The sequence below is a fragment of the Lactuca serriola genome, chromosome 7 (assembly GCF_051521515.1).
Source record: "Lactuca serriola cultivar US96UC23 chromosome 7, Lser_US96UC23_V15, whole genome shotgun sequence".
Classification (NCBI taxonomy): Eukaryota; Viridiplantae; Streptophyta; class Magnoliopsida; order Asterales; family Asteraceae; genus Lactuca; species Lactuca serriola.
This window is the reverse complement of record NC_136414.1, coordinates 43095887-43167975: the sequence shown is the minus strand read 5'-3', so window position 1 is coordinate 43167975 and position 72089 is coordinate 43095887. Positions and strand designations below refer to the sequence as shown.

At 37.3% G+C, this 72089-nt stretch overlaps 4 protein-coding genes across 4 annotated transcripts; 1 reads left to right on the top strand and 3 right to left on the bottom strand.

Annotated features, from left to right (window-relative positions):
- Positions 1-21221: 21221 nt before the first annotated feature.
- On the bottom strand, positions 21222-22001 carry LOC145063922 (uncharacterized). The gene has a single exon (XM_079011478.1). It carries the CDS (start codon positions 21999-22001, stop codon positions 21222-21224), a length of 780 nt encoding a protein of 259 aa, XP_078867604.1.
- A 1587-nt stretch (positions 22002-23588) lies between these two features.
- LOC145061092 (ABC transporter C family member 2-like) lies at positions 23589-32114 on the bottom strand. The gene is made up of 26 exons (XM_079008471.1): positions 31864-32114; positions 31135-31537; positions 30193-30371; positions 30073-30112; positions 29836-29992; positions 29629-29743; positions 29467-29547; positions 29356-29380; positions 29199-29255; positions 29046-29111; positions 28885-28959; positions 28696-28803; positions 28440-28574; positions 28254-28360; positions 28072-28165; positions 27830-27997; positions 27571-27711; positions 27289-27489; positions 27106-27204; positions 26483-27009; positions 26235-26415; positions 25838-26161; positions 24996-25752; positions 24547-24914; positions 24033-24450; positions 23589-23922 (listed from the first exon to the last, which is right to left on the bottom strand). Exons 2-26 carry the CDS (start codon positions 31465-31467, stop codon positions 23822-23824), a joined length of 4857 nt encoding a protein of 1618 aa, XP_078864597.1. The 5' UTR covers positions 31468-31537; positions 31864-32114; the 3' UTR covers positions 23589-23821.
- Positions 32115-33209: 1095 nt separating this feature from the next.
- LOC145063921 (uncharacterized) lies at positions 33210-33659 on the top strand. The gene is made up of 2 exons (XM_079011477.1): positions 33210-33438; positions 33556-33659. Exons 1-2 carry the CDS (start codon positions 33210-33212, stop codon positions 33657-33659), a joined length of 333 nt encoding a protein of 110 aa, XP_078867603.1.
- A 13296-nt stretch (positions 33660-46955) lies between these two features.
- Positions 46956-52718, bottom strand: LOC145064824 (DNA damage-binding protein 1). The gene is made up of 17 exons (XM_079012190.1): positions 52429-52718; positions 51626-51674; positions 51473-51532; positions 51279-51370; positions 51150-51201; positions 50978-51040; positions 50769-50894; positions 50386-50595; positions 50156-50262; positions 49951-50059; positions 49656-49856; positions 49358-49573; positions 49181-49291; positions 48836-49111; positions 48467-48741; positions 47736-48372; positions 46956-47662 (listed from the first exon to the last, which is right to left on the bottom strand). The coding sequence occupies exons 1-17, from the start codon at positions 52530-52532 to the stop codon at positions 47081-47083; spliced, it is 3270 nt and encodes a 1089-aa protein (XP_078868316.1). The 5' UTR covers positions 52533-52718; the 3' UTR covers positions 46956-47080.
- Between the last annotated feature and the right edge of the window lie 19371 nt (positions 52719-72089).

Sequence of the window (72089 nt, the reverse complement as noted above, 5' to 3'; positions counted from 1 at the left end):
ATCGGTTAAGCAAGAGTTATGTTGTAACATCCCAAAAAAAAAGGACGTAACTTTTTTTTATAAATAAATCATTAATACAGATTGTTTCCATAAACCAGAGTAACCAATATTTAGCAAAACATAATTAAACCAGAGTAATTCACATAATGCGGAACATGTGGTGTGTGCTCTGCAATCATCCCCAACTCTTCCATTTGAAAACCGGAGTACCTTAAACATAAACTGAAAACCGTAAGCACAAAGCGTAGTGAGTTTCCCAAAACATCATACCACATACAACCACAAATTATCATGCACATACATATAGTTGCCTTGGGCTCCCCCCATTGTATTTATCTATTATGCCATGGGCTCTCCCCATGGTCTTTACCTGGAATGTCATAGGCTTCCCCCATGGTCTGACATCCAATTACCACGGGTTCCCCCTAGGGTCTTCCATGCAAGTATTACAGAGACAAGTAGCATTCCACATAACACGTAATGGGTCGACATTGGTACCTTTGACCCATGGATATAATGAGAAGACTCACCTAGCACTGCTGAATCATACAAAAACACCCTTGGTTGATGGCTGGCAAATCCCTGAACTATCAATAATAAAACAACACCCAATTAACAATCGGGTTCCAATCCATAACCACAACTCCCTACCTGGGGTAAAAAGACCATTTTACCCCTAACCTAGCCTTGGCCAAAACTAAGACCCAAACTTACAATCTTAAAGACCCAAAGGCCAATAAATCAACCAATGGCCTAATTTTACAAATTGGACCCAAAACCCTTACATGGGCCTTACCTTAAGGCCCAACCATTATTTCTAGTCTAATACACTGTGCATTCTGATCGCCCATCAACCGATAATTATCCAAAGCCCAATTATGGCCCACTTGTAACCTAATTTTTCAAATTGGGCCTAGACCTCTCCAATGGGCCTTACCCTAAAGCCCAATATTTTCCTTAGTCCAAAATCCTGCTTTCAGATGGCCCACAAAGACCCACACAACTAGGTCCAAGAAATGACCCAAACCGAGGCCCACAAATGCGAAGTGTGACATCCCCAATTTCACGGCCAGAAAATACCGATTTGTTTATGCTTTGTTTTTAAAATCAGAGTAATCTTTTAAAGAAAACAGTTGCGGAATTTGTTCCTAAAACAAAATATGATAAGAATTTAGCAAAACATTTCTTTAAAGAAATGTATTTTCATTAAATAACAAAATCTCGGGATGTCATGTTCCGATACAGACCAAAAGCATAAACAGTATAAAATAGACCTTACAACAGTTATTTATAACTACTTGTAACACCCCGAGATTCAGGTGCATTTCCTTCATCCTCGTTCTTTATTGTATTGTCATGTTTAGTCCTTGAGTGGAGGATGTATAGCAAGTAAGTACGTTGGGCGTACCAAGGGGGGTACGCTGCGCGTACTCACGCGCTTAATTTGGACGCGGAGTCGCCAAGGTACGTTGGGCGTACCTAGAGTTACGTCGGGCGTACCCGGCCCAGGTGCAAAAACCCTAATCCTCATTGTACACTATTTAAAGGGTGTTATGGCTCATTCCTTAGCCTCCATATCAGTGAGTGAAACCCTAAAAGAGAGCCCCATCGTTCTTAGAGTGTGAGAGTGTTGATTTGAGCTTGTTGGTGCTTTAGTGGCTTGGTGAAGAAGGAGAAAGGAGATCTTGGAGGCTAAAGCTTGAGGTGCCATTTTGGATATGAGATCTACAGAGGAAAGAGCTACTCTTGAAGGTATAAAGTTCAAAACTTTCCTATTCTTTTGGTTGATGTTGTATGAGTCCTTTTTAGGGCTAAAAACCCCAAAGGTGGAGACTTTATGAGTGTAAAGTGCTCCATGGTCCGAGATCTGTCCCTTTTCAGTGTTATTAGTGATGTAGAGCCATAAAGTTCCCATCTTGGATGTTACTATGGAGTCATGCATGTGTTTTAAGCCTTCTAGAGTGGAAGGTTGGATCATTTTGGGAGTTAGTGACTTGTTCAGCCATGCAAAGGCTTAAAGTCATCAACTTGATGGATTAAGGGGCTTAGAAGGGGTCAGATCAAAAATATGGACGTAGGTCTTAACTGATTAAGACCTCAAGAGCAAGATGGTTGATGCAGGGGAGTACGCCGAGCGTAATTCCTAGTACGCGCCGCGTACTGGGAGGCGCTCCCAGATTCTGTGGTGCAGCCGGGTACGCCCATCGTACACATCTGGTACGCGCAGCGTAACCCGAAGAGTTGACTTTTGGTTGACTTTTAGGGTATGGTCTATTCTGGGGCCTTTGAGCTATGGGAAGGGTAAAATGGTCTTTTACTCTTCTGAGAGTGTCACAAGAGAGCATAGTCTAGCCTTGAGAGTTATATTAAATAGAGTGTTATTTTCATATGATTAGGCGGAGGCTAGGCTAGCATTTACCGAGTCAGAGATTTACCAAGATACCCGATGTGAGTCTTCTCACTATACTTTACCTAGTGTGGTAATAGAGTTAAGAGACAGAGTATTATAGAGTTATATGCCAGTGTGATTGCATGTTATCATGTGTTGTGATTTATTGTGATATGTGATATGCATGATTCAGAGTTACAGAGTTGGGACTTTCGGGTCCCTAGAGTTAGGGCTAGAGGGCCCACAGAGAGTTGGGGCTAGAGGGCCCCACTGAGACACATTGACCAGAGGGTCAACAGAGTTACAGCCTCGAGTGGCTATTATGTGATTATTATGGTATTTTGGGGAACTCACTAAGCTTATGCTTACAGTGTTCAGTGTTATGTGTTTCAGGTACCAGTGATGACCGCGGGAAGGCGCCGACTTGATTCGTACACACATATGGGATTGGATGTATTTTGATATTGGGAGATATTTGTGAAACTAAAATATGATGTAATGACACTTTATGAATGAATGGTTTTAATTAAATGTGTTTTTCAAATGTGAAAAAATTGTTTTAAATTTTACGGTGTTACAAGTTGGTATCAGAGCCTAGGTTTGAGGGATTCAGGTGCACCTTCGGGCATATCTGAACTCAAACCGAGGATTTGAGAAAAATTTTACAAAACAAGTTTTCAAAAGAAGAACTTGCGAGACAAACAGAGCAGAGTCGTGTGTACGAACAGCCAGCGCACGAACGGTGATTTCCCAAAATACCATTATTATAAGTGTTATGAGATATGATGTGTTATGTTATATGATGAGCTATGATATGCATGCTAGAGTAGACTAGGTATTCTTATTAGGACTAGAGTGGCCTGATATGTGATGACTGAGTCTAGGAGTCTTGCTGCTATGAATATTTCAGAGTGATTAGGTAGCAGCGAGGAGATTGTGAGAGATCTGTTTGCGAGTATCATATGATTAGAGAGAGTAGATTTCTTGGGATTTGGGACTCTGAGAGGAGGACTTGGGGTGGATGTTGATGCGGTGTGGACGGTAGTATTGGGCCCGTACTACTGAAGACACCGGGTCAGTGCACAGTCCAAGTAAGAATCTTTGGAGTACCAAGGAACAAGTAGGATGGAGTACTCGAGTGTGAGTATACTCGAGCGAGTCCCTGATATTATTCTTATGTTGTATTTCAGAGAGAGAGATCATGGTTGGGACTCGCCAAGCATCAGGGACCAGTGATACGAGGGATGAGGAGATTCGTAGGATCATCCAGGAAGAGGTGGTTGCGGCCATCAGGGCAGAGATACCAGAGATGTCCGGGTCTATCAAGACCACGTTGATAGAGACATTTGATGAGAAGTACGCTGCTCTTTCTGAGGTTGTTGTTGTTGCTACAGCCACTGCAACTATAGCTGCGACGAGGCCACAGGGTGGTGATGCGTTGCTATTCCGAGAGTTCAGCAACACAAAACCACCGGAGTTTGATGGGACCCAGGACCCGATTGCGGCGATGAGATGGATTTCAGACATAAAGGGGTGTTTCTTCACTTGCTCATCTCCTGAGCATTTGAGAGTCCGGTTTGTGCTGAACCAGCTTCGCTTGGGAGCGAAGGACTGGTGGAAATTTGTGACGGCGCACTACACGCCAGCTGAGCTTGCAGCAGTGACCTGGGAGAGGTTCACTGCTATGTTCCGAGATGAGTATGTTCCCCAGGTGGAGAGCGAGCATTTGGCCCAGGAGTTTCTGACCCTCAAGCAGGGTACTGAGTCTGTTACGGTGATCACGAGGATGTTTCATGAGCGGGCGATGTTCTGCCCAGAGCACGTGTCCTCCGAGCAGGCACGTATGAGTCGATATTTGATCATTTTGAGGAGGGACATACGTGAGTTCATGGCGAACTCGATGTACTGGACATTTATTGAGCTTCAGGCAAATGCCCGGAAGAAGGAGATAGAGCTGGAGACTCAGGCTAGGGAGGAGGCTGAGTCTCAGGGGAGGGATCGGGGACCGGCGCTGTCCCGGCCGGTAGCCAAGGAGGCCAAGCCTGCTAATTCAAGATCAGGGAACCAGAGGGGCCGCACTTGTGGCAAGTGCGGCAAGAGCCACGACGGAGTGTGCAGAGCAGGGTCTTGCTACAAATGTGGCAAGGAGGGGCATATGGCCAAGGACTGCCCCAAGGGGTTTGCAGTATGTTTTCACTGCAACAAGACCGGACACCGGAAGGCAGAGTGTCCGCAGTTGCGGGGATCAGCACAGGGAGCACCTCAGGGATCTGCCCCTGCCGCCATCAGAGCTACCGAGAGTCGGCCAGTGAAGGCCGAAGTGCCGAGGGCACGAGGGAGAGCCTTTCAGTTGACCGCAGAGGAGGTCCGCGCAGCCCCCGATGTCGTGGCTGGTATGTATTCTTTCGTGTATTTATTTTGATGTTGAGATATTGTGCTTGTATTATGTTATGCGTAGGTACTTTTCTTGTGAATTTTGTACCTGCCTTGGTATTATTTGACTCGGGTGCAAGTCGGTCTTTTGTATCTTTGGCTTTTAGTCAGCATATCAATGTTAGTCATGAGGCGTTGAGTCGGCCTCTGAGAGTTTCCATAGCTGACGAGAGGGTGATTTATGCCACAGAGGTGATCCGAGGGTGTGTATTCGAGATTTTTGGTGTTGAGTTCCCGATTGATTTGATTCCTATTGCGATGGGTGATGTCTGTGTCATTGTGGGCATGGACTGGTTGAGTAGATTCGGTGCGGTTATCGACTGCGAGCGACAGCTGGTGACCATATGAGACCCTAGTGGGGGAGTTCTTACGGTGTACGGCGAGGGTACACGTTCTGGGTCAGCGTTTTGTTCGGCCGCTAGAGTGAGGCAGTGTCTACAGCAGGGCTGTAAGGGCTTTGTGGCGTATGTGATGGATACGCGGGTTGATTCAGAGAGACCGAGGTCAGTTGAGGAGGTTCTGATAGTGCGTGAGTTCCCGGATGTATTTCCAGAGGAGTTGTCGCGTGTGCCTCCCGTGAGGCAAGTGGAGTTCAGTATCGATTTGGTTCCGGGGGCCGCACCTATTGCCAAGGTGCCCTATCATCTTGCACCTCCATAGATGCAAGAGTTATCCTCGCAGCTTCAGGAGCTGTTGGGAAAGGGATTTATTCAGCCGAGCAGCTCGCCGTGGGGAGCGCCTATCCTTTTTGTCAAGAAGAAGGATGGTTCACACCGGATGTGCATTGATTACCAGGAGTTGAACAAGTTGACGGTCAAGAACTGTTACCCGTTGCCAAGGATCGATGATTTGTTCGATCAGTTGCAGGGAGCATCTTGGTTCTCCAAGATCGATTTGAGGTTGGGGTATCATCAGGTGAGGGTGCGAGATGAGGACATTCAGAAGACAGCATTCAGGACTCGTTATGGGCATTATGAGTTTGTGGTGATGCCTTTCGGACTCACCAATGCCCCAGCAGTGTTCATGGAGCTCATGAACAGAGTGTGCAGGCCGATGTTGGATCGGTCCGTGATCGTGTTCATCGACGATATTTTGGTGTATTCGAGATCCAGAGAGCAGCATGAGGAGCATTTGCGGGAGATCCTCGGAGTACTGAGATCGGAAAGGCTTTACGCCAAATTCTCCAAGTGTGATTTCTGGTTACAAGAGGTCCAGTTCCTAGGGCACCTCGTTAACCAAAAGGGGATATTGGTCGACCCGGCCAAGGTGGAGGCAGTGATGAGTTGGGAGGTGCCGAGGTCACCGTCCGAGATCAGGAGTTTCTTGGGGTTGGCAGGCTATTATCGGAGATTTATCAGGGATTTCTCCAAGATCATCGTGCCACTCACCAGGTTAACCCGGAAGGGTATTGCTTTTTCATGGGGACTAGAGCAGCAGACCTCCTTTGAGACGCTTCGCCATAGGTTATATGAAGCCTCAGTGTTAGCCCTCCCAGAGGGGATGGAGGACTTTGTGGTGTATTGTGATGCGTCGATTTTGGGGTTGGGAGTGGTGCTGATGCAGAGAGGGCATGTGATAGCATACGCATCGAGGCAGCTGAAGCCTCATGAGACGAGGTATCCCACCCACGATCTTGAGTTGGGGGCAGTGGTGTTCGCCCTCAAGATTTGGCGTCACTATCTGTACGGGGTTCGGTGTACGATATACACGGACCACAAGAGCCTGAAGTATTTGATGGATCAGCCCAACCTAAACATGCGACAGAGGAGGTGGTTGGACGTGGTCAAGGATTATGATTGTGAGATCATGTACCACCCGGGCAAGGATAATGTTGTAGCGGATGCACTGAGCCGCAGGGCGGAGAGAACCCCTTTGCGAGATGTATGTTTGAGATTGACCGTGAGAGCTCCGGTGTTGGACGTCATTCGTGGGGGACAGGCTGAGGCTGTGTAACCTGAGATGCAGAAGAAAGAGCGAGTTGTTGGGTTGGTATCGGAGTTCGTTACCGATGGCCGGGGGCTTATGACTTCTCAGGGGCGTATCTGGGTACCGTTTGTGGGAGGGACGCGTACCATTTTGATGGAGGAGGCTCATCGGTCGAAGTTCTCGATCCATCCTGGAGCCACTGAGATGTATTTAGACCTGAAGAGGGAGTATTGGTGGCCATGTATGAAGAGGGATGTCGCATGGTTTGTTGAGAGGTGCTTAACATGCCGTAGGGTTAAGGCCGAGCACTAGAGACCGCATGGTAAGTTGCAGCCGTTGGAGGTTCCCGAATGGAAGTGGGAATAGATTACCATGGATTTTATCACCAAATTGCCAAGGACTTCTAGGGGAGTCGATGCAATTTGGGTGATTGTGGACAGGTTGACAAAGAGCGCCCACTTCCTTGCTATCAGTGAGAGCTCATCCGCAGAGAAGTTGGCAGAGATGTACATGAGGGAAGTGGTATCACGGCATGGAGTGCCGATCTCGATTGTCTCAGACAGAGATGTGCGTTTCACTTCCAGATTCTGGAAGAAGTTTCACGAGGAATTGGGTACTAGGCTGCATTTTAGTACCGCATATCACCCCCAGACTGACGGACAGAATGAGCGGACGATTTAGACGCTTGAGGATATGCTCTGGGCTTGTGTGTTAGATTTCGGGGGGAGTTGGGACACGTATTTTCCCTTGGCAAAGTTTTCCTACAACAACATCCATCATTCGGGCATTGGTATGCCACCCTTTGAGCTGTTGTATGGGAGGAGGTGTCGGACTCCCATTTGCTGGGGTGAGGTCGGGCAGCGTGTTATGGGTAGTACAAAGATTGTGCTGCAGACGACTGAGCAGATACAACAGGTCAGGCAGAGGTTATTGACTGCTCAGAGTCTTCAGAAGAGTTATGCGGACAGGCGCCGGTCCGAGCTCGAGTTCCAGGTCGGCGACTTTGTACTCCTGAAGGTCTCTCCTTGGAAAGGAGTGATCCGATTCAGAAAGAGGGGCAAGTTGGGTCCCCGTTATATCGGTCCTTTTCGGATAATTGCAAGGGTGGGCAGGGTAGCCTACCGGTTGGAGCTACCTGCAAAGTTAGGTCAGATCCATGACACTTTCCACGTGTCACAATTGCGGAAGTGTATAGCCGATGAGTCGGCAGTGGTACCGTTGGAGGATATTCAGGTGGATGCGAGCCTGAATTATGCTGAGAGACTGGTGGCAATCAGAGATCGGAAGATCAAGGTTTTGAGGAACAAAGAGGTGCCTTTGGTTTTGGTTCAGTGGCAACATCGGAAGGGATCCGAGATGACTTGGGAGTCAGAGTCGGAGATGCGAGGGCAGCATCCAGAGTTGTTCGAGGAATGAGACTTCGAGGGCGAAGTCTAGTTCTAGTGGGAGAGAATTGTAACACCCCGAGATTCAGGTACATTTCCTTCATCCTTGTTCTTTATTGTATTGTCATGTTTAGTCCTTGAGTGGAGGATGTATAGCAAGTGAGTACGTTGGGCGTACCAAGGGGGTACGTTGTGCGTACTCACGCGCTTAATTTGGACGCGGAGTCGCCAAGGTACGCTGGGCGTACCTAGAGTTACGCCGGGCGTACCCGGCCCAGGTTCAAAAACCCTAATCCTCATTGTACACTATTTAAAGGGTGTTATGGCTCATTCCTTAGCCTCCATATCAGTGAGTGAAACCCTAAAAGAGAGCCCCATCGTTCTTAGAGTGTGAGAGTGTTGATTTGAGCTTGTTGGTGCTTTAGTGGCTTGGTGAAGAAGGAGGAAAGGAGATCTTGGAGGCTAAAGCTTGAGGTGCCATTTTGGATCTGAGATCTACAGAGGAAAGAGCTACTCTTGGAGGTGTAAAGTTCAAAACTTTCCTCTTCTTTTGGTTGATGTTGTATGAGTCCTTTTTAGGGCTAAAAACCCCAAAGGTGGAGACTTTATGAGTGTAAAGTGCTCCATGGTCCGAGATCTGTCCCTTTTCAGTGTTATTAGTGATGTAGAGCCATAAAGTTCCCATCTTGGATGTTACTATGGAGTCATGCATGTGTTTTAAGCCTTCTAGAGTGGAAGGTTGGATCATTTTGGGAGTTAGTGACTTGTTCAGCCATGCAAAGGCTTAAAGTCATCAACTTTATGGATTAAGGGGCTTAGAAGGGGTCAGATCTAAAATATGGACGTAGGTCTTAACTGATTAAGACCTCAAGAGCAAGAGGGTTGATGCAGGGGAATACGCCGAGCGCAATTCCTAGTACGCGCCGCGTACTGGGAGGCGCTCCCCGATTCTGTGGTGCATCCGGGTACGCCCAGCGTACACATCTGGTACGCACAGTGTAACCCGGAGAGTTGACTTTTGGTTGACTTTTAGGGTATGGTCTATTGTGGGGCCTTTGAGCTATGGGAGGGGTAAAATGGTCTTTTACCCTTCTGAGAGTGTCATAAGAGAGCATAGTTTAGCCTTGAGAGTTATATTAAATAGAGTGTTATTTTCATATGATTAGGCGGAGGCTAGGCCAGCATTTACCGAGTCAGAGATTTACCAAGATACCCGAGGTGAGTCTTCTCACTATACTTTACCTAGTGTGGTAATAGAGTTAAGAGACAGAGTATTATAGAGTTATATGCCAGTGTGATTGCATGTTATCATGTGTTGTGATTTATTATGATATGTGATATGCATGATTCAGAGTTACAGAGTTGGGACTTTCGGGTCCCTAGAGTTAGGGCCAGAGGGCCCACAGAGAGTTAGGGCTAGAGGTCCCCACTGAGACACATTGACCAAAGGGTCAACAGAGTTACAGCCTCGAGTGGCTATTATGTGATTATTATGGTATTTTGGGGAACTCACTAAGCTTATGCTTACAGTGTTCAGTGTTATGTGTTTCAGGTACCAGTGATGACCGCGGGAAGGCGCCGGCTTGATTCGTACACACATATGGGATTGGATGTATTTTGATCTTGGGAGATATTTGTGAAACTAAAATATGATGTTATGACACTTTATGAATGAATGGTTTTAATTAAAATGTGTTTTTCAAATGTGAAAAAATTGTTTTAAATTTTATGGTGTTACACTACTGATCTATAATCCAAAATCTCTCGTCAATTCCACCAACTTATACTCTTGTGCCATTACCTGTAATGCAAAGAAAATTGAGTGAGTCAGGCTTGGGAGCCTGGTGAGCATATAGGGTTTTCAACCCACAATAATATAATTATTATATTTAATCATCAAATAATCGACCCAATTACTCATCCCCATTATCTTCTTTATTTCTTAAGGTTTTACCCTAAGAACCAACTATCCTTCATTCATTCCTAAGGATTTACCTAAGGAATTGGCACGAAGTCCATTGCTGTCAAAGTTTATCTATCATGTACTAAATCCATAGCTATCAGGCGCTAACTCCATAGTCACCAAGGTTCACTTTAACAAGCGCTAACTCCATAGTCACCAAGGTTTACTCAATAGGCACTAACTCCATAATCACCAAGGTTTATACAATAGGCGCTAACTCCATAGTCACCAAGGTTAACATAACTGGCGCTAACTCCATCGTCGTCGGGGTTTATCTCGTTTATTGACAATATTGGTTATGAGACATCCTCTAGCAATACATATCAATGGGTTTTTAGAGTACACCGGTGAACATCAAGTCCACAACACCGACAAGTTGCGAGCTTGCTAGTGTTCCACAGGACTGTCTAGAATAGTCCGTGGTTGTCATCCCCTACTCTACTGAATGACGAGAGCCATCGTTTGGGTAAAGGTTTCACTCATTTTTCACCTGTCACCCTCATCTCATGATCTATATCATCTTTCGTCTCATCCTCAAACTCATATTTTCTCACACACCAACTATTTCATCTACCCATGTTCTACCCAACATATTTGTAGATATAAATTACGTATATATAGTTTAAATCATATACAAACCTATATAAAACATTCATCCAACATCCATCTCAAATAAACAAACAATATATAAACACATATCACGTATTTCATAGCAAATACTTCATATCTATGTGTTAGAAGAAAGTAACTACACACTCACACCAAACATATACTTAATACATTCAAACAATATTTGTATTAAAATCGTGTTTATGAAAGGGACTATACACTCACTTGATCAGAATATGATCGGACAACACTACGGCTTGTAGAAGTAGTATTCTTTGGTAGATCATGAAGATCTTCACAAAAATTGGCTTCTCGCGGGCAGAGCTTCGGCTTGGGAATTTCACTTCTTGGGATCTTCGGGACTTGCTTCGGGGCTCGGGAATGATATTGGGGCTTCGGGAAATTTTTTGCACGAAAAACGAGGTAAAACAGGAGAGAGAGAGAGAGAGAGAGAGAGAGAGAGAAGAGAAAAGGAGCAAAGAACTCGGCTGCCCTCGCATCCCTTTTATAGGGGATGGATCTACACATTATGCTGGGCGTAATGCTTAGCTACGCGGGGCGTAGTGACTCCCCCCCTTCCCCTTCGGATAATATCGAAATTTATAATTAAATTTAATATTTTAATTATTTAATAAACTTCAAAAATTCATATCTTCCTCATACAAACTCTGTTTTCGACGTTCTTTATATCCACTCGTAGGTGAGACTACGCTCTACAACTTTCGTTTAGGCTCCGTCGGCTAATTTTGAATTTATTTTTATTATATTATTTTAGTAGGCCGGGACAGGAAAACTCCGTTATAAATTCATAACTTCTTCATTTGACGTCCGTTTTCGTCTGTCTTTTTGCCGATGCACTACTAATAACGAGATATTCGATTCTCGTTTAGATTGTTTCGGCTAAAAACCGCTCGATCTCAAATCGAGTATTCGGGCTGCATACTGCTAAGTCGAAACTTCGGAAAATCATAACTTCCTCATACGAAGTCAGATTTGGGTGTTATTTTTACACACGCTCTCGGTTTAACATATTCTGTGACTTTCATTTAGATCGCTAAGACCAAATATCGCTCTAACGTAAATTTACTATTTACGTCGCGTTGTGTCGTGTCGGTTCTGTCGCGAAACTTTGACAGGTCATAACTTCTTCATTATAACTTGGATTTCGGCGTTCTTTATATGTACGGAATCTTTGTAACATATACTACAACTTAGTTAAGATTAATCATTCTAAATAATTTTCCATCAAAAAGTCATTTTTGACGCTTATCGTCTCTAAATTGACTAGCCCGGATCTACGGGCGTTACACGAAGTCCATTCTGACTGAGTATGCATGGCGTACCCAACTGTACGTTGCACGTACACGCTTGATGGCCTGTACGTTGCACTTACAATCTTGTACACCCAACGTACTTCTCTATTAAGCCCATTTTTTTTTCCATTAAGCACTTAATGCCTAGCCCAAAGGTTCAAACCATGGATCTGAGTCCTAAACAATGTCTAGACCCATAAAGTCACTAACTTGGTGACTTTCCATGCCTCGAATGAACCCAAACTCAAAATATAACATTCTACAATCATGAAAATGGCCCCAACTCATTCATGGATGGATTTAAACTCTAAAGATGCCAACTTTAAGGACCTTGAACATCAGAAACACTAAAAGGGGCAACTCAAAGCTCGTGGAATGGAATCAAGACCATTAGATCTCATTCTTGAGACCAAAATGAACCAAAACTCATAAATGGTAGATCTAAGACATCAATGATCAAGTGTAAAGCTTTTTACCTCCAACAAGCTGAAAACGAGACACATAAGCAAGATCCATAAGCTCTTCCTTGATTCCTATCCTTTCACCAAGCTCCATCCTCTTAGAAATGGACCAAATACACCAAAGATTGGCAGCATAAGCTCAAGATGCCACCATGAAGGCTTAAGGACGATTTCTAGGGTTTGAGAGGGTGGGGGCTGACTTAGGAAATGAAGAAATAGGCTAACATTATACGTATATATGGTACAACCCCAAAATTTGGGTTTTCAATCTTCCCCTCGTATGCCCAGCGTACGAGGTCTCGCACCCTGACCCAACCTCGCACCTACGTTGCACGTTCCTCTAGCTACGCCTTGCGTAACCCCCTTTGCCTCGGTACGCCCTGCGTACCACCTTGGTACACCCCGCGTACTAGGGTTTTCCCCAAACCTTAATTCATGCGAAGACCATAACTTTCTTAATACAATTCTGCATCCGACCATCCTTATATCCATGAAAAGGTATCAAGACGCTCAACACTATTATCAATTCATACTCTCCATAAGATATCTCTAACGAACATCTGCTTTCCATAAAAACCCGAGCTGGCAAATCACCAAAATGTCCTTTGATTCTAAAACACAAACTAAATACCCGAACCATCCAAAATACCTTATCCAACCCCAACTGAGTCCAAAACTCAACTCGTCGAAGATCTGAAGCCTGTTAATACCCAGTTCTAATCACCATCCCCAACATGAGAACAATTCGAAACAAGGCGTTACATATGCCAGTCAATCTCATTCCAGAATCATCTCACTCAAGTCCAGACTTGCTAAGAATCCCAAAGGAAATCGCTCTGTCACTGAATTTCTCAATGATATGAGACTCACCTCCGATGAACTTGTACTTGTGCAAAGCCCTGTTCATGAAGAAGATCTTTTGGTCCACATACTCAATCAACTTAGAAAAGAGTATTGACCAAGTACTGTCGCTCTGAAGGTCTGTGGAACCTTAATTTCATTCGCAAAACTATTTGATAAACTTGTTGACTTTGAAAGATCCCTCAAGGAAACCGAGGTTGCTGCTGCTCCAATCATTGCCACTGCTAACTACTTACAGTGTCAACCTTAGTCGTTCAACAATTCTTATCAAAAGAAACTTCTTTCCGTCCCAAAAGATCCACTGCTAAAATTCAATCGCGAAGTAATTGAGTTACCAACAACCAGAACAGGAACAATCGCTCCTCATCATTCTGTCACTTCTGCGCCATACCTGGTCATGAAACCAGAGACTGCTGAAAACTCACCCGCTTCCTTAAAGATCATCACATCACTAATCACAACCCAGTTGCCAATGCCACTTCCTCGAGTTAAACTTTCACATCCAACCCCGATCCATAGATGTTTGACAATGGAGCCTCTTATTATTTTACTTATAATTCATCTGTTATTCACACTGTATCAGAATATGGTGGATCGAATGAAATTCTTCCAGGCGATGACACTACTCTTTATATCTTTCACACCGGTCACATTAATCTTTCCACTTCATCTCGTCTTCTATCCTTATTTAATGTTCTTTGTGTTCCCCCAGTCTTTGCAAAAATCTTAAATATGTTGCTAAATTATGTCGTGCTAACCGAGTTTCTGTTGAATTCTTTCCTTCACATTTTCTCGTGAAGGATCTATGCACAGGGGCGCCTCTAATGCGGGGGGAAGAACATAAATGATGTCTACTACATCAATCCTTCCTTGAAGTCGCAAAGCAACATCACCATTAAAGCATCACTTCTTAATGATCATCACACACTTGGCCATCCATCTACTCGCATCTTGAAACATCTTGTTAAAGATCTAAATCTTAGTTTCAAGTCCTTTTCGCAATTTAATTTTCATTTTGCTTCATGCTCCATTAATAAAAGTCACAAAGTTCCTTTTGGTGAAAACTCTTTTGTTGCAACAAAACCTTTACAACTCATTTACTCGGATGTATGGGCCCTGTGCAAAAAATCTCATTGATGGCTTTGTCTATTATGTGGTGTTTGTTGATTATGAAAAAACAAGGAGAATTTGAAATTTAAACTGAAAAACTGCATCTGTATTACATTCAGGGCTACAATTTATAGATAAGAATAAACATGGAAAGAGCTCTAATCTAGGCAAGCTAGCTATACAAATAATCACATTAACAATAAAGATTCCCTTTGACAGATTTTTAGGGATCAATCATGATTCTGATTTGACTTTCCATTCCAACACTCCCCCTCAAGTTGGTGAATGTATATCCCAAATTCCCAACTTGGAAACATTGCATTCGAAATCTGTTTTCAGCAATGCTTTAGTGAACATGTCAGCTTCCTGCTGCTTTGCTGGTACATAGTTGAGACTGATGGTACCATTCTCTACTTCAGTCTTGATGAAATTTCTGTCTATTCGAACATGCTTCATTCTGTCGTGTTGAATAGTGTCACACCCCCGAACCAGACGGCGGAAACGTCTGGGGGCTGTTGTGACTCAATTGAATACCATCACAATGAATATACATGAAACATAACATCATTCATCACCAACATTTAAATATTACAACTGATAGTGTTTACATCCATTACATTGTCTCAAAATATTACATGCCCCAAAATAAGTTGTTCATTGTTAATTAAACAACCGCAAAACATCATAGAGTACAATTCTTTCTTCACTTTATCTGTTACCTGAGAATACAAGTATTTTGAAAAACGTCAACATATGAAATGTTGGTGAGTTCATAAGTAATGTTCGAAATCCAATGTTTTGTATTGTTTGAAACCACCAGAAAATCCGATATTTTCTGAAAAGAACTTAGTATAAAAAGTGTGAAGATCCATAAGTATGCTTGTTTGTTTCTATAAATGTAAGAATACGATTTGTAAGACTCGGTATGTAGTTCAAAAGTGTATTAATTGAAAACCCTAGGAAAACCTGACGTTTTCCTATCACTTTACTTTAATTAGTTTATGTGTTGTTATTTCGTTACGACAGGTGTATTCGTTGAGCTCCGAAGGCGTTGGATTAACAGTGGGTTGTGAATTGTTGTAACGTACGTTAATGAAAACGACCAGTTGACAACCGTACTAACGATCCCTTAGGCGTCGCTCGCACTTATTCACATAATCCAACCCCCCGGACTCATGTAGCCCCACGACCGAGAGGAAAAAGAAGGTGCGAAGCCCCCGGTAATTCCCTACGTCGTTCAAGGCTATAGAGAATGCGAAGGGCCCTTAGCCCAACTCGCATCGGAGAAATCTCGACTTTGCTAGCAGTACCGAAGGACCCTTGGGGACCAGCAGCACGTTTGCCATTGAAAGCCCTTTTACGCTGTGTTGGATCATGTAAGACCCAGCAACTCGTAAGGTTGATGTCTTCGGGCCTAAAGATCAGGTCATAGGGCTAGCTAGGCCCAACAAACAAAATTTTACACTTTTGGGTCCAAAGATGGTGTATCGATGTCGGTGCACTCTCACGTGTGTATTGAATTCCTAAATTTTCCGTGTATGAATCGAGTTGTCGTCGTGTTAGTAGTTTCGGATTTTGTTATTGATTCGAGACCGAATCAATTCGTTTGATAACGATTTTTGGTGTTGTTGTGTATTGTAATTCGTCGGTAGTTGCAGTGTCAATATTTGATCACAACGGATGTATTGAATTAACATTGAAATTTTTCTGTTTACAGCCCTCTTTATTTTGCAAATTTACTTTTTCAACCCTTTGAATAAATTAATTTCCGGTTTAGTCCTTAAACCATTTTTCTTGGCATTCTAACACCAAAACTTATTGAAATTGATATTTTTCAGCACATTTTTAGTTGAAAACAGTTTTAATCCCTCAAAACACCGTTTTCTCGGCTGTAACCTCTCTTTTTCGCAATTTTTACACTTTTGGCCCAAATTGGAAATTTTTTGCAACTTTGGTCCTTTTTAATTATGAAAAGCATTTTTAACCTTTGAAGAGGACTTAGAACACTAGTAGTCCACTTTTTTACAGAAAAACACAGTTTCAGCCCCTCAAATTGGAAAATTTCGCATATTGGGCCCTATTGGGCCGAAAATGTCATTTTTAGCCCATTAAGCTTGAAATTTATATTTTTAATCCTCCAAAAGGGTATATTTCCAGAAAATACATTATTGAAACTGTTTTGACTCATTTCACCCATCAGAATTCGTAATATGTCATTTTGGGCCCTTTAACTTTACATTTTTAACATTTTGTGTCCAAAAAAATGAGTTTTTAGCCCAAAGAAGATGTTATTAAGTCACTTAGCTATTTTTCTTGGAATACTTTGTATGTAGAAATATAATTGATGCTAGTATCATTTAACTTAAAGTATATCTCGATTTTTAGGGGCTTATGACTAGATCCAACATCATAATCACACATATAAGCATAGAAATCATACAAGGCATACACACAATAATAGATCTACACATTTGCTTGTATTCCCCCCCCCCCCCACAAAACTTATAAAAACCGAAAATAAGGGGGTATGAAGCTCACCTTGGGTGTGGTTTCGGTTTTGGAGAGGATTGGAAGAAGTTTGAAGTGATTTTCGGCCCTAGCACACTATGATGAAGATCTCGGCCAAGATCATGATTTTTGCATGGATTAGAAGGAGATTTTGATAAAACAAAATACCTAGATCATAGATCCAAACTTGATCTTACCTTAGGTGAAGAATTTATGGAGATATCTTCTTGAAAGCTCCTTAGATCTCGAAATTATGGAGGAGAAATGAGAGAGTTTCTTGAGAGAAGAATGAGTGAATTGTGTGTGTATGTGTGTTTGAAAATGGCCGAGAGCAAGAGAGATAGAGAGGGAGAAGAAGAGGATGGATTGCTTGGAGAAATGAGTCTTGCATGGATGTTTGGGGTGTAAAGGCTTGGATATCCCCCATGCAAAAGTGAGGTGGCATGAGAAAGTCAAACCCCTCTTCTCTTCTTGGATTTGGGCCTTGGGCCGAGAATATGGAAGGGAAAAAGAGTTTTTGGGCTTTACTGCCCCTAAGCCCATATTGGAGTTAAGTTGGATGATTTTTGACCTAAAAAAAATATAATATGATTTTCACACTTTGTTGGGCTAGTTTGAGTTAATTATGATTCATAATATTTAATTTATTTCATTCTAGGCCCAATATGGCCCGAAATGTTGAAATAAATAAACGTGGGTCCAATTAGAGCCCATTTAAAGGTTCTAATTCCATGATAGTCAAATTGGAGGCTTATTGGCCCAATGGGTTCAATAAGGAAGTCCTAGTCCAAAATGGACCTAGACAAGAACTTCTAGGGTTTCCAATTGCTTATTGACTATTAGTAGTATTTGTATGGTGCACTTGTTTGAAAATTAGATGTCATGGAGTAAGCATCATACATGCTCTTTGAGTTTTTGATTTCCACATTTAACTTGAGTGTATAGATTACATGACACAAAATTTCTAGTTGTGACAAATAGGATTATGGACAATTGCAATTGCGGGTTTACTATCACTATTCAACTTCATTGGACCATCAACATCTATTTTAAGATCTTCCAGCAGCCTTTTAATCCAGATTAGCTCACAAATTCCTTGAGATATTGCCCTATACTCTGCTTCAGCACTGCTTTTAGCTACCACAGTTTGTTTCTTACTTCTCCAGGTAACTATGTTTCCCCATACTTTAGTACAATAACCTGTTGTTGACTTGGCCTCAGTTGAGCCTCCCCAATCTGCATCAGCAAACCCTTCAATGTTTCGTTGTTCATTTTTCTTAAAAAATATTCCTTTTCCAGGTGTGCCTTTCAAATACCGTAGAATTTGTTGAACAACTTCGTAGTGTCTTTTTGTGGGAGAATGCATATACTGGCTTACTACACTTACACTGTATGCAATATCAGGACGTGTTAGAGATAGGTAAATTAACTTACCTACAAGGCGTTGGTACTGCTCTCGATCAACTGGAGGGTCATTATTGCTGATTTTAGATGTCCAGTTTCGCTCTTGAGGAGTACTTGCTGGTTTGCATCCAAGTTTTCCTGTTTCTTTCAAAAGATTGAGAACATATCTTCGTTGGGACACAAATATTCCTTGCTTGCTTCGAGCAATTTCCATTCCAAGGAAATATTGTAACTTTCCAAGGTCCTTAACCTTAAACATGGAATGTAACCTTCTTTTCAAGTTCTCAATCTCGTGAATATCATCCCTAGTGATGATCATATCGTCTACATACACAAGTAATATCGACTTCTTACCATCACTAGACTGTTTTATAAATAAGCTGTGATCAGCTTGACTTTGCATGTACCCAAATTGCTTCATAACTGAGCTCAGTTTATTGAACCATGCGCGTGTGACTGCTTCAAACCATACAAAGATTTTTTCAATTTACACACCTGATCCATTCCCTTATTTTCTTCAAACCCTGGAGGAAGTTTCATGTAAATTTCTTCTTCTAGTGTTCCATTGAGGAATGCATTCTTTATGTCCAGATGGTGTAGTTCCCAATCTAGATTAGCAGCAAGAGAGAGAAGAACTCGAATGGACTTCAATTTAGCCACGGGAGCAAACGTCTATTCATAATCAATCCCATAGGTTTGGGCGTACCCCTGCGCAACTAGCCTTGCTTTGTGTCTTTCAATGGTTCCATTAGCACCAACTTTAATTGAAAAAATCCATTTGCGCCCAATTATCTTTCTTCCTTCAAGTGTTTTGACCACCTCCTAAGTCTTGTTTTCCTTAAGGGCATTCATTTCTTCCATGACAGCTTTCTTCCACTTCGGATCAAGTAGGGCCTCATGGATACTTGTAGGAATCACTTCTTTATCCACCTGTGAGAGAAAGGCCTTGTATTTTGAAGATAACTTACTGTATGAAAGATGCCCTGAAATCGGGTATCTACAAGATCGAACCCCTTTCCGAATAGTAATAGGGACATCAAGATCATCAGGATCATGTGTTTGAGCTTCTTCTGGAGCAGATGTTTCAGGAGATGATGATTGGCAATTACCAGGTCGTGGCCTTCTGGAGTATAATTTGAATGTGGGTTGTTGTGGTTCTTCCCCTTGACCAAGATCCTCAATGGTTGGTGGTGTTGAAGATAACATGGGGGATGTAGAAATAGGCTCGGAAAATGACACAGAAAGGGAAATTGAGGGATCCCAATGGATTTCTTCACTAAGGTTTGCCCCCTGAAGAGATGTAGTGGAATAAAAACTTTGTGTTTCAAAAAATGTGACATCACAAGTTACAAACATCCTTTTTGAAGATGGACAATAACATTTATATCCTTTTTTAGCTGACGAGTATCCCAAAAAAATGCATTTGATAGCTTTAGGATCTAATTTCCCTCGAGATGGACTTGTATTGTAAACATAGGCTTTACACCCAAAGACACGTGGCGAAAGAGAGTTTAGAACTCTGAGTTTAGGGAAACATTTTTGAAGACATTGTATTGGGGTTGAAAAATCAAGAACTTTTGAAGGAAGCCTATTAATTAAATAGGCAGCAGTAAGCACAGCTTCCCCCCAGAAAGAGTGAGGGACATGACAGTTTATCATGATAGCCCTAGACACTTCAAGAAGATGGCGGTTTTTTCTCTCAGCCACTCCATTTTGCTGTGGAGTTTTGGTACAAGAAGATTGGTGGAGAATACCATGTTCAGTTAGATAAGCTTTGAGATCATTAGCAAAATACTCTCCGCCATTATCAGATCGAAGGACATGGATTCTGGATTGGAGCACATTTTCTACATGCTTGTGGAATTTTTTAAAAACTTCACCACAATTAGATTTGTTTTTTAACAGATACACCCAACAAGCACGTGTATGGTCATCGATGAATGTGATGAACCATCGGGATCCATTTATGTTAAGAGTACGGGATGGGCCCCATATATCACTATGAACAATACTGAATGGTTGGGATGGTTGATATGCATGGCTTGGGTATGTATTTCTGGTTTGTTTAGCACGAACACAACTTTCACATTGAAACCCAGAACAATCTTTATTGATGAATAAATTTGGATTCAAATGACGCAAGTAATCAAAACTAGGATGTCCTAAACGTTGATGCCATAACAAAACATTAGACTCAGAAGTAACAGAAAGAGAAAGGTGTTTAGGGTAATGCGACATGGATGAAGAGCCTGTGAAGTAGTAGAGACCGTTGTATTCTTTAGCAATGCCAATCATCTTCCCCGAAGACTGCTCCTGAAATTCACAATGTGTAGGGAAACAAGTTACTATACAGTTTTGATCTTTAAGAAGTTTAATGACTGACATTAAATTAAACTGGAGATTTGGCACATATAAAACTGAATTTAGTTTTAAATCATCATAGATAGCATTCCCTATTCCGGTAACACGAGAGACTTTTCCATCAGCAACTGTTACAGTAATGTAATTGGTGCTTGGTTTAAAGTCTTTTAGTAAATTCTTACTCCCAGTCATATGGTCAGAAGCACCAGTATCAACAATCCATGCTTCAAATGATCCATTTTTTAACAGAAAAGAAGGTATTTGTTTACCTTGTTGTGCCCCATTACCTAATGGAGTGGAGGATGAACTGGTGGATTGTAAGAGTGACCTGAGTACTTCCATTTGATCTGCTGTAAAAGGGCTGGGAGAGGAACTATTTTCTTGTGAAGTCTTTGCAACATGTGCAGATGCGATTTTGGATTGTACCCTTCGAGGAGTCCAGTTTGCGGGTTTTCAGTGAAGGCCCCAACATTGGTCCTTTGTATGATACGGCTTCTTTCAGTGTTCACACCATACTTTGGCGTTTGAAGACTTAGAATTCTTTTGTCCTTCTGATCTGTAGGCAACAAGGGCAGAACCTTCAACATCGATACTTATTAGGGTATGTAGCATCACCTTCGCAAGACTTTCTTCTCGTCGAACTTCTGCAAATACTTCTCGAAGAGAGGGAAGTGGTTTGGTGCCAAGGATTCTGCCCCTAACCTCGTCTAGTTCTTTGTTGAGACCTTGAAGGAAATCAAAGATTCTATCTTTTTCAAGCATTTTTGCATGAAGAGTACCGTCTTGAGGACATGACCAGTTTATGTGGTAAAACACATCCATCTCCTGCCATAGTTCTGTTAGAACATTGTAGTATTCAGTAACCGATCGTCCTCCTTGGTTGGTACTTCGAAGAGCTGAACGAATCTCAAAACACTGTGAGGTGTTTTCAAGATCGGAATACATCTCTTGGACAGCTTTCCAGATTTCATGAGCTGTGTTATAATAGAGATAGGTTCTTCCGATATTCGGGTTCATAGAATTAACCAACCACGCCATAACAATGGAGTTTTCTGCCTCCCATATTTTGTAGTGAGCATCCTTTTTGTTCGGGGCTTCAGTTTCACCGGTAAGGTACCCGGTCTTCCCTTTCCCTCTGATGACAAGAAGAACCGATTGAAACCATTCATGGAAATTCAATCCATTAAGTTTATGTTGGGTAATTTGAAGAGAGGGATTGATATCAGATGGTGGAAAAAGAGATGAATTTGGGTTTGAAGATTCAACAGAGCCCGACATTATGGTGGTAAAAAAAAATCAAGAATAAGATGATCACAAATGGTTATTTGGCAGCAACAACTTTAGCCGGCAGAGGTTACACAGCTCTGATACCATGAAAAAACAAGGAGAATTTGAAATTTAAACTGAAAAACTGCATCTGTATTACATTCAGGGCTACAATTTATAGACAAGAATAAACATGGAAAGAGCTCTAATCTAGGCAAGCTAGTTATACAAATAATCACATTAAAAATAAAAATTCCCTTTGACAGATTTTTAGGGATCAAGCATGATTCTGATTTGACTTTCCATTCCAACAGATTACTATTCCAAATACATATGGCTTTATCCAGTCAAATATAAATATGATGTTCCCAAACTATTTCCACAAATTCAAGACCTTGGTTGAAAAATATTTTAATACACCCATTATATCTATGTTCACGGATAAGGATGGGGAGTATCAAGTTCTTATTCCCATGTTTCAATCCATGGGCATCTCTCACAACACCACTCCTGTGCACACACCTGAACAAAATGGCATAGCCGGACGTTGCCATCACCACATTGTCGAAACTGGACTCGCTCTCTTACACTTTGTGGGTCTTCCTTCCTGTTTTTGGTCCCATGCTTTCTAAACAATTGTTCACCTCATCAATCGTTTACCAACACCAACCGAACGTCGCCATCACCACATTGTCGAAACTGGACTCGCTCTATTACACTTTGCGGGTCTTCCTGTTTTTGGTCCCATGCTTTCCAAACAGTTGTTCACCTCATCAATCGTTTACCAACACCAATTCTAAACTCCCAAAGTCCATTTGACCTAATGTATGGTCGTCACCCGAACTACAAGAAACTCAAACCCTTCGGATGCTTTTGCTATCCATGGCTCCGTCCCTATTCCACCTCAAAACTTCATCATAGATCTTCCCCTTGCATCTTCTTAGGTTATTTTGCTGCAAAGTCGCCCTACAAGTGTATTCATCCTAAAACTCGCCGACTCTACCCCATGTTGAATTCATTACACATATATTCCCTTACAAAAATTCATCGGTTCCTCCCTTTTTACCCACTCTTGAGGAATTCTTTACCTCTCTCTCTCTCTCTCTCTCTCTCTCTCTCAACCAACCCACCACATGCTCCTGTACCATCTTCTCCCACTCTCACCCCTCCAAATACATCCATCTCCTATACTCCTCTCCAATTGGTTCCCACACCTACACACGTCCCCAAGGCCACCTCCGCCGAATCGCAACCTGATCCGGCATCTCCCACTGGCAACCCGTCACCACCAACCGAATTCCCCACCCACTCCGTCATCCCCTCCACCACTACACGTCATCGCAAACTCAACATACAATTCATACTCTCATAGTAAGAGAGTATGATTGTAAACTTGACTAGAACATGAGGAAGAGGGTAGGAGGGTATGGTGATAAATTAGACTAAAAATATTCTCATCACAAAAAGTTGAGGATTTTTGAATCAAGTTTAAGACTTTAAGCAACTCAAAAATACATAGAGTATGTTCGGTAACAAGCTTTAGCCCTTAAGTAAAAAACTCAAATCAATGAAAATTTATGTTCTTTGCTTCAAAGTAAATTGACAAAAATCCACCTTTGGTGCAAAATTTATTTCAAACTCTATGTAAAAATCTTTCTTAAACACAATTAACAAAAATGTAGATAAGGGGCCAATCCCCGTGTGTCTATAGGCTATCTGGTCAAAATTACAGTTCCATGGAAATTACATTTTAATTATATATTTCAAATTAGACCAAAACCAATCAATCATAATTGATCTTGACTTGAGCATAGAAGCCATTCATTCCATTACTACATCTGAACATGGTCCCAATCAATCGCTTCATCTTTAAATCCCCCATATTCCGATAGCTGGAGCTTGTTACGCCCCAATTTCCCCATCACCGAAAGACCTGGAAGTGGACCCCACACAAAGTCAAATACAAGAAATAACAACCTACTTTTATTAAATACTTTTTTTGCAAAAGTACATTGCTATAATCAGGTATTAAGAATCATATACCTTCCACTACTTTATAGAGAGCAGACCACCATCTCTCCCTAGGGACCTGTGAACGTTCAAGTGACTCTTCAATCTCTTTATCATGTTCCCCTTTCAAAACACCCTGAAGAGTTACAACCGCATCCTTTGTTCTTTTAAGAATATTATTATTATCATTTTCAAACTCCATATGAACAAGGTCGTTTTGAGATGAATTCAGGGTAGCAGAAAGTGCAAACTGGGCGGCAGCCGCCCACCGCGTGGAGGCCAGCCACCTCTTCTGTCCGGCCACCGCCGCCTTCTCCGCCTTGTCACCTTCCGCTTCAAATGCTAAGGTACGCAAATACTGTGCATTTGCAGCCCCTGTACTTTGTACCATTTTTGAAAATGCAGTTTGCTCATTTTGCAATAGCTTTCCTGGAGCATCATACTCAACAACCTGGAATAAAATCAAATAGGAAATCATTTACATTTAAAAAAAAATAATAATAAATAAATAAACAAAAGGGAGATATTTTATATATAATATATATACCTGACCAGCATCAAGAAGAAGGATGCGATCACAATCAATAATGGTGTTTAAACGATGAGCAATGATGATCATAGTACATGATTTGAATTCTTCACGGATTGTTTTTTGGATAAGTGCATCTGTTCTAACATCAACAGCTGCAGTTGCTTCATCAAGAACAAGAATCTTTGATCTTCGAAGCAATGCACGTGAAAGACTTAGTAATTGTCTTTGTCCTACACTGAAATTCTCTCCAGCCTCTGACACCTCAGCATCTAACCCCAAAGGATTCCTCCTGATAACATCCTTCAAGTGGGCCCTCTCCAAAGATTCCCAAAGATCAGGATCATTATGCTCATTGAAAGGGTCAAGATTGAATCTCACAGTTCCTTCATTCACAAAATATCAATCAACAAAAACTAGATTTTATCGTTATCTAATCAAATCAGGATTCAGGAAATTCAACATACCTGAAAAAAGAACCGGTGCTTGTGGTATAATCCCAAGAACTTTCCTCAAATCAGTCAACCCAAACTTCCCAATATCACAATTATCAATTACAATTCTACCCCTCTCCAATTCCACAATCCGAAACAACGCATTCAACATACTCGATTTCCCCGCTCCTGTTCTTCCAACAATTCCAACTTTATCACTTGCAGGAATCAAGAAAGTCAACCCATGGAGGACAGGTGGCAGCTCAGGTCTATACCTCAAAACAACATCCTCAAACTTTATAGAACCCTCAGAAGGCCAGCCAGGTGGCGGCCTGTTATCCTCAATAACTCCCGGAGCCTCAGAAGGCAATTCAATGTAAGTCCCAACACGTTCAACAGCATTCAAACTGTTTTCAGCTAAACTTGCAAGTCTAAGAACAGTTGTTAACAATGTTGTGATGTTTAATGCATAACTTAGAAGCAATCCCATAGTGGATGCAAATGCTTCTTGGTTTCTTGCTTTTCCATTTTGCATAACTGCAAAAGTTGCAGTTAGCCAGATCATGAGTCCACCTACTGTTTCTAACCGAATTGCTAACCAACGGTTTGCACTCATGTTGACTAATGTGAACCGGATGTTGTTGTCCATTGAGTTTCCATTGATTTTTGCCATTCGATCGTATGCTTTATATGCACGAATTGTGGAAAGACCATTTAAAGCTTCACCAAATTGTGCGTATACAGGTGATCTTGTAATGGAATCTAATCTTTTTACTTCACGTGCTGTGCTCTGAGAGAATGAATAACGATTAATGAGTTAATGATAATGAAATTTCATATTTGAGTATAAATGTAGAAATGTGGGATTTGCAAACCTGATAATAGAGATAAGCTCCATAGAAGACTAAGAGAAGTGGTAATATGGCCCATAGAGACATGGTGCTTAATAATCCGATTAGAACAAAGGTTGACAAAAGCTGTGACACCTGTCCCAAAAACATGTTCACAAATGGGGCGACATTTCGATCTATGTCACCAAGATCTTTTGAAAATCTGTTGATGATACGCCCAAGGGGATTTGTGTGGAAAAAGACCATAGGAGCCCTCAATATGGACCCAAGCATAGCATTATGCAACTTCCTAGCAGCATGAAGACTTGTCACAATCAACCAAAAAGAGTTCACCAATGTCACCATAACCTGAAAATCCCAAATTCTAAGTTTTGAAAGAAAAAAAAAATTGAAATTTTTGTGTGATTGATTAGTAACATACTTGACCAAGTGATAGAAGTGCATAGATGAGATTATAGAATAGTGGACTGTAGTTCTTTGGGGTGCTTTCATCTGTCCAAATACTCAACCATGAGCTACTCAGTATTCTTAAAGTTTCTGTTGCAGCATAACATCCGAATAGTATAACCACAACAAACCACCCTCCTAATGCATCTTTATACCTGAAATAAATAAATAAAGTAAATATAAGTATAGATGTATGTATGTATGTATATGTAAGTGGTTTACCTCTTCAAAACATTGAAGCTGATTACACCTGTTTCGCGTTCTTCTTGTTTAATAAGAACAGATTTTGGTCCTTTCTTTTTATCATCCTTTGCTGACTCACCATTGACACCATTAGCAACAGGTTTTGATACCTTTGTATCAGTTTCTTCAATGGCTTCCTGTTCTTCCACATATTCCTCCATCTTTCCTGCATTTTCCATTAACTTTTGAAAGAGTGCACCATGCTCTGAAAGTTCCTCAAAGGTTCCCTCCTCTTTCACCATGCCTTCATGGACCAAAAGGATCCTATCCACTTGTGAAAGAAAATGTAACTGATTTGTAACTAGAACTCGTGTTTTTCCTTTTAATTCTTCTTTAATACATTTCTCAAACACCTGTCGACCCACATGAGCATCTAGAGCACTCAAAGGATCATCAAACACGAATACATCTGAGTTGGAGTATACAGCTCTAGCCATGGAAACTCTTTGTTTTTGCCCTCCACTAATATTCACCCCTCTTTCACCAATCTCAGTAAGATCACCACCCTATACCATAAAAGATCATATATAATCTCATGAGTGACTTATGCATACAAGAAATTGGAGATCGAAAATTGATGAAACATAATGATATATACTTACAGGAAGCAAGTCTAGGTCATGGTGAAGTGCAGTTACATCTATTGTCTTCTCATATCTACCAGATTCAAAGGTTGATCCAAACAATATGTTGTCACGTACCTGAAAAATAAACATATATAAATTACTAAGTTGGAATTAAGAAAAAGGAATGATATGAGTATATGACTTATGAGTATGACATACAGTTGCATTGAAGATCCATGAGACTTGTGGGACATAAGCAACAGTTCCTCTCATAACAACATGTGAATCACTGACAGGTGGCAGCTCTCCAAGCATGGCAGATACAAGTGATGTTTTACCCTCTCCTGTACTTCCCACAATTGCCACCAGACTACCAATTGGTATATCTAAGTTTATATTTGATAGTGTTGGTTTATCAGGCTGCAACAACCATAACAGAATTTGCAATTAGTCCCTACATTTTGTCATAACTTAAGTTTTAAAATTAAATAAAAAAGACACCTTTGAATCCCATGAAAAGAAGCCATTTCTAATTGAGATAGCTGGAAGCCCTGGTTCAAGAGGTGGATTTGGAAGAAGAAGTCTCTCTTCAGCTAATAGAAGATCTTCCAAACGTTTCAAAGACACATTAGCATTTACAACCTGCAAATAAAAACAATAAGAGTTAGAAGATAAAAGATAAAAGAGAAAGAGAAAGAGATGGCTTGTTCTACAAGAAACTTGTGTAAACATATAGCATGTGGAATGAGAAGTCATGAACCTGAGTGACCATATTTGGAAGCATGAAGAGTGGAAAACGTAATACAGCGAATAAAGAAAGTGATGTGAAGGCTCGAGCAGGTGTCAGGTCTCCTCCAAATAATGTAAACAGCCCAAATGAAACCACAATCACAACCACTGGAATACTATTCAGGAAAAAAGTATTCAACTGCAAAAAGAAAAAGAAATAATGTCAAAATCACAAAAAAGTATTAATTCTTTGATCATTCCTTGATAACATACCGATCCTAGCATTTGTACTCTTCGAAACCATGACAATTCATCTGTTCTAACAACTTGGACCTTTTCTTGGAAACTATTCTCCCAAGCATAGCATCTGATACAAAAGTCAAATAAAGTCAAAGATGGTACTTTAAATAATTAAAAAAAATATTGGGAAGAAAGAGAGAGGGAGAGGAGAGTACTTGACAGTGTCCATGGCTGCTAAGATTTCATTCATGAGACCAATTCTCTTATCGGTTCTCTGCAGTCCTTCCTTTGACATTTTTTGCATTCTACTAATAACCAAAGTCTGTTTCAAAATGACAAATTACAAGTTATATGCATGTATGTATGCATGCATGCATGTATGTATGTATGAGTGATAGTACCTGTATGGGGAACATGAGAACTAGCAATAATGCACCAAGGACTGAAGCAACACCAAGTTGTTGGTAGAGAAGAACCAAAGCAAGAATGATACGAAAAGGTGCAGACCATAAAGTGTGAAGTGATTGGGTTACTTGCTGTTGAAAAAGAAAAGAAAAGAAAATTAGAAAGATAATAAATATATATATATATATATATATATATATATATATATATATATATTATATAATATATGACTAAAATGGTAATGAAACATGCCCCAAGTGATTCAGAATCAGTTGTCATCAAGTTAACTATCTTCCCAGATGCAATCTTTCTGCGACTCTCATTAGTTAGCCTCAAAGTCTTCCGGAAGACTGCAGCAATCTTTGAGGAAAAATAGGTTCAATTAGGTGTGTACAAAAACAAGCTCCAAACATCCTTAAAATATGCTAAAAAAGTAATTACCAGAGTTGAACGAAGGCGATAACCAACACGCATCACATTCTGAAAATATTGAGCCTCACACAACACACCAAGTACCTAAATGAACCAAAATAACTTTCTTTAACATTTTACAAATTTACCCTTGGTTACTGGGAAAAAGAAAAAGTAACAAGAATTTATACCACTCCAACGAAGATTGTGAAAGCATAGATGTAACCAATCTGAGCTGGACCACGTTCTTGCATAGACTACACATTATCCAATATTAAAAATAGTAAAAAGGGGAATAAAATTATAAATCATTGGAAATGTTTGGAAATTAATAGTAAACTCACCAATAAAAGTTGGTTCAAAATCAGTGGTCCAACAAACTGAGAAAGATCATTGCCAATCTACAAATGGACAAAAAAAAAGGAACAAAATCATTTGAGATTCAAAACTATGCAAAAACAATTGAACTCAAAAGTCAAAACTGAAATATTCATTAAATACCTTCCAAAAGCCTCCCCACCAAAACCTGTAATTAAATAAAAGTTATAATCTTTTAACTGAAACATGAATTAATATTAACAAAATTTTGTATGAGAATGTTATTATACAAACCTTCCTCCAAGACTACGATGTAAAGCCCTTAAAAGCCATGGTTTAGGTTTGCGGAGCTCTTCTTCCCAGTATATTTGGAATCTGAAGGGCAAAAATGGAATTAGCATTTGTGGAAAAATATATATAAGTAGAAACTAGAAACTAGAAACAACATCAACATGCCTGCTGTTAAGTGTTTCTGTTTGATCCCAAGTGTCAAGTTTCCATATATCTTTCTCCGTGAGAGGTCTTTTGTAACCTAAAAGCATGAGTGGATTCATCCAAGAGAAGAAGATACCTAAAAAGAAACAAGAAAATATATTATAAAAAGATTCAAGTTGTTATAATTTGTAAAACTAAATTTCAAATTAAACCAATAAAAGGACTTACTAGAAATAATGTTGGTGCGTCTTTCTGGACAAATTTCTTCACTTCCACCAAGTTCTTCATATTCACCATCATCCAACGGGTCGACCCGTATTGGGGTGTAACCCGGATAAGGATCCAAAGTTGGAAGATAGGCAATCAAGCATACCCCAAACAAAACCTACATCAGATAAAACAAATGTCTAGAGGATTCATAAATTACAAAAAGAAAAAAGAAAAAAGAAAAAAGAAAAAACTAACCTGGATGGCAACCTCACTGAAATAGAGATACAGTACATCTCTGCAAAAAACAGATTGAATTATTATAATAAAACTTTCATATGGTGTAAATATGCAAAAATATAGTATTAAAAAACTGACCTTGTGTAATATTGGCTCACAGAAAGCACAAGGTTAAACAAGACAGCATCTCCAAGCAAAGCATAAATGATACCAAATCTCATAAACCAACGAACTTCACAAACATAAATTACGGTTTCGACCCCGAGCACAATCAACACACAGCACCATGCAAGAGTCTTGATAACTAAGGTAACAATCTGCAAAAATAAATGAAAATCTTGAAGTTTGCAACAACTTATAGCATTTATAATCGATTGGTAAATTTCACCCCTCCTTTATAGATTTTCTAACTTCCCTAATAGTTAACTAGTTATTATTAGTATTGTTGTTGTAACTTATACCAAATGTCCTTGTTTTCAAATGTTTAAAGTAATAGGAACCTAACATGTTTACCGACTAAAAGGTAGTTATAATTACTTAATTAGCATAAAGTTCATGAGAGGTAGGTTCCATAGCTAATCTAATTGTAGAATATTATCAATCAAATCAAGCACAATAATGAATAATCAACCTCCTATAGTCCATATTTATAGAGATATGTTATTATGGAAACAATATATTTACTTAATTAATATTCTACCCTAACATATGCACTTCAATATTCAAGCCTATATGAAAGAAGTGTCAAACATCTTATGAGTCAAGTCAAGTTGGCAGGTGACAGAATTTTGGTAAACAGAGAATACAAAGAGTTAAGTATATTTTGCTTTAGAGAAATAAATTTACCAAAAAGGGAAAAAAGAAGACAATAATGAACTTCTCTAATCAGTTTCTCAAATCAATATTCAATAATCAACTAAGATTGTCATAAATATACATTCATATTTAATTACGTGTAACTGAAAGAAAAAATGATCTTTTTCATAAAATCACCATATATTGGTTATAACGAAAGAACAATTAAAGATAACTTATACAAACATGCTATTAAGTCATTAACTCAATCAGAAAGAAACAAACCTCATATGGGGCAAGACCATTCTCTGCATCAACATTGAAAGCCGAAATCCCCATTATCAATCTGACCAAAGGCTCAGCAGTACAGTAAAGAGCCAATAATCCCAAAAAGTAATTGTAGAGATTCGACCTCAATTTGAACCTTTGCACTTTGAAATTCTTCTTCGTCACCCATATCCTGTATATGCAGATTCCCAGAAGTACCAAATGGGAAATGCCAGTAACCAGTGAATCGGTTGCACAAGGTGTGTAAGGCCCAAATTCGTTGTCCACCGCCGTTGCCCATACACCATTTTCCACCGGACGACAGTATGAGTCCAAGGGATTAAACCCCATCTTCTCCGACTGAAAATGAATCCGCTGCTTCTAAATTGTATACTTCATTCGAGGTTTTTTTTTTGCTTTCCTGCAAAAAACAAGCATTCCAGATCACTCCGAATCCAGAGAAAAAGTATTTAGGATATGTATGGGAACTCGAAACATGTATAACTGGTGCAGTAATCAGTTCATATAGAAAAAGTCAACGGCGGCTAATTTCAATCTTATTGAATTCCTTCACACAATAGATTATACCAGATTTAGGCTTCAAACGACTGACACTTCACCGATTCCGTGAAAACTAATAAACTAATGATTGAAGAACGAGAACAGTGACCGTACTCAATCTCAGATAATATTAAGTAAGAGACGAACATGAAAAAACCCAAGAACCCATTAGTTGCAGGGACTTACAAGCGATGATATGATTGTCAATACCTATGAGATTGAGATCTTTGGTAGAAACAAAGATCCCAGCCACAGAAACGGAGCGATTGATGATGATTAGGTTATAAAGGTGATGAATTCGGCGGAGAGAAGAGAATATGATTGAAGGTTGAATGATTTATGGACCTAAGAACTGGGAGATAAAGGACAAAGGGACTTTTAACCCAGTAAACGATCGAAAGTGGGCGTCTTTTTCCTTCTGTGGTCTACACACCACTGATACTGCAATTTATGTCTCGTTATCAACGGAATCGAATGTGAGTTTCACATTTTTATTTTGATTTATATACTTTTCATCAAAAACTTAATAGTTAATTAATTGTAAAGTTGCTCAAAAGATATTTCATTTATATTCCAACAACTTTAATAAAGAATTACTATGATATATATCATTATATCGTATCATATTAAAAAATCATATATACAAAGCGGAAACGAAATTTATACAAATCCAATTTTGATTTGGGTTGCTAGTATTACGATTAACTTTTATAAAACATGTTTGTGCTTCCCAACGAGTTCAAGCTTTTGATAAAGCATCAATCTTTCATTTCTTTCTATTAGCCGATGCGGTATGGGTCAAACGAGAAACGACGCGGGTAACGTGGCCGGAACATCGCCCCCTGCTCGTTGCAGCTCGTCGAGATTGGATCTCGTTGGCGTCACGACCGAATGAAACGCAGAAAATGGGACCGTTTGCAAACGTTTTAATTGCAACGGTTTAAAAAAAATTAACTATTAAAAGAAACCATTTACCCTATAAAAACCTACCATTTTATAAAAAAATTCACACACTTTCTCTTCTCCTCTCTACATACTTTCAATTATCTTTAAAAAAAATATGGATCCTTTCGACTCGTCCGATGATTCAGATGACGATATTTTCTTTAGGATAATGTATCATTATTATACTACCGATCTGCTACAATCAGACCCAGGCCTGCTACTAACAAGACGTGCGATGTTAAATAGAAATCGCGAGGAAGGACACGAACATCTATATCGCGATTACTTTGTGGATAATTGTGTATATGGGGCGAAGGACTTCAAAAGAAGATTTCGTTTGAGTAAGGATGTGTTCTTACGAATCGCCAACGCCTTGGAAAGCCGGTATCGTTTCTTTACTATACTTTTATACAAAATAAATAAAAATGTACTACATGTTTCTTTAATTTTACAACATATGCAATATATTTTTAACTGTAGTTAATTTATGTTTATGTACAAATTTTTTTCAATTAAGATATGATGCTAGAGGTAGACGAGGGTTTACAACGTTGCAGAAAAGTGTTGCGGCCATTCGTTTGATGGCTATGGGGGAGTCACCCGACACCATGGACGACTATATGAGAATGTCCGAAAGAACCACAAGAGAGAGTTTGTATACATTGTCAAGGGGTGTTGTTGAAACTTTTAGAGACGTGTATTTGCGGAAACCTTCGTTACATGATTTGCAAGAATTGTATGCGGTGCATGAAGAACGCCATGGGTTTCTCGAAATGATCGGAAGCATTGATTGCAAACACTGGAAATGGAAAAATTGTCCGGTAGCATAGAAAGGGCAATAAACAAGTGGTCATCACGGATCACCTTCGTTGGTTTTAGAGGCTGTCGTTTCTCAAGATTTATGGATTTGGCATGCATTTTTTGGGGTTGCAGGTTCCAACAACGACGTTAACGTTATTGATCAGTCGCCAATATTCGACGATCTTTTGAATGGAAAAGCCCCAGATGCTCCTTTCATGGTGAATGGAAACGAATAAAAATATGGGTATTACCTTACAGATGGAATATATCCTTAGTATTCCACATTCGTGAAGACTTTCCGCCACCCGGTTGAAGAACGAGACAATTTTTTTAAGAGAAGACAAGAAGGAGCACGTAAGGATGTGGAACGTGCTTTTGGAGTGCTGAAGGGGAAGTGACATATAGTCGAACATACAACACGACCATTGGATTTAGAAACTCTACGATATATCATGTATGCATGTATCATAATACATAACATGGTAGTAGAAGATAAAGGGCGGAATATTGCACACTATATCCCAACGGAGCCCAGACACGTTCAGTTTCAACCAGGAACAACAGATTATTTGCATCGCGTTGTTGACATTCAGGATGCAAATAAACACAGACAGCTTCGAGAGGACTTGACAGATTATATCTTCCGTGGTAACAATAACGATAACGAATAGCGTAGTATTTTTTTTTTTGAATTTGGATGTTATTTCTTTTTTTGTTTTTTGATATTATGTGTAATTTAATCTCTATGTTAATTTTAATCTTTAAAAAATTTTATATGTTATTTATAATTTTTAAACATTATGTTTTATTTATTATGTTATATTTAAAAAATATTTGTCTATATTTAAAAAATAAATAAATAAATAAAAATAAAAAATAAATTATAAAATAGAAAAAAAAAAGTTGGTGTCATAACAAGATACAACACTATTTTCCCACTTGGTGTTATAACACTATTGATGATGTGACATGTGATGTGGCACCAAAATGGTGTTACATCTAAGGCTGGAGGGAGTGGTGCCACCGAAACCGCACTCCCTCCCCCGCCACATAAGCGTCATGTCGCCTTTTACCACTCAAGTGTGGTTTCTTGCCACACTTTTCATTTTTTTTATTTTTTTGTTTTTTTTAAGTATTTTAATTTAATAAATCTTTCTTTTTTTTAACTATTTTAATTTAATATAACTTCTATTTTAATAAAAAAAAAAAAAGCATAATTTTTCATTACTTGAAAATTAAAAAAAAACAGTACATTGCGTTACTAAAAAAAACACACACACACACACACATGAAGAAGATGACATTTTTGAGATAGAAGAGATTGTGTTGTGAAAAAAATTTAAGTTGATATGTATATATATAGGAAAGAAAAAAAAAATGTTCAACGGTTCAATCTTTTCTCAACCAATCAAAATGCACGGCTTTGGAGGACCGCACCAGACCGCGGTCTAGGGCGGTGTTCCCGTCCTATGTGGCACAAAGTGCGGTCTTGAACCACACCCAAACCCAATAGCCTAATTGCTCACACCTAATGCTCTTATAATATCATATTTTGAAAAATACTTATAAAATAACTAAAAGTACAATATTGTAATTAATAAACGTTTTACACTTGATCTCATATGGTTCATATTGTAGTGCCCGAAAAAAAATCCAAACGTTTTTTAAATGCATTTTGTTTGCGATACAAGGCTACGATCTTATGCAATTTCAACTATTTTTGTGAGACTGGGCACCCAAGGATCCGTTATAACAGTTTGCTTATAAAATATATTTCATTTGTTCATCTGCATATTTGTATACAGTAAGTCACAAGATGCAAGTTCTTTTTTCAGCTATCTATAACTCTCATATTGTAATAACTATGTTAATCCATAAGGGTAATTTTGTCTTTTTGGATTATAATGTAACGATTAAGATAGGAACTTACACTGCCACATACTTCTCTTTTTTCATTTACACTTTTTCTTCATGATGAAACCTTTATGATGGACATGATGGTTGTTTTTCAACACTTTTTGTACGCATAATCGATTTTGATTGGGGATATCAGACTTTTTCTTCAAAGATCCATAATTTTTTAAAAACTACAGAAACCATATATTCGAAATAATAACCAATTCCAAGATTTAAAAATTCTAATATATATATATATATATATATATATATATATATATATATATATATATATATATATGGTGAGGTTCAATAAAAAACCATTATTAAAAATGAACCAATCGTGAGCGTCGAAAATCATAATGATCAACGACCAAGAGAATGAATATATACTTGTAAATTTGACGCACATACACTTTATTATACAAAAAAAGTCACATCTTTTTTCGTTTGAATTTTTTTAGGCCATGTTTTTTATCGGAAAAAAAAAACGAATATACTGTTGTTCACGATTTTTCATCATTTTTTCATAGAGATCTATATTGATATATAAAAAACAATTTTTTTTTTCCGAAAAAAACTCACTTCGTTTTGTTGTTTTTTTGCAATATTTATGCTTATTTTTATCCAAAAAAAAAACTAACTATACCAAACATCTCAATTTTTTTGTCCTCTATTAATTAACATCAACATCGATTAAAAAAAACATTCATTAGTTCGGTTCAGGTTCACAGTATGATCTGAATTGTAATATTTCAAATCTTTAATACATTATTTAGTAAATTACACAAATGGTCCCTATGGTTTGGGGTAATTTGTGCGCTTGGTCCTTAGCTTATTTTTTTAACTCGGAAGGTCCATATTATTTGTTTTTTGTTACACGATTGGTCCCTACCATTCGTTTTTCTTACGCGTTTGGTCTCTGTCTTACATAATAAAACTATTATTTACATAGAGAAAAATGGTGGGGTAGGTAAGGTAAGGTGAAAGGGGTGGAGTTGGGGGTGTGTTTATTTAAATAAATTAAAAAATTAATGGCAAAATAATCTTTTTAGGTAATACAGGGACCAAGCGCGTAACAAAAAAATATTAGGGACCTTCCGAGTTAAAAAAAAATAATTTATGGACCAAACGTGCAAATTACCCCAAACCATAAGAACCATTCATGTAATTTACTCTTTTTTTTAACATTCACAATGTGACGACTTACTATTTCAACTTCAACTTTTTGATCATTCACAAATTTATTTAATGAAATTTACATGTGAATTGAAATATATTTTCATGTAATTTTATAATATTTTGACGTTTTGATTACTAATAAATTAGTTTTCTAAAATTAACAAATATGTTTATTCACACTGTGAATCTGAACTGTATATAGCTCAGTTTTCAAAATTCACAATGTCAATCTGACTTACTATTATTCACACTGTGAATCTGAGCATATTCGCAGTGTGAATCTGAGTAGATTCGCAATATAAATTTGAGCAGATTCGCAATGTAAATTTGAATTAAAAATTCGTTTTTTTTTATGAATTTATGTTTAAAGAGTACCAAAAAAATATGAATCTTATATATTTATTAATATTTTTTGATAAAAAATAGGCATTAACTTTTCGAAAACAAAGAAATGAAGTGGGTTTTAAAAAAAAAAATCATATTTTATATATCAATATGGATCTCTATAAAAAGATGACGAAAAATCATGAACAATTGTGTATTCGGTTTTTTTTTCGATAAAAAAACCGAATATACAATTAAACGAAAAAAAGAAGTGAGTTTTGTTATAATTGGTGCATTTGCGTCTATTGTAAAAATCTACAACTCTTCACTTGCCGTCGATCGTTTTAAATTTCAACGATTTAGATTGGTTCATTGTTTTTTGATTAATAATGGTTCTATATTGAATTTTTTTCACATATATATATATATATATATATATATATATATATATATATATATATATATATATATATATATAACCCGGAAGAATCACGGTTATAAAATTAATTAAACTTTCATGTTAAAAAGTCAAAATTATTAATCAATTATTTTAAATAAATTATTGTTTAAGAGATATTTTTTAATTATATAAAATTATAATTGTTTATTTAAATAAATACATGAAGTTATATCACATTATTCTATTAATTTTATTTTTTCTTTTAATCTAATTTTATTAATTTAATATAATTAAAGTAAAAAAAATTAAATTTGAAATTTAAAATGCAGAATTAATTATTAGTTTAAGGAAATTAGAGTGAGAAATTTAAAGTTTGAAATTTGAAATGGATAAAATGAATAATTAATAAGTTGACAACTGACATAATATGTGACATATAATATTAATGACGGGTTCTAGTATTATGACACTTGTCAATAGAAGAAATATACTTATTTATTTATTAGAATAGAAATATATATATATATATATATATATATATATATATATATATATATATATAATATTAATGACGGGTTCCAGTATTATGACATTTGTCAATAGAAGAATATATTTATTCATTTATTAGAATAGGAATATATATATATATATATATATATATATATATATATATATATATATATATATATATATATATATGGAGTGGTTCAAATGAGAACCACAAAGATTAAAAACCATAAGAACCCACGTTAATTAATAAATATGTACACGATACCAAAGCAACTTGATTGGAGAAATAAATAGAGAGAGATGTTATTATGATTTATTAATATGTTATAAGAATAATATATTAAAGGAGAAATCATATTTGTTTAATTAATATTGGTCAATAATTAATTAAGAATTAATTTTGTGATCAAATGTAATTAATTAAACTAGAGAGGCTGAATTGTAATTATGTGATAGTTACAAAATAGGGTAAGGATTATCCTAAGGATGGGTTGGACGAATTTGAGGTGATAAGGCCTTAGAATTCGACCATGATAAGGATTCAAGGCTTATCTTATGGGTTGCTTGGTGGGCAAGCAACTAGATAAGGATAAGGACTGAAACCCTATCTCTACACCTATATATAAACACCCCTTTGGCTCATAATTCGTCCAGACCTTCCCAAGGCATCTTAGGGACGAATTCTTATACCTCTCCTCTCTCTTTATACCTTCTCCATTTGCTCTTGGTGTTTGTGAACCATTAGAGGAGTGACACTTGTGACTCTAAGCCTTCCAAAGTCAATACAAGGAGATTTGGGATTGTTATTGCTACATAACAATCAAGGTAATATTATAAACCTATTCTTATGTTAATATGATTACTTATATGCTAGAATTAGGGTTTTATTATGTGTTCATAATGTTGTGTATCTAATAGTGAAAACATAGATCCAATGATAGAGTGGCATGTACACATAGGATTGTTTATATAAAACTCATCAATTTCGTCAACACGGGTCTATGTAAAATGGGTGTTACAAGAGTCGACATTATTTTCCACGTCCATAACAAATGATATAGGGAAGGTCTGGTTGTTCTCGTCCATATCTTTGACCCCATTAAGGTCCTGTTTGATAATTGTTGTCTGGAAAAGTGTTGTTTGGGAAAGCTTTTTGACTGGGAAAGAAACCATGTTGTGTAACATCCCGAAATAAGGTATGATTATCATTCTTGAAACTTTTTCTTAAATGTCAAAATTAGTCCCTAAAAGAAAAATGTTGGCAAGAGTAGTACGTGGGGTGTACGCATGGGTACGTGCAACATACTCATGCGCCATGCATTATCACGAAGGACCACCTACTACGCTGGGTGTACCCATGGTACGCTGGGCGTACTAAGCTCTGATGCAAAACCCTAATTTGGAGTTGATCCATGTATAACGAACATCATGGCTTCATTTGTAACATCCATAAAGTATGATCCAAAATTTCATTTCTAAATTAAATAAAACGGTATTCCAAAACATTATCCATACAACCCAAATGAAAATAAATATATCGACATCGTAACAATCAGAGTGATATCTCAAAAGCGAAATCAATGTGGTGTGTGCGATGCAGTCAACCCGAGTTCTTCCCCTTGAAACCAGAAGTACCCGAAACATAAACTGATAACCGTAAACACAAAGCTTAGTGAGTTCCTCAAGATACCTCATACCATACATATCAAACATATAACGGGCCCCGCCCGTCATCGGTCCCCAAGTAATTTAGATTCTTGATTATGGGTCATGATTCAATTATTAATTGGATATTACTGATGATGATAGTGCAGGGATTTTTCGTATCAGTAAACTGAGAATTTATCTGAGAGATTCAGCAGTTTGAGGTGAGTTTCCTCACTATGTTTAGCAGGTTGAAGGCACCAATGCCAGCCCATGGTTTATTATGATTAGGATGTTGGTTGTTTGTGTGACTATGCATGTATGTTTTGTGATATGTTTATCGGGCGGGGCCTGATGATTATATTGTATGCTATTTATCTTTGTGATTTTTGCATGTGTTTATATGTATACCGAGTGAGGCGTGTTGACCGAAAGATCTCTTCCGAGCGGGGCTCGATGTCGGGCGGGGACCGATGACGGGCAGGGCCCATTATATGTTTGATATGTATGTATGTGGTATTTTGAGGAACTCACTAAACTTTGTGTTTATTGCTTTCAGTTTATGTTATAAGTACTTCTGGTTCGAAGAGGAAGAGCCCGGGATGAATGCAATGCACACACCATGTTGTTCTGCATTTTATATTACTCTGATGTACTTGGATGTTTATTGATTCACTTTGATTCACTATGGTTTCTATGATGTTGTTTTGGATAATGGTTTTATTAATTTAAAATCGAAATTTTTTAGTCTTAATTTTTGGGACGTTACAAATTATAGACAAAAATTTCATTTTTAATTCATTTCAGAACATTTAGTAATCATGTCAAAACAACCAAAAAAGTATCATAGTGAAATAATATCAGAGTACAAATCTCAAAATCACATAATGCGGAAAACATGGGCGAATGCAGAGCGATCAAGTCGGACCATTCCCTTTCGAGCTGTAAGTAGCTGAAACATAAACTGAAAACTATAAGCACAAAGATTAGTAGGATCCCTCAAAATACCCCACACCATATATATATATATATATATATATATATATATATATATAATAGTCAATCATAACAGGGTCTATTTCAACCCTTTTGGTCTCTTTCAACCGATACTAGGTCTATTTCAACCCCTTCAGCCTCTTTCAACCGGTATTGGGTATATTTCAACACTTCGGTCACTTTCAACCGGTATTGGGTATTGGGTATATTTCAACCCCTTCGGTCTCTTTCAACTGACATTGGGTATATTTCAACCCATTCAGTCTCTTTCAACCAATATCGGGTCTATTTCACCCCTACAACTAGCATATAACCATAACAGTAAGAGTAACAGAGACATCAAGCATATACATGCATAAAAGGTAATGGTCACGAAGATAATCATCATCCTATAAACATAATATAGTGGGTCGACATTGGTGTCTTTGACCCATGGGTACAGTGAAGGAAACTCACCTCTTGATTGATAATCAAATGTTGTTGCTCTCACGGTCAACTACACCAGTGCTACACTACACCTAGATAATCATACAAGGCAAACCTTTAGTCTACCCTTCAAAACCAAGAGTTGACCAAAACTCAACTCTGATAAAAAGTCAACGCCTAAGGTATACGGTCAACATTCCATCAGTTCACCCTCACGTCGTGACCTGTTCTCTGGTCATGTCGTGAGAATGGACTTGACGCGACCCCACTCAACGAGTCGACTCAGTCACAGCTCATCCAACCAGATTCCTCAGATCCGGACAACCTCATTTCTCACGTCGTGAGATATGTTCTGACCAACTTTGAGCATAAAGCTCTTAATCCTTTAAGACATTCGTTGGGACCTTCCAAAGGACCTTCCTCGACCTTAAGGACTATAAAAATCGTAGCTTTTCAATCATGCATGTCCAATGCACGACTAAGATACTAGCTAGGTCAAGAAAGGTAATAAGATCAAGACTCATGCTTGGAGTCTAAAACCAACACCAAAACTCAGATCCAAAGCCTTATATACAGAAGATGTCTTAATGATCCATAAGCTGCCAACTTTATGGATCCCATACATGCTACACCACCTAACCATGCAAGGAAAGCTCCCAAAATCTAGATCTAGCATGCAAGAGGCAAAAAGGTAAGAGCTTCATGACTTACAAAGGTCCAAAAGCTCAACAAGACCAAGAGGTAGAAGCTAGATTGCCAAAATGAAGCACCACATGAGTCCTCTTCCACTTCAATGGACCAAAAACCACCAAATAAGCTCTTCAAGGTCACCAATAATGGCCAAAGGTCTCAAGGAGGTCGAATCTAGGGTTTTCAGGAGGCTAGAGAGTGAGAGAGGTTGAGGATGGGCAACTCTAGCTCTCTCGTTCCGTTAAATACTCAAAAATCAGGGTTTTGGGTCATCAAGCATTGCTCACGTCGTGAGGTTCAAGAATGCTGGTCAAATGGTCCATGGTTACTCATGTCGTGAGACCTCCTCCCAAAATGCAAGAATTCAATAATTTAAGTACCTTAAGGACTCGGATGCTGGACATTAAGTCTTTAGTTGATCCATATTGTAAAACGGGTGTTACAAGAGTCGACATTATTTGTCATGCCTAGACCAAATGATATAGGGAGGGTCTGGTTGTTCTCATCCATAGTAACTGCTACGAACATTGTTTTTAGATAGTCTCTCTTAGTCGGACACTACCTATAAAAATGACAGACAACAAACAACATATGAATGCATTGATTGGTATTTTTTTTTTGAAAAACAAAACAATTAGTTATAGAAACTTTATAAATTTTAAATAAGCAATTCAAATATGGAACAAAATAATTTTACCACACATCCAATAGCCACAAACATAGCTGGAAACGATCAATAACATTGATTTTGATGTTTGTGTAACTATGGGGGTTCATCCACCGAAGGCCGTGCTTGTAAACAAACATGTTGGTAAAGTTTTATTTGCACTCATTATTAAAGAAACTCATCTTCAAACAGTAATAATAGAGAATTATGGATGATCCGAAGTGTGTGACTAACTAAACGAGATAACATTTTATATAGGGACAACATATCTAATTTTTTGGGGTCTGGAATGTGTGTTCGGAATGTGTACCCGTGACTCGGAAACGTCAGTTCTATGTACAGTATTGACTATCGTACTCCGGAATAGACTTTGTCCGTCCTGAATGTACGAAGTCAGATTCCGAACCTGATACCTACCAACCATCACCAACTCCGGAATGAACGTAACTATTCTCAAATACTATTCTAGAATACACTTTTTCAGTCAAAAACGTATGTGTGTCAGATTCTGGACCCGAAATCTACCAACCACCGCCCATTCCGGGATGAACTCACTTACTCCTGAATACTATATTCCGGAGTAAATAATCATTTTACAAAATTTATAAAAAATGGGTTATTGTTATCAAAATGTATGTATAGATTAGATTACTCAATTTTCCTATTTTTTATATTTAAAAAGGCTACCAAGTTTATAAAACAAAGATCGTAGTTCTTAAAAAAAATCGGAAAAGGGTAAAAATTGTATACGTACTCTTTCTATATATTATTAAAATATCTTGAACAATTAACTACACTACCAAATTTTGCTGGGTCAATGAATTTTACAAGCTGTAAAAATCAGTTGCGTCACTGCTTATGTAATCAATATAAAATCCAAAATTTTATGAGGGTTGCTGATGTATTTCTTTGTTTGGAAAAGATAGGGTGCTAAAGTTGTTCAAGGAACTGGAACTCTAAACAAAATTTATGAATGTAGGGTCAAACTTTAAATGATTATTATTTTATTTTGGGACGAAAAATCATTAATTTTATATTTTATATTGAATACTTTATAGACGAATGTCGTTTTTGAAAACTATAAAGAAAACGACCGAATCGTGCGCAGTCATGTTAATTTTATTAAAAAAGTTCTAAGATTCAAAAACATGGCCCAATACCTTTGACCAAGATTGGAACAGTTTTTTTTTTTTTTTTTTTTTTTTTTTAAATCTAATTGAGGTAGGGATGGGCTTGAAACTTTTAAACCCGGTTTGGATTCGGAACTAGTTAGAAGTGGTATATGTTAAACTAGTTCGGGCATCGCTGTTTAGGGGTGACAAATCGGGCCATCGTGTCGTGTTTTTGTCTGACACGACACGACAAGGTTTTATGTAACACGAAAATGACACGACACGATCTCGAGTTTTTTTAACTAACATAAAAACGAACTGATTAAAAACCGACAAACATGACACGACACGACAAATATAACATGAAATAACAATTAATGTATTTAATTAATATTTATTCATGCATAACACGAAAAACACGACAAAAAATGTTAAATCGTGTCAAATTTTGAACACGAACACGACACGACACGCCGTCGTGTTTTTTACACTTGACACGAACACGATACGAACACGAATTCGAATTTCAGTTTCGTCTCAATTTCGTTTCGTGTCGTGTATTTTTGTCATATCGTGTCATCAACTGTCACCCCTATCGCTATCACTTTAAGCCTAAAATGGGTATCATATATAGTGGGTCTAAGTTTAGTGAGTATGAATAAAACGGATAAAAGAACCAACCCAATAGTTCAAAGGCCTTAGATAAAAAATAAATATCAAATAGACTCTATACAAGTTGAAAGTACAAAACGACCATGATTACAAATAAAAAATATACAAAATATTACCTTATTAAAAAAACAAAACAACCCCTATACAAGTTGAAAGTACCAAAAACTTATGGTTTTCCGTTTCTAAAACCTGAAACCTGGTTCTATCCTACCACTTTGACATTTTCGGCTCTAGACCCATTTTAGCTGGTCCCGTTTTTTGAACCAGACTATAATCGGTTCCTATATACCAGTTCGGTTTTTAATCCTACTAAACCATGTTTTTAGGTTTTCCGAGTCCATTTGGGTCGGTTTTGGACCAATTTTCAGGTATTTTTACTTATGTTTTTGATTCATCAACTTAGCTTATTTGATGTTTATATTTCTCATTATTATTTTTATTTCAATTAAATAAATATATAAAAGTCAAATCATCTTATTTTTAAATAGATAAATCAAAAATCTAAATGGAAATATCAACTTCCTTTTAATATGTTGTAAAATTTTCTTTAAATAGTATTTGACAAAAGTTTAATGTTACATTTTAGTAAATAAGTCATGTGCCGTTTGAATATATTTTTATTAGGTGTTAATTAGGAAATTTTTCATAATGATATGAAAACATAATACTATATTGATATGAAAATATAATACGACTGAGTTATGGAAACCACGGTCGGTGTATTTAAATTTTTTATATAGATAAAAAATAGTAAATGTCAAAAAAATAAACCAAGATATTATCGATTGCAAGTAATTATGAATTAATTTGTTAAACAAACTAAGCATAATAATATTATTAGGATATGATTTTGTATTTTCAAAATTTGAATTGAATTTGATTTGTTACCAAAATAGGAAATAATAAAAATATACAAAAATGCCACGTGTCAAAGAAACATTCTTAAAAACTGACACGTGTCATTTTTGGGTTTCATTTATTAGAAGAGGTAGATATGCAACTTGTTACTTTTTATGTTTATAAGGTGTAAAGTTACCTTGGTTTTAACCAAGGTTCTAAAAAGATCAGTATGGTTTTGTCATAATATTAAGGCATGTATTTGACGTCATGTTTTAACAAAATGTCGTCTTAAATCATATATGTATATAAATATAAATAATAGTAGAATATATATATATATATATATATATATATATATATATATATATATATATATATATATATATATATATATATATATATATATATATAATTGGCGTCTTATGTTATGTCTTACAAACGACATGGTTCCCCACGGCTCGTAAAAAGCTTGAGGTTTGACATTGTTGCTAAGTAACACCTAACGTTATTTTGAACCTTGGATTTAACAAAGACTCAAGGTTGTATACTCGTATCTTATTAGAAATATTATTTTCTATTTTTTAAAATGTATTATTGTATTTTCAATGATTTTGATACTTGAGGATAGAAGGAGTTTGAGAAGGATGGGTCGCTTAAACGTATATTGGGTTTGAATATGAAGGTGTTAGTAGGCCAATTACAACTATTCGACATATTACATTATCATTGTGTTTTCTTGGCCAATAATATTTCAACTGCCCTTCAAATTTAGAAGATTTGTGTTGGCATCAAATATGAAGGCCCATAAACCCATCATTTTAAAGTTTATTGAAATTTAAACATCATTTTGGTGTTAAACAATCACCATTTTAATATTTGTGGTTGAAAAATCTCTTAGAAGGTCAAGTAGCACCGTTACTATATAAGTTATATGTATTGTTTATCTTGACCCAATGTTTGTATAGCCCATTAGGCTATGTAAGCCTATGTTTATTATATTTAATGATAGATGATTGATCATTGAAAAACTAAACAACTTTTATAGTATTAGAATCCTCTTTCCATACAATCTCTCTAAAACCTCAACTTTCTCTTCGACCTTAATCGTCGTTGTCGACTCTCCTTTCATTATATCCTCCTCGTAAGCTTTTTTTACGTCGGCATCGCCATGACAAACTCTCCCAATCTTGATCTTGGTCAGTTGGTTGGGGATTTTGGGTTTTTCGTGTTAGTATGAATAGGACTTTTTAGGTCTCATTTCATTTATTCCACACCTCAAAATCGTAGCCTTCTCTGCTCTCTCCTCTCTTCCTCTGCAATGTAAATTTCGTGATGTTTTCTGAGTGCTTGCTTTGCGTTTATCAGTTGTTACATTGTTATTAGAATGAATGGTAAACGCATCAAATCTCAAGGTAAAGTGCATAAAAACTTCTAAGGACATGAGTTAATGAGTTATTTCTTGTAGTTATTTTCAAGAATTTGAGGTTGGTTTTTAACTTTTGTCTCATCTTTTTAATTCATGAGACACTCTTCTTCTATCTTTCTTACGATCATATATGATCGCGAATGATCAAATTGGTTTCTAGATGAAACTTGGTAATTAAATAATAATAATAGAATTTATTATTTGTCACTAGCTATTCAATATTAGTTTACATTACTAAACACCAAATGGTTTGTCTATCAAGTTTGAAATACAACATCGCCAACTTCAAGTCATGTATTCCTCTTATCTTCGATTTGGATCGCTTGAATTATGATTCCATGACGTGAAGTCTTTCAAACCTATTGCATAGGTTTTGGCTGAAATAACCAAAGTGGCAGTGATGGGGTGGTATCCAGCGAATTATACAAGTTGAAATCAATGACAAACGAATATAAGAACGAGTTGTTTTACATGTGCTGTAATCTATGTATCTTTCTAATCCTCACATTATAACAATCATAATCAATGAAGATATATACGTATATATAGCTAAAATAACAGTTCAAATGGTCACTTAATCCTCATTGTAAAAAGTTTCCCTAAAAAGCTTATCCAGTTAGGTCCATCTAAGCAAACCAAACCATTAACCCAACAATTCCAAACTGGGCCCAACTAGTCTACAACTATATTATATTACCATAGATGCCACTATCTACCATGAATAAAAAAACAAAAGCAAAAGATAAATTTCACAACACCATACTCTTTTCATTTCCATTATGCAACATGATCACAAAATACAAACCAACATTAAAAAGAAAAAAAAAAATAGCAACATTCCATACCAAAGTTCCCAAACAAACTTGTTTCCATTAATGCAACCTAGTCAACTCTTCTACTCTCTTCATAAGTTCCTCAACCGAAACACTCATAACCTTAGAAATCTCCTCCATTCTACTCCTTCCAAGATCAAGAAACGACTCAATCAAATCCCCATCCAAGAAATTCCTCGAATCCACAGTCTTCTTCTCACTATAAAACGACCTCCATTGTTCATGACTCAAACCCCCAACCCCTTTTATCACCTTCCTCAAATTCGTCTGAAGCCTCTCCATAAACACATACTGATCTTGAGGAAGCGAAGCAATAACACCAATCACACCATTCACAGTTCCAAAGATTATAGTCGGGATCTTCCCCACATCCGAATCAGGAAGACGCATCACAAGTGACCCATGTTGGAATCGGTTCACAAATTCACCCAAATGATATTCACCTACCACTTCTAAACGCCCCCGTTCTTCATCCGTAGCTCCTTCACTGTTTTTACGGACCGTAAAAAGGTTAAAATTGTTTTCAGCTCCCAGGTAAATATCATCATCCAAAATCTCAACCGCCGACATCCAATTCGCGTTGTAGTCGCGGGCCCGCTCCTCTATTGCACCTTCTTCATGCTGAAAATCATACACTTAATCTCGTAAGCCATTTGTTTTTTACTTGATATAAATATCATAAGTTATAACATACCTTGTATATTAAGAGTGAGATTGATTTCATGAGATCACCAACAACAATGAAATCCCCACGAGTTTGTACATAAAGAGCGAGAATATGGCCATGGTGTCCACATTCGGATTGTAATTCGCGGGTCCCATCGTCACGGAGCATCCATTTGTAGAGCTGGATTTTTTGATTTATAGCAGCAAGGAGTTTACCATTGAAAGCATTTAAAGAGTAAACAGCGCCTTTGGTTTCTTTCTCAGCTACTAGCTGTAGCTTCCTATCTTCCACCATGAAAACCAATATGCGCCCCTTTGTTGGCTCATTTTCCTCTGGCATAACATAAGCTGTCCCAACACAGTAATATGCATTGTTATCATCTGAGAAAGAGCAATTCAAAATAGAGCAACCATACTCAAATTGGTCAAGTGAGTAAGTTGAAATGAAATCGAATGTTTGATCATCCAACAACCGGATAAAATGCATCTCAGAATCTTCTGTGCTTGATTGATTGTACTTCAAACTACATATTGCAAATGTCCGAGATTGTTCTTGATGACAGATGCGCCTTGCATGTTCTCCAAGAGGAATTGACCGAATATGAAGCTTCTGAATATCATCGATTGTGCCAATTGTCAACTCACCCTCTTTTGCAATAGCAAGACTGTTAAACAAACAAAATAACCGTGTTAGTGTTAGTGTTAGGATAATACAAAAACATAAAGAGAAAATATATAATCAATCAATCAACCAATCACCTGTCAGGAAAAGCAGCAGAATTGAAAGGGCACATGTGACTGACTTCTTTCAGGTTTACATTGCTGTAGAGTAATTTTTTATTACTGCTGTATATAACTGTTGGTCTATCAGAGGCTGCAAAAACATGTGTGGTACTCTTTGATGAAAATGTCCTCAAAGTTATCGGTTGTGTCCCAAGTGACACCTTTTTCCTGTCTGTTAATTCCCCTGTGCTTGTGTTGAGTAAAAAGTTCAAAAGATGTCCATCTCCAAGTGCACACAACAAGTAAGGTATCTGTAATTAAACATTAAAAAAAAGTTATATACAAATTAATTTGCCCTCAGAGATGAAGATGAAGATGAAGATGAGATGAGAATCATATTCATACCCCTTCAAAGGCACAAAGAAGAACAGAACGCGGTATAATTTCGCCACCTAGATGTTCTTCAGTGATGAGATTTAAATCAGGTAGTGAAAATATCTTGACACTAATATCAGTCCACATCCCAACTGCAGCAAGATTACTATAATTTGGATTTTCACCAATTGGATTTATGTCAAGACATGAGATATCATATTTCAGTTCTGCGTGTTTTTTTTCTACTAAAACACCATCACCAATTTCAAGGTAAACCAGATGGCCACCTCTAGTAGCCAAAAGAACCTGTTATGGAGACTAAAAAAGATTAGTCAAACTTATTTATTAAAAGACCAAAATACCCTTTGGTTATACCTGAGTAGCATTGGCAGTCGCGACATTTATAGAGTAGTCATTGGGTGCATGCCATTCGTTTCGTAGCTCTCCGGAACTTGAACTCACCAGTCTCACTGAGCTTGAAGTAACCTAGAAGGATGAAAATTTAATTAAATGGGGTATAAATATAATAGCAAAAAGTTTAGATGATTATACCTGAACAAGTTGATTATGGATAGCATCATGACAGAATAAAGTTTGTACTTGAGAACAAAAACCTTCAATCTCAGTTTCCTCTAATTCATCCTCTAAATTCATTGCCAATATTCGAGTCTCACTGATGAAGCTAACAACCAAAAATGTGTCATAAATGTCGTCTGTTGCTGATCTTAGTGACCACATTCCTTTGATACCTTGTAGCTCCACAGAGGCCTAAAAATGGAATTTTTTAAATAATCAAACTTACAAAGTATTAGTGTATTATTACCAAAAGAAGATTTACTTAAATCTTTACCTGTTCGTTTATCCCAATTCCATTTCTAACAATGCGAAGGGAACCATCTTTATATGCTCCTGAGCAAGTGACAACTTGCCCTTGACCTTGTCTCTCTAAGTCAACCACACAAAAGTCAACAATTGGACCCAAGTTGACATACCTTTCTAGAACTTCCACGTAAGAGCCTTTTGGATCAGGTTGGAGATTCAACTTAATAAGCTGCAATAAGTAAAAAAAAAATGTTAAATTACATTAGCATTTGACATTATTGATATTGATATGATATTTTTATCTGATGAAAACTTTTACATACCTGGGAATCTCCATAGCTTGAGCCAACATACACGAAAGCATTATCAAGATATGATATAGTAGATGCTATAGAAGTTTCCCCTAGAAGCTCAATTTTGAGTCCAGTAACTCTAAAACAATGAAGAGAAAGCGTATCTTTTAGAGCAATTGGGAACACTATTTAATGGTATATATGATAAAAAGTAGAATTATAAGTTATAACTCACTTTTCTTTCTCATGGGCAATGACAAGCAAGTGAAGAAGGCCACTATGGTCACCAAGTAAATATCTGGAACCATCTGCATCCACCCTTCCATATGCTCTAGTAATAGACTGCAAGTTCATGACACAATGCATCAGTTAAAAATGAAAATATGTTGCCATTTTGTATATTTAGCCTCAAAGATTAGCATCAAATGATTAAAAGAGAAGAAAAGAAAAGATTGTTTGACTTACAGGTCTAATTGGTATTGCTTTAAAAGCAGAGGCACTGCAGTAGACAATTGTCTCTTCCCCAATGATTAATACACCACAAAAAGGTGGTGGAACTGGTATCAGTAAATCAGCCCCATTATCAAGATTGTTCTGAGACCATGGACCTTCAACAAAGTCTTTATCTTTTAAAGAAACCTCATATGTTTTTACATGTCGAGCATCTTTGTTATCCTGAAACCAACAAGTAATGCTATAAGATTCCTGAAATGGTGTTACATTTGTACCAAATTCTTTTTTTATTGTCATTTCTATCATTTAGGCAAGAAAAGAGAGCTCCCCAAAAGATTGAATATAAGAAGGAAGAAAATAATGAAACAACATGAGGGATTCGATTGCAGGTTAACCTGATAAAGAACAACAATTGTAGGCTTTGGACAACCATAGAGAAATTTGATATCCAAAACTTGAAGTTCTTCAAGCCTGATGTTGAAAGCTTCTTTGAGCTGTCCTTTGTTATCGAATGGAATGACCTGAAGAAAAGAGTAGTACTGGTTTCTAAGTGGACTTGAAAAGCTAAATAACCTCAAAAACAAAAAGATATGCAAGCAAATACCTTGAATAATCCATCATACAGATGGAGTCCAATGAGTCTGCAGTCTGGGTCAATTATGCCTATCTACAAATATCAAACAAGTGGGAAGAAAGATAAGACATTGCAAGATATACTCATATAAGTATGATTCAAACTCAATCATGTATTGCTTTTAAAGCAACTCAATACATACCTGGCCATTGTCTGTAGGTCTTCCTATTCGATCTGACACGTCACCCATTGCTCTATAAAGATGATAAACAAATTTGTAAGACTATGAATGTGTTTTTGAGAATAATATAACTTTGTTCTAGGTCCAAACCTTGTAAGAACCTCATTTGCATCAGCATCCCACTGAAGAACACAAAACTTGTATCTTTCTGTTGCAATAAACAGAAGGTCTTGTGTTTCACCCTTCAATAAAGCAAATATATACATAAAATCATGGTATGAATGATGCAAGAAAAAAAAATGTTATAATATCTTTCTTTGAAAACTATGAATTAATTGACTCACGTGAGGTCTGAAAAGTTCTAGTGTTGCAATTCTTCCATATATTGGCACATCCAACATAGGCTGCATAAAATCAGATTCAGTATTATATCGTAGTTGCAGACATAAACTTTGGATGCACAGTGATTAGAGAAAAAAATGTATGCATAAACCCACCTGCAGGCCTTGAGGAGTGAGTAAATGAATCTCGATTCGTGTACATTTCCTGGAACAAATGAATGTGAACAAAAATTATTCATAAGATTATGCAATTCAGAAGTCCAATTTTACCAAAAAGTAATTGGGAAAAAAAGTTGTGAAATCAATTTCACACAATAAATTCCCAGCCTACATTCTCCCTCTTAATTGCCCAAGGATAAACTTTGAATTCTTAGGTCAATCCCATTACTGATCAAATGGAAAACCAATACACGTGTATTTATATACACATAGACACAAATATGTACAGATAGACGTATTTTGTATATATTTAAACCTTGTTTTCAATTTTAACAGCAAAGGGCTCCTTTCTTCCCACCATGTCTATTATCTCATAGGTAATTGTTTGTTAGCGTACAGCTCCATATATCTCAGAGCAACTAAAGATGTTGACCGAAGCTCAGTATCACCTATAAAGGACTATAAATACTCGAGTGCAAACCTAGTTAAAAGAATATACTCCCCATGTCCCAATCTGAATTAATCTTCTACCATGATCTTTTTGCAAGTAAAACACGATTGTCGTTTTTCAGCCTCTTAAGCAGTAATTATTACATCTTTTTCATGGAAATTTTCAACAGAGTATTAACGAGAGCTCTAATATGATTAATTTTCCTCAAAGAATCATCAAGTTTCACACATAATAGCTCAATTTTCAGCGCCCCCTCCATAACACGCAATCTTTAGCAGATTTTCATAACCACTACGAATTTCAACGAAATTTACGAGGTGAAACCCAAAATACAAAGAGGAAAACTTACGCGATAATAAGATTGAGTTCTTGAGGGCCAGTGAAATTGCCGACGCATGAATGAGTGACATTCGTTGGCTTGTGAGCCGTGACAACGTAATTATACGTACTCATCTCCCTTTACAGGACTGGAGATCTCTTGCTAAAATGGAACCCTAAAACCCTTTCTCTCTCCCTCCTCTCTTCTTCGATTTCTGCAAGCCAAACTAAGGTCGATGCTTACCTATTATTTCGCCGATGCGATGGTCCGTACGACGACGTTTTCGATCGCTACTTAGGGGTTCACTCTGCCGCTAAAGAGTCGCTCTTCTAGATATAAATATGGCTAAAGGGCCCAACTCTTCTAGACCTAACCAGTAACCACACTGCTATTTTTTAACTGGAAAGTGATTATTGTTTACCTTACACATACTTCATACTTGATAACAATATATTTTTATACGAATTAATAACCATTCTAAAAGTATATATTAAAGAAAAAAGCAAAAACATACTTGCATATTGATTTCATAATCGATTTAGTCTTTATATCTTTTTATAATTCAATTAAGTTTCAAAAACTCGTATTAAACTTAACCTTTTTACCTACTCAACATATCATTTAATTTCAAAAACTACACTTTTGATACAGATTTTAAATTTTATTATAAATTTGGTCAAAATTTTACATTTTTTTGCATATATTTTAAATTTATTACAATTTTTACCTTTTTGGTCTGGATTTCAGAATTTTGTTATCAATTTATCATAACTGTAGTTTTTTTACAACATTTTTTCTAAAAAAAAATTGAATATGTTTTTTCTTTAAAAAATTCATATTTATACAAAAAACATATTTTCACATAAAAAAATCTTATATTTTATATATAAAAACTTATTAAAAAAAACCTTTTTGTATATGAAATATCTATTTATAAAAATAGGTATTTGTTAAGTACATAAATATATACAAATCCGTTTTTATAAAAATAAAAATATATAGAAACACATATTTATAAAAATATATATATATATACAAACACCTATTTCATAGTAAATGTGTGTGTCTATATATATATATATATATATATATATATATATATATATATATATATATACACACACACACACATTAGCCTTTTACCTGTGTCAAACGATGTGTGTGAATAGTTTCTTTCGGTATTATTTATATTCGGTAACAACTATGATTGGACACCCAACTTTGCACGAAAGTAATGAAAAGGTAAACCCCCAACAGTGAAATCTAATTTGCTTTGGAAAAAGGTAACTTATAACTCGGAAATTAATCAATTTTGATAGATTATGCTGAGTTTAAAACAAAAATATAACGTTGTGTTGGTTGAAAAAAAATTGTATGACAATAAATTTTGTTTTTAATTTCAACACGCACATTTTTTTATCTGTAATCAAAATTCATTTTGAATTTTGAATATGAGTTAATCTTTTATGGTATTAATTCTTATGTAACTATTATATAGATTAAACATTTAGAATGATAATTTAATTGTCAATAATTTACTTCTCAAATGATGTTTTTTTTTATCAAAAACATGTTTGTATATATATTTTTTTATAAAACCATGTTTGTATACATTTGTTTATAAAACGTGTTTGACTATATTTTTATAAAATATGTGTTTGTATAAATTTTTTATATAAACGTTTTTGAATACAAATGCGTTTATTATAAAATAGGCGTTTAATATATATATATATATATATATATATATATATATATATATATATATATCCTATTTTAATAAAAGAATATGTTTATTCTCCTTTTGACATGTGTCACCATATTAGGCCTCATAATTAATGCATATTTTATTTTTCTTTTGTCATGTGTCACTCTATTATGTCTCATAATTAATGCATACCACTTGCTAACCTATTGAATCTCCATTTCAAATTTTAAATTTTAAATTTTCCACTCTAATTACATTAAATTAATAACATTAGAAAGGAAATTAAATAAAATTAACACAAATTATAAAGTGATATAATTATACATATTTATTTAAAGCAATGACTATAATTTTATATAACTAAAAAATCTCTTAATGAATAATTTATTTAAAATAAGTGATTAATAATTTTGAGTTTTTAATATTAAAGTTTAAATTAAGTTTGTAACCGTGGTTCCCACGGGTTATAAACTAGTATATATATATATATATATATATATATATATATATATATATATATATATATATATATATATCATATATATCATATCCATTTTTCTTGAATTTTAAGAGGTACCACTTATAAAGCTATCATGTGTAATAATCACATGCAAATAAAAAACTTTCATAAAAATAAATCCTTAGGTGGTTTCCTTCGTTAAGCTCACCAATCAAGGCCCAAATATGGAAATATGTCACCAAAATCTTACGTTCTAAACGTCTCATTCAATCATACTTTTCTAACATATCACCACATTCTTTGTAACTCCTTCCCGGATTCGTCGTTCTAATCATACGCTTCATCTTCTCTGCCTACAAATCTCTTCTCCTTCTCTCTCACACACGACTGATGCCAGTCATTATCTACCTTCACTGAAGGTCGATGTCATATCTTGATGTAGGTTGTTTCAGCATTTGATTTTGTTTACTAAATCTGTTTTGAAGGAATGTTTTGATTTGGGAGGAATTGAATATGATCGGACAATATTCATTTTGATCTTTCTATTTTTAAATTTTTTATCTCCCCGTTCCATATTTTTGTAGAAAAATTTCCAGGTATTTAGTGCAGAAAGATCAAAACTTGATTGTATTGTAAGTAGAAATTGATCTTCAGATCCCATAATTGAAGAATTTGCTTGAAAATAAAAGAAAGAGATGTAAATTGGGGTTTAATCGGTTGTAACCCATATGAAACAGGGTAATCTTTAGAGTTTAGACTCGAGATTGTAGACTTTTTTCCCAAGGCAATTTATCTTTTTTTCTTTCACTTGTAATATACGATGGCTTATTACATGTGTTTTCTTAGATTTCAATCCAATATTTTGATACAAGTTCTCAATTATTTGTCTATGAGATTTATAGATATGATTTTTCTAAGAGAATATGCTTTGAATATTGCTTTGTGTTCTTGAAGTTGAATGATGGGGTGAATGAATCATGATTGTTTTTCTTCAATAGGATAGGCAACTAACTGGCTATGGTAGCCTCAAGTCATCAAATTTAGACCCTGGGTTTGTTCTTTATCTTTCCCTTTGTTTTATAAAGTTGTAGATCAAAATAAGCATTTACCATTTCTCCCTTGAACACTATTGGCTGATTTTGCAGGTTGGCACTTACTCAACATGGCTAAATGTTAGTCGAATTAAACTGGAAGATGCATTAGCCTGATGTCCATTAGGTTTATTAATTTATGCATTAAACTATAAGATTTAGAATATGTTTTAAGTATAATACAGAGTAAATATATAAATTTTAATTGTATTGTTATTAACAGGTGGCCTATGTTTTATGGGTTAGTGATCAAGATGCATATGCATGTGGTTAAAAGTGTTCAACACAATTGTTGTTATTCATGCATGAGGTTTCATTAGCTACATATCATATTATTATTATTATTATTATTATTATTATTATTATTATTGCAGTTGGAATCCGATGAAATTGAAATTCCGGTTCCATTTCATGGTTGGTTTGATTGCCAAATGGAAGGAATCCAATTTTGTCAAATTCCATGTTTGATGGAAAGAATTCACCATTCGTAGGGATGGGTGGAAGCCAATGAATTCAATTCAATTGTTTTGTAATGATAAGACCAAAATACCCTCTATATATTTATTAGAATGAATAAAAATGAAGAATTTATTCTTAAGTAAAAACTTTATGTTTATATGACTCTTATTATTGATTTCGTTTCATATGGAACCAACCAGACACATGAACTCAACATTTCTTCATACTCCAATCTTGACAGATTCTATTCTTTTCATAATCATTCCACAAACCAAATGTCTATTTAATATCATATTTTGTTCATATTATATACTAAGCAGAACTCAAACAAAACCTTCACTCATGCATCAATTGAGTGACCTTGCTGGTAGGAGGAATCTTGATGTTTTGACTATTGTCCCCATTCTTACAGTTAAGTATGTATTCATTTAAGCAAATTTAAATTGAATCATTAAGATTATTAGTTTTGTGTTTACCCTTAAAGTAATTATTTTATCTTACCAATTAACAAAAAAAGCAATGCTACATCACAAGAACAATTTGCTTTAGATTCCAGAGTCAAAACTACTATTTAATCGTGAAGAATTGGAAAATCATTATATTTCTTCAATATACATCGTGCCATAAAACCAAAAACTATTTTTCTTCCACTTGAATAAATACTAAAGAAAGAACATTATGAGCTTCTTATAAAATAAATATTTGACACATTCCAGATAAGCTAGCGAATGCATTTTTTTCTATAAGTTTTATCAAATGATTTTATAAAAGTTGAGGCTTTTCATAATGGCAAAACTACACCTCACGCCATGGCATGACTTGACGCGCCTTTTAGAACACTGGATATATTAGATGAGATAAAAAGAGTATATGAGATTATGTGAGACTGAACAGAGATGAGATATAACAAAGTATATGATATTGTGTAAAAATGAGGTATAACGGAGTATACGAGACCGGGTATACATGAGATATACCAAGCATATGAGATTGGGTAGAGAGGAGAAATAAACAAGTATATGAGATTGATTGGAGATGAGATGTGATAGAGAATATAAGATTTACCAGAGATGAGTTGTGATAGAGTATATTAACAGAGTATGAGATGAGTTGGAAAAGTGACTATGAGGACGAGTATGAATTAAGAGAAAGAGAGTTAATAAAAGATATGAAAATAACTCACTAGACCTAGTGTATGATATAGTAGAGATTTATGTTTTGCAGGTTCAAGTTTTAGTATTCGTGGTACCGAAAGACAAGACATGAGCACAAGATCAAGATTTAAAGCAGGATACTATTTTCTATTCTTCATTTTATATAAATAGATAGAATTTTATTGTGCTCATTTGATTTAACATGGGATGTAAAAAACTTTAAAATTTTGAGTATATTTTCTGCAACTGTAAATAAAATTGTAATAATTTTTATAGATTAGATGTTAGAGATCGAGGATGTCACATTATTGACAACCAACTACTACGTATCTGAAAGACCACGTAGCAACTACCTCAAACGTGGCTCAATCTGAGAAGAAGACACGTGGTGGGAGGTGATTGTGTTGGTGAAGTCGTCTCTTGTGGCTTAAACATGTGATACACCTTTAACCGAAATTTAGGGTTCATATATACTCATCCATGTGTTTTTGTGGAGTTCGATGAAAGCATATTTGTGTTTCTATATAGGTTTTTTTTAAATGTCCGATGAAAAATAAGCATGCACGAGCTTTATCATGGAGCTATCAAATCTCCACGGGAACACCTTAATAGGGTAGTCAACAGAAAAATAACGTTAATCGGTCCAACATATAATATATCATTTACATCGACAAAAAAAATATAAACATATTGTTATTATATATACAAATTAGAATACATTATTCACATAATAAAACCCACATTACTATTTCTAATAATTACCCCTTTAACAATTGTATAAATCTTTTATATATCAAACTGTAAAAATGATCATTAGTTGTAAGTCACGGTCTATTTTAGTATTTTTGATATTTGTTGGCTACCCATAAAAACAAAATAGTTATTCATTACAATGACCTTAAAAGGTCGACTCATATTTCAAGACACCCACATTTTATTGCATTCTAAAAAATGACCATTTGTCCACTAAGAAAGTACAGTGAATTAGTGTGGCGGATATGACCTTTTTGAACTATGTTAAACTCTCGTGATGATCAACAAAATTTACGACACAACTAGTTCTAAATTGGAACTCGGTTAAACTCTTGTGTTCATCAACAATATTCTCGACAACACATTTTAAAGATTAAAATTCATTGATTAACGTTCGGGAGAGGTACTTGGCCTATTTAAGAGAAATATTGATGTTGTGGGGTTTGGAGTTACTTTGACATTGTCCATGTCGTTGTTTATTCTACCATTGATGGTAAGCCGCCAAGTGTATTTTGAGAACATTGTTGATTAATCAAAACAGTATATTTATATATCAATTTTGGCAATACATGAAGTTCTTCCAACATGATTTCGCATATTTCTCAAAATCATTATTGAAAGAAGCATACGATAAAGTCGATGAATCTTCACTAGAATCAGAAATCAGGCTCAAAGGAATAGTTGTGGGCAATGAAGAAGAACCGTTGGAAATGGAAATAGAAGTAGGCAGATGAAAGGTAGTTTTTTTACTTCTTCATCCGTTTGTACTTATTTTATAAGTTTTGAGCATACGTATTATCGTGTTTTGATCAAGAAAAAATATTTCATGTAATTTTGGTTAATGTTAGTGTATCCCATATTGTACGACGTTGTTCCTTAAAAATTGATATTACTAGATTTATGGTCTGTTGCCGACCTAAAGTTATGAAATTTTATGTGTTCAAGTTTCTAAACGTTTAATTATGGTATTAGAACTAGCGTATAACTTTTCGAAGTGATAAGGATGATTACGCATCTAAACCTTCTCTATTTTAAATTTCTCGTCTCAAACAACTACCACGACATATATAATGTCATGGTGATGACACGTGGTGGATTAGGAAACGATAATGGAAATCGTCAGCCTGAGCCGCGAGTGATTGAGTGTGCACCAGAGGTAGCAACTGCACCTATGCCAATCACGATGACAGGAGTACAAGCAATGATGATAGACCGTCAGATGGATGAGACAAGGCGTTTACTCCAGGAGAATGGAAGAGAACCTACTACACCCGTCGTACAATGTGAGCTGGAAGAAGATCCGTAAGAAGAAGGAGACTACAGTAGAATTGTTAGTCGTGATGAACCTCGATTGGTTAGGAGAAATAATCTAGATAGAAGGGTTGAACAAGACGGATGCAAGTATAAGGACTTCAAAGGTGCCAAGCCACCAATAGCCTAACACCAATAGGAGTCCTGGAATGGATCTCCAAGATGGAAATGGTGGTTAAGAGCTACGACTGCAGCGACTGACAGAATACCATATTAGCGGTCATATTGAATCGAGTCCGACTAACCTACGAAGTAAGTTCGACGTAGCGTACGACTTTTGATTAAAGGAAAAGACAATCGAAGCGACTAACAGAAGTATCACGATTTTCGCTAAAAATTTAGTAGCCTGTAGCCAAAAGTTATACATGCTAAAATGTGATTGTATCACATTAGAACATGAAGGAAGGTATCTTTCATGTTAAGAGTTTGCTCAAAGAGACATGAGTCTAACCGTTGCATCATACGATGAGAAGTCATTAGAACATGAACCATCAGTATGTTACAGTAGTCAAAGTAAGACCTTAATTTAGGTTAAGAAAGAGCAGGAGCCTCCAATGGAGATCAAATTTAGAAGGAAGAGTAGGTGCAACACCATCAACGGTCAAGAAGTGTAAGAGTTAGAAACTCGTTAGAAAAGACCAGAGAGTTACGATTATCACCTTGGATAAAAGGGTAACGTGCGGAGTCATTATACAAGCCATGTTTTGTTGATGATTCCAGGACGTAATCATACTAAGGGGGAGATAATTGTAACGCTTGCAAATTCGGGCTAGTCAATTTAGAGATAATAAGCATCAAAAATGACTTTTTTATAGAAGATTATTTAGGAGAAATCATGTTAACAGAAGTTATAATGTATGTCACAATGATTCCGTACATATAAAGAACGTTAAAATCCAACTTTGAATGAAGAAGTTATGCTTCTTCGAAGTTTCGCGATTAAACCAGCACGACTCTTCATATCGTAAAAAGTGAATTTTTGATAAATCATTTTTTAGCATAAGAGACTAAACGAAATTCATATTAGTCGTTAGACCAAGAGCGTGCATATGGAGAACGTCCAAATATGAGTTCAGTAGAGGAAGTTATGATTTTTCGAAGTTTCAGCGTAACAATATACAACTCATAAATCTAATTTTAGATCGGTTGATTTTTAGCCAAAATGATCTAAGCGAAAATTGAAGATCTCATTAATAAGAGTTTAACAATAAAAAGACAGTCTATAACGGAGTCCGTATGTGGAAGTTATGAATTTTACACGATCATTAACAATGTAATCTTCTTAGACTATTAAATTTAAGATCGGTAGAGAATTAGCCTATGGGGTCAAAAGGAAAGTTGTAGATCTCGTTGATAGTTATGTGTAGATATAAATGACGTTAAAAAATGGAGTTCGTATGCAAAAGTTATGAATTTTTGAAGATATGCAGTTTTACCTATGTCCGGTGCCACGTGTCAGCACCCGAGGCGAAACCTTGGTGCCTACGCAAGCTCACAACATGAGAGGTATGTCTCACGACGAGAGGCTCATAAACAACCTATAAATAGATGCTTTTACCTCATTTTTTCATCACAAATCTCTCCCAAACATTCATCTGTCTTTATAGATCCCGTTTTCTGAAGTTTTCGGGGGTTTGGAGTATCTTAGCAAGTCTCTGAGGCGTCAGAAATCCTACAAAATAGAAGCTATCGAGTCGAGATTCTGGCAGCGCAATTCCCAACTTTTCGCTAGAAACTTTGTAAGTTGAGCTACACTTATTACGCTTTAAGTGTAACTTATGTTTACGTTCATTATCGTTATTATGAACCTATAAACAAGATTTACCAGTGATTTCAAGTCGTTATATTGATTGATCTACTTACGGGGATGATGACAAGACTAGATTTAATAAGGTGTTTAAAGTGAGATTTCCAAACAGTAAACTTTGTATACCAAACAGACCCTACCTCCGATATGATATTACTTGGTTGTCCCTTATTAACTATAGATCAGTAGACATTGTGTGACAACCCTATATTTTTCCAAAAGCAATGTAACACTCAAAAGTCAAATACAACGAAAACTAATTGGAATCAACGAAATTAATCTCAAAAATAAAGTGTTCAAAATATCTAAATTGGGATGCATCAAATATTAGATATTGTGCCAAGGTTTCCAAAAATATAAAGAACATTCGAAACCGGGTTATATTGAAGAAACTATAACCACTCAAATATTTACGACACACCCGGTAAAACACCATTTAACGTAAAAAGTTAAATTCCAATAAAATGCATTTTAGCCTTAATTATCTAAACAAAAGTTGTAGAGTTCATTAAACTGTAAGCGTACATAAAAAGATCGCCCAAATTGGACCTCGTATGAAGAAGTTACGAATTTTCTAAGTTTCGTAACAGTAGTAGAGAGCTAAAAACTCGAATTGAAGATCGAACGATATTTAGCTAACGCAACCTAAACGAGAGTTGAAGGCCTCCACATCAGGAGTAAGATGATAAAAAGACAAACGAAAACAGACGTCGGAAAAAAAACTATGAATTTTTAACGGACTTTAGCAGTCCCGGCCTATTAAAAACATAGCATTAAAAATAAAGTCAAAACTAGCCGACAGAGTCTAAATGAAAGTTGTAGAGCATAATCTCACCTACGCGTGGATATAAAGAACGCGAAAAACGGAGCCCGTACGTGAAAGTTACGGAATTTAGAAGATGGAAGCCAGAATTACGCCCAGCGTAATTCAGGAGTACGCCCAGCGTACTCAGGTGCAGGGTCGAGTCCCATCGGCTGCAAGCTCTATGCCTAGCTAGACCCGAGTCGTAAGCCATGACGCAAAGTTACGCCCAGCGTACTCGCGCTTTCGGCCCTATAAATAGAAGGCATAACCTCCGGATTTTAGCACACCTCTCTCAAAATTTCACTCACTCTCACACACTCTTACGTACCAGAGACCATCCCGACACCCTCGGTTCCACACTCGAGCCCCGACGAAGGTTTTACGCCACCGAGATCCCCAAGAAGCTCGAAGACGCAGCTTTCTGCGGTTGAAGTTCTGCTCGACTCTAGTCCCACTCTCTTCAAACCGAGCAAGTGAGTTCATACCCCAATTTTTCAAGTCTTTTCATGTTTTAGGGGGGGGGGATACAAGTACAATACAAGAAAACGTATCGTTTTATATAAACTTAAATGCAACATCTATCTTATTGTTTTTTTTATACCAACATCTTAGTTTACGTATAAAGTTTAGTGTATCACCAAGTTATTTTCACCAAATGGAACATACTTTCTGAAAAACTATAATGGGTATAGTTTGCGAGTTATTCATAGATTCTTATGTATACATCTTGAAAAACGAAATACTTTCATCTAAAGTGAAATAAAGACTTTCTTATCGTAAATCTATTTATACCAAGTGATGTGAGATATTCAAACTTCAACGTACTCTTATGTATACATTTCAAGTCCTGTATTATAAGCCATAATCTCTTGGAGGGAGAGCGTGATACTTGTGTATAGATCTATACGGGATTGACAACCCCGCACCTAAACTGTTAGCTACAGTTAGACCGGCAGGTCTGGGGTGACAAAAGTCATAACACTACAACACCTGAAGAATGTTGTTACAGGCAGTCTGTGTCAATAGTATGGTTATAAGACTCACACGAAAGTATAAAAACAAGCTTGATTTACGAGATTCATACATGCATTCAGTATTTACATTATTTTGAGTACAAAACTTATCTTTATCATTTAAATACGAAAGATACTAACGCCCTCCAACCGTGGGAACTTTTCAAACTATATGTGGAAAATATTGGATTTTCTGAAAGCCACGTTCATCGATTTTCTTCCAAAAAGACATACTTTTTCAGTACAAAACATTTATGAACTCACCAACTTTATTGTTGACACTTTTTCGAAACCACTTGTATTTCTCAGGGAATCAGTAATACAGGTAACTACCAGCTTTTGAAGAAGGAACGCTAAAGGCGTTTATTATCAAACATTTTAAATCATCATATTGCAATATTCTTTTGGAAACATGTATAACGCAACAATGTACGTTTTTATTATATATATGATGGTTGTATTACTTTCTTTACGATATTCAATTGTTATGGTACTACGTGAAGTCATCCACCCCCGAATGTTTCCGCCATTCTGGTTTGGGGGTGTGACACATTGGTATCAGAGCATTGTTTATAGTGAACTAAGTATATCGAACCACATAAGAAATACAAACTATAAATGCAAAGGGGAGCAAAAACCCTCTGACAAAACGTTTTCATAAACAATATATTTTCTTTTAAAAATATACATTTTTACTCGGATGCATCGGTCTCGTATCATAACAAAGTTTTCTAAAAAGTATTAAGGCAAGTTGCGACACTACGATTGGGCCTCGAGGTATGTAATCAAATCGTGAATAAATATAGCCTGATCAACTATATTTATCCTGGATTTGACCAACGTACATTGAGGAATGGTCGTAGTGGACAACAAGTCAAAAACTTACCAAATAAAATTTCTAGACTCGCAAAATTTGAAATACTATAGGAGTATTGTTATAAAATAATGGGACGATGAAAAACCTGCACACCATAAGATATAGTTAAACTTAGGATGCCGTTAAATAGAAATTTCTTTTCTTATAAATTTCTCATACCTCTATCCTAGTACAGACAAATGGCCGGATTCCATATACCGGGAGATCCCTACTACCCAAACCAAGGTAACGGCGGATGGATAGAAGAAGATCCGGAAGAAGACCCGGAGGAAATCGAAGAGGAAGTCGAAGAAGAATTTGAAGTCGAAGAGGAAGTCGGAGAGGAATTCGAAGTCGAAGAGGAGGTCGAGGAGGAAGAAGAAGCTACTGATGGAACAGACTCCGAGCTGGAAGTAATCGACCCTCCCGCTCACCGTCCTCCCGAAGTCAGAATAGGTTACCAAGGTCCCATTCCCATTTGGGGAAGCCATCTTTACCATTGGAGCCGTCAACTAGGTGTACGTCCTCCCTTTGGCATGTGTTGGGAGTTTTACAATGTCAGTGGGGGAGGCTCAGCTGATCGAGCACTTCCCGTTATTGTGGGCACAATAGCCACCCATAACTACCAGTCAGACATGCAAGCGGCCAGAATCCGTGAGGTCAATGCTGCTACATAGGGTAACGCCGCAGACATCCGTCGTCTGGACGGACTACACGAAAGTACCCAACTCCACACAGGGACGCTTCAAAGCCAAATGGTGACAGCACTGGCAGAAATAAAAGAGATGAAGGAACAACAAGCAGTTCTTGAAAGGCGCCTAATGAGGGTCAAGCAGTCGGATGTCGAGTCTAGCTCCAAACGCACAACACGCCGCAAGTAGAACTTGCCCAACTCCAACAATTTTGATATAGAATAGGACCTCGGATAAAGTTTTTCTTATTTCCTTTGAACTTGCAATCGGAGACCTCTAGATAGGTCAGATTTTCCTAAACAGGAAGCATAATGTAACGCACCGTATGTGTGACATATATATATATATATATATATATATATATATATATATATATATATATATATATATATATGAAGTACTTCTTTGCATACCTCTCGAAACTTATAGGATTATCTAAATTTCTATATCTACTTTGAAACCATAAACTAAAGTCAAAACAAATTACAAGATAAACTAACCCTCTAGTACACGATTGTCAAATCATTAGAAACTTATAGTGTTCATTATTATTTCTCTACTAGAACATGCCTCCTCATAGATCATCACGCAGAAACTCAGCTCCAACACCACCTCCACCGCCCCCTCCAACTATGGATGCAGCTATGTTCCAAACTGTTGTAACAGCCGTTGTAACCGCAGCAATGGCACAAATGAGTAACAACGGGTTAGGAGGAGGAATAAACAACTTTACAAATGGCCAAAGCCAAGGCCGTTCTGGGGTATGTACTTACAAAGACTTCACCAACGGAAAACCTATTCCCTTTTATGGGACTGGGGGAGTGATGGCTCTATTCCAATGGATAGAGAAAACGGAAGTTGTGTTCGAAATTTGTGCATGCCCTGAAAAAAGCAAAGTAAAATTTGTCGCCTTTACTTTCTCCAAACGACCCCTGACGTGGTGGAACGGCCACGTCAAGACACTAACCCTAGTGGTGGCGAACTCCATGGGTTGGGAAAACCTGAAACGAATGCTCCTACGAGAGTACTGCCCAAGAGGCGAGATTCAGAAGCTCGAACAGGAACTGTGGGGCCTTACGATGGTAGGCTCGGACATCGCAGGCTATACCAACAGATTCAGTGACTTGATAATACTTTGCCCAGGAATGTTGATCCTGGAAAGCCAAAAGGTGGAAAGGTATATCTGGGGACTATCACCCCAACTTCGAGGGAGTGTGTTAGCCTCCAAACCCATGACATTCGACAACGCCAAGGAACTGGCGCAATCTCTCATTGATCATGGTGTCTGTCAAGGCGTCACGACTATCGTCGCTGAACCAACCAAAGGGAACCACAACAACGATAACAATGCCAACAACAACAACAAGAAGAAGTTCTGGAACAAGAGAAATGGGCAAACTTCACAAGAATCTTCAAAGAAACAAATGGTGGCGGTTCATGCTGCTACTGCTCCCACTATAACTCCTGCTACCCCTGCACCAACGAAACAATATGATGGGAACCTGCCAAAGTGCAGCAAATGCAACTACCATCACCACGGTAATTGCTGCGAGATGCACTGTAAAAACTGCGACAGGAAAGGGCACACTGCCCGTTTCTGTAAGGCACCGGCGCGACCAATCACTCAAGTTCCTGGTACTGGAATAAGCCAGGCATGTTATGGGTGTGGAGAAACTGGGCACTTCAAGAGGGACTGCCCCAAGGCAAAGAATTCTGGCGGTGTTGGGAGAGTGCTGGCGATAGGACAAAATGAAGCAGTGGCTGACCCCACAGTAGTTACGGGTACGTTTCTCCTCGACAACATTTATGCATGCATACTCTTTGACTGCGATGCGGAGAGAAGTTTTATGAGTCAAAAATTCAAACACCTACTTAATCAAAAACCCCAACCACTCAATAAAATATTCACTGTAGAAATGGTAAACGGTAAAACGGAAAACGCAAGCGATATGTACGTAGGGTGCACATTAAATTTAAACGAGCACTTATTTCAAATCGATCTTATGCCCATTTCGATAAGAAGTTTTGATGTCATCATCGGTATGGACTGGTTAAGCCTTCACCATGCCGATATACTTTGTCACGAAAGGGACATTCGCCTCAATCTGCCAAACGACAAAACTCTTGTCATTTATGGTGACAAACCTAGTACAAATTTACAAATCATCTCCTGTGTTAAAGCACGAAAATATCTTCGCAAGGAATATCATGCCTTTCTAGCTCACGTAGTAGACCAGAAACAAGAATCGAAGAACATTAAAGACATTCCAGAAGTCTACAACTTCCCAGAAGATCTTCCAGGGATCCCACCAGAACGCCAAGTCGAGTTCAGAATCGACTTAATTCCCGGAGCTACTCCAGTAGCAAAGTCGCATTACCGTCTAGCCCCAGCCGAGATGCAGGAACTGTCCAGTCAATTGAACGAGCTGCTGAGCAAGGGCTTCATCAGACCGAGCTTCTCACCATGGGGAGCACCGGTCCTATTCGTGAAGAAGAAGGACGGATCTTTTCGCATGTGCATCGATTACCGGGAGCTGAACAAACTCACGATCAAGAACCGATATCCCCTACCGCGCATAGACGATTTGTTCGACCAACTACAGGGAGCAAGCTACTTCTCAAAAATCGATCTAAGATCTGGTTATCACTAACTGCGAGTGCTGGAAGGAGACATCCCCAAAACGGCATTCCGAACACGCTATGGTCATTACGAGTTTGTAGTGATGCCCTTTGGATTGACAAATGCACCAGCAGTGTTCATGGACTTGATGAACCGGGTATGTCGTCCCTTCCTGGATAAATTCGTGATCATGTTCATAGATGATATACTCATCTATTCAAGAAGCAAGGAAGAACACAGTTAACACCTCTGCCAAGTCTTGGAAACATTGAGGGCAGAAAAACTATACACAAAATTTTCAAAGTGTGAGTTTTGGATTCGGGAAGTAGATTTCCTAGGTCACGTAGTAAGCAAAGAGGGGATACATGTGGATCCTTCTAAGATCAAGGCAATAGAAAATTGGACGATCCCGAGAACCCCAACAGAAATCCGGCAATTTTTGGGACTCGCTGGATATTACCGAATGTTCATACAAAACTTTTCGAAGATTGCTAAGCCACTTACCACCCTAACTCAGAAGAGTGTGACCTTCAACTGGGGAGAAAAACAAGACATCTCCTTTCAAACACTAAAGCGGGCCTTATGTAGTGCGCCCATTCTAACCTTACCGGAAGGAACGGAGGACTTCGTGGTCTATTGTGATGCGTCAAACCAAGGACTTGGGTGTGTCCTGATGCAACGAGGGAAGGTCATCGCCTACGCCTCAAGAAAACTAAAGACGCACGAAGTAAACTACACAACGCACGATCTCGAGCTAGGAGCAGTCATTTTCGCTCTAAAGATATGGAGGCACTATCTCTACGGCACAAAATGTACAATCTTCACCGATCATAAAAGCCTCCAACATATCCTCAACCAGAAAGAACTCAACATGAGACAAAGACGGTGGGTAGAACTACTAAATGATTACGAATGCGAAATTCGATATCATCCCGGAAAGGCTAACGTAGTGGCCGATGCACTCAGCCGGAAGGAATACTCGGGCCGCAGAGTGAAGTCTCTAACTATGACAATCCATTTGTAACGCCTGTGTTTCCGGGCTTACCATTTTTAGCAATGTAATAGTCTAGGTTAACCTTTGTAACCCGTTTTGAAATAATAAGATTGTATTATTTAAGTATTGTGTGTTTTGTGCTTAATTGCTTAATTATGTGGTTTGATTAATTAAGAATAAAAATAAGCGTCAAAATTTAAGTGTAAAATAAACTTGATATTTTTGGTTAATGTTGTAGTAGTTGAAACGAGGTTTCCGAATATATATAGAACGCCCAAATCTGACTTCGTATGAGGAAGTTATGATTTATTGAAGTTTCGACTTAGCGGTGTGCAGCCCGAAATACTCGATTTGAGATCGAGCGGTTTTTAGCCGAAGCAATCTAAACGAGGATCGAAGGTCTCGTTGTTGGTATCGAAGCGATAAAAAGTTAGGCGAGAACGGACGTCAAACGAAGAAGTTATGAATTTATAACGAAGTTTTTCTGTCGCGGCCTATTAAAAATAAATAATAAACAATAAAATCAAAATTAGCCGACGGAGTCTAAACAAAAGTTGTAGAGCGTAGTCTCACCTTCGCGTGGATATAAAGAACGTCGAAAACGGAGTTCGTATGAAGAAGATATGAATTTCCAAAGTTTATTAAATATTTTGTAATTAAATTTAATTGAAAATTCGGAAGCATTATCCGAAGGAGTCACCGGTCTGATCCGAGGTACGCCCCGCGTACTCGTGTACGCCCCGCGTACTCCGAAGGTGTCGACACTCGTAGCAAGTGGCTCGGATGACGCATGCAATGACGATTTCGGAAGCAGTACGCGCCGCGTACTGCAGTACGCCCCGCGTACTCCGAGGCTCCAGCCTCCTATAAATAGGATCCGAAGGCAGCCGAGTCTTTTGTTCATTTTCTCTCTTCTCTCTCCCGTTTTGCATCGTTTTGCGTGCCAGAAATATCCCGAAGCCCCGGTATCATACTCAAGCCCCGAGGCAAGTCCCAAGATCCCGAAGATCCCGAGAAGTGCGGTTCCCGAGCCGAAGCTCTGCCCGCGAGAAGTTCGATTTTTGTGAAGATCTTTCAGATCTGCTGAGGATTACTACTTCTGCAAGTCGTAGTGTTGTCCGATCATCTTCTGATCAAGTGAGTGTATACTATCTTTCATAAACACGATAATAATACAAGTTTGGTTCGAGTGTATTAAGTATATTGTTGTTTATAAGTGTGAGTGTGTAGTTACCTTCTTCTAACACATAAATATTAAGTATTTTCTATAAAATACGTGCTATGTGTATAGTATATTGTTGTTTATATGTGTGAATGTGTATTCACTCTCTTCTATCTCATAGATATGATTTATTCTCTATGAGATATGTGCTATGTGTGTGCGTGCCTCATCTGTTATGTGGATTATGTGTTGATTAAAGCATGCTATACAGGTTTTTAAACTATGTATAAAAATATATATTCTTATCTACTAATATGTTGGGTAGAACATGGGTAGATAGTTGGTGTGTAATAAACAGATGAGAGGCCTCGTTGTTGTTTGATTTAGTCATCTAGCGGAGTTTAGATGACGACCACGGGTTATTCTAGACAGTCTTGTGGAAACATTAGCAGGTTCGCCACCTGTAGGTGTTAATGAACTTGGGTGTTCATTCACTGTACTCCATCCCCCTCATGGTTGCCTTATTTGACTTATATTGCAGAGGAACCCCCGAAGCATGTGTTGTCGCCCCGATGAAATATTCTTAGACTAGGTCCCTTATGTTAGTTGTTTTAGGGACATAAAGTGAGAATAACAGGAATGGGTAATTGGGTTATTGTTGGTTGGTGAAAATTAAATATGATTATTTATTGTGGGTTGAAAACCCTATATACTCACCAGGCTCCCAAGCCTGACCCACTCAGTTTTATTTGTATTACAGGAAGTGACGCGAGGGCATGAGATGGATGAACCATCAGTTGTTTTGTTTACAAGTCTGTATATGTATATATTTGTTGAATGACTTGTAATGTTATCGTTTATGCTTATTGGTCTGTATCGGAACATGACACCCCGAGTTTTGATTATATAATGAAAAATACATTTCTTTTATGAAATGCTTTGGTAAACATTGTTTTATCATGTTTTGTTTTTGGGAACAAATTCCGCAAATCTTTCAAATCAAAAGGATTTACTCTGTAAATATTTTAAAAGCATAAATGAAAATCGGTCTTTTCTGGCCGAGAGATTGGGGATGTCACACCATTCACACCTGTCCACGCAAATCAAGGAAGCCCAAATAGAAGCCTTAAAATATGAAAATGTGACAGGGGAAGCCTTAAGGGGAATGGATAAGAAGCTTGAAGTCAAGAATGATGGAGTTCGTTACTTCATGGATCGGATCTGGACACCGAAGTTTTGGCGGATTCAGAGAAGTCGTCATGAACGAAGCCCATAAGACACGATACTCCATACATCCCGGCTCCGATAAGATGTATCTCGACCTCAAGAAACTGTACTGGTGGCCGAACATGAAAGCCGAAATTGCTACCTACGTGAGCAAATGTCTGACGTGTGCCAAAGTTAAAGTGGAATACCAAAAGCCCTCGGGATTGTTGCAACAACCAGAAATACCCGAATGGAAGTGGGAGCGGATAACCATGGATTTTATAACCAAATTACCCAAGACGGCAAGCGGACTCGACACCATCTGGGTGATCGTCGACAGGTTAACTAAATCAACGCACTTCCTACCAATCAAAGAAACATATAAATTGGAGAAACTAACTAGAACATACCTCAGAGAGATTGTACGGTTGCATGGTGTGCCCATATCCATTATCTCGGACCGAGATAGTAGATTCACCTCAAGGTTCTGGCAGTCGCTGCAAAAATCTCTAGGAACAAGACTAGACATGAGTACTGCTTATGACCCACAAACTGACGACCAGAGTGAGAGAACCATACAAACCCTAGAGGATATGTTGAGATCTTGCGTAATCGGTTTTGGCAAAGCATGGGACACCCATCTACCCTTGGTCAAGTTCTCGTACAACAATAGCTACCACACTAGCATTAAGGTTGCCCCGTTTGAAGCCCTCTACGGCCGTAAATGCATATCACCTCTATGTTGGGCTGAAGTAGGTGACACACAACTAGCAAGAGGACAAGCAACAGACAACACACTCACTGGGCCATAAATCATAAGGGAAACTACGGAGAAGATTGTTCAGATTTGGGAACGACTGAAAGCATCAAGGGACAGACAAAAGAGTTATGTAAATAAAAGACGGAAACCCTTGGAATTCCAGGTTGGAGACCGTGTCCTACTAAAAGTCTCGCCCTGGAAAGGATTAATACGTTTCGGAAAGCATGGGAAACTGAACCCAAGATACATTGGACCATTCGAGATCCTTGCCAGGATCGGTCCGGTGGCTTACAAACTTCGATTACCTCAGGAACTCCACAATGTACACCCTACCTTTCACGTATCAAACCTAAAGAAGTGCTTGTCCGATGAGACCCTTGTCATCCCTCTGGACGAAATTGCAATAAATGAGAATCTCCAATTCGTAGAACCAATAGAGATCATGGATCGGGAAATTAAAAGGACTAAACAAAGCCACATAGCTATTGTAAAGGTCCGCTGGAACGCCAAGCGAGGACCTGAATACACCTGGGAACGCGAAGATCAGATGAAACAAAAGTACCCGTATCTCTTCCCTAACCCGTAAACTCAGTCTTAGATTAAATTTCGGGACGAAATTCCTCTAATGGGGGGATGATGTGACAACCCTATATTTTTCCAAAAGCAATGTAACACTCAAAAGTCTAATACAATGAAAACTATTTGGAATCAACAAAATTAATATAAAAAATAAAGTGTTCAAAATATCTAAATTGGGATGCATCAAATGTTAGATATCGTGTCAAGGTTTCCAAAAACATAAAGAACATTCGAAACCGGGTTATATTGAAGAAACTATAA

Bases quoted from the DNA above. Each gene is read 5' to 3' on its own strand.
- LOC145063922 (XM_079011478.1), bottom strand. From the start codon at position 22,001: ATGTCGGGCTCTGTTGAATCTTCAAACCCAAATTCATCTCTTTTTCCA.
- LOC145061092 (XM_079008471.1), bottom strand. From the start codon at position 31,467: ATGGGGTTTAATCCCTTGGACTCATACTGTCGTCCGGTGGAAAATGGT. The intron at 27,205-27,288 runs GTATGTCATACT...TTTATTTTTCAG, and splicing joins CATGGATCTTCAATGCAACT to GTACGTGACAACATATTGTT. The intron at 23,923-24,032 runs GTATATGATTCT...GTCCACTTCCAG, and splicing joins TCTCTATAAAGTAGTGGAAG to GTCTTTCGGTGATGGGGAAA.
- LOC145063921 (XM_079011477.1), top strand. From the start codon at position 33,210: ATGGGGGAGTCACCCGACACCATGGACGACTATATGAGAATGTCCGAA. The intron at 33,439-33,555 runs GTCCGGTAGCAT...TTGGGGTTGCAG, and splicing joins ACACTGGAAATGGAAAAATT to GTTCCAACAACGACGTTAAC.
- LOC145064824 (XM_079012190.1), bottom strand. From the start codon at position 52,532: ATGAGTACGTATAATTACGTTGTCACGGCTCACAAGCCAACGAATGTC. The intron at 50,060-50,155 runs GTGAGTTATAAC...TCATTGTTTTAG, and splicing joins ATTGCCCATGAGAAAGAAAA to AGTTACTGGACTCAAAATTG. The intron at 48,373-48,466 runs GTGATTGGTTGA...TTTGTTTAACAG, and splicing joins TCTGCTGCTTTTCCTGACAG to TCTTGCTATTGCAAAAGAGG.